Source organism: Hordeum vulgare, chromosome 2H, assembly GCF_904849725.1.
Source record: "Hordeum vulgare subsp. vulgare chromosome 2H, MorexV3_pseudomolecules_assembly, whole genome shotgun sequence".
Classification (NCBI taxonomy): Eukaryota; Viridiplantae; Streptophyta; class Magnoliopsida; order Poales; family Poaceae; genus Hordeum; species Hordeum vulgare.
Window position 1 is genome coordinate 89,359,004 of NC_058519.1, and position 72,089 is coordinate 89,431,092.

Sequence of the window (72,089 nt, forward strand, 5' to 3'; positions counted from 1 at the left end):
GAATGATTTCTTCATTCCATTCATAGATGTCAGCGCGGAATTGCAATAGTCCAACATCTTGAAGAACTTGAAGAAGAGGGTGAAACAAGGAATATCATCCATGTCTATATGAGGAATTCGTCTATGAGGAAAAACCTTGTCCTTGTTGAATTGTACTTCACCATTGTAGTTCATTTGACTAAGGGTCCAGAATATGTTGCGGATGATCCATGGAGAGTCAAAAGGGTTAGCGCCAATGAAATCGTGATGTTCATCAAATAATAGGGCCTTGTCAAACTTTGGCCTTTTTGTTCCTTTGAAGGGCCGAAGACTCTTCGGTTGAAGATTTGGCTTGAAGCGGCCGATAAGTCTTCGAAGATTCTCAATTTGAGGAATTTTAGCCACTATTACTGCCGAGTGAGGATTATCAACATGAGGTTCAGAGGTAGTGTCTTCAGTCTGAGGAACATGTTCTTCAGCGGTACTCTTCTCAGTTTGAGGAATATGCTGTGCAGATTTATCAACTTCTGCCGCAGTAGTTTACTCAGCTGCAGTTTGATTGGCATTGTCATCAGCTGATGATGTTGATTCAGTTTCCGGGATAGACTTCACTGAAGTGCTCTTTTCTTCACACGTTATGTGAATATCAGTCGCTGCAGGGGACAGAGGCACTTGAGGAATTAGAGTGGTCAATGGAGAGTTGGGATGAGCCTGTTCCCAGAAGTCATCATGGATCACCGGTGTTGTGTTGTCAATGTCCACATATTCATCTTTGTCTTCATCTCCCACATCTCTGTTTTGCTGTGGCGGAGGAGATGAGGCTTGAGGAATTGAAGGATTTGGATCAGCTTCAATTTCCTCATGAATTGGTGTGGAAGCAGCACATCGAGTGTCTTCCATTTGTTCATCCCCTTCTTGGATGACGTACTCAGCACCAAATGGCACCATCACATAGGAGGGTGCAACATTGATAGGTGTGGCATCAATTGGAGCAGTTGAGGAAGTTTTCAAAGTCCTCAAGCGCCTTGCTTCGGAGGACTCTGAGCTTGTTGAGGCCTTTCTCTTCTTTGCTGCCTCCTTCTCATGAGCCTTTGTTTTCTTCACTTCTCTTGCAGAAGGAAGCTTCACTTTCTTCACTTGTGAAGATTTTGGAGTAGGAGGGGCATTTTTTTCAGGCACGGCAGATGCAGTCGTCCTGGCTGTAACAGGTTCTTCAGGCCCAGCAATTTCTTCAGCTGCCCTGGCAGGTTCATCAGTGTGAGGAATATCATCATGAGCGTCATCAGGCAGCTGAGCAGTGTAAGCAGCCTGAGAAGTTTGAGATTGCACTTTGGCTGCAACCTGTTTGTTGTCATCAGTGATGAGTTCGGTTGCAATGTCGACGAATCTGACTTTTGCACCCTTCCAATCCGCTTGAAAGTGATTGTATTCTTCACTGAGGTTTTGGATCTCGGTTTGGGTGGTGAGGAGCTCATCAGGAGTCATGGTCAGAATGTTGTTCTTCAGAAAGCTCTGTTTCTGAGTCTGAGCTTTTCTGGGTTCTTTTTCTGTCTAAGCCTTCCATTTTTCCTCATTGATGAATGCAGTTAGCATATGACTTGGTCCAGGAGGAAGCTTTAAGTCGTGAATTGGTGTTTGAGGATTTTCGTGCCAGAGGTCTAAGTAATCTAGTATCACCTTTGGGTCCATCATGAGGGTAATGGTGGTGCCTTTGGCCTGTGCGACCCTTTCTAGCTTATTTCTGATGATAGCAGCAAGTACTTCATCATCAACTTCTTCATATTCCTCAGATCCTGAGGGGACATCGAGGACTTTGCTAGGGTTGGGCCTTTTTCCTCACCCAACAGTCATTTTCCTCTTCACAGTTGCACTAGAAGAGGTGTGTGCAGAGCTTGAAGCAGATGACTGCTACTGTGACAACAGACCTTCCCCGGCAACGACGCTAGAAAAATGCTGTTGACTAGTCCCTGACTTGATGCCTTCGCGACAACAGAGCCAGAACTGCTCCCAGTTGCTCAACAATTAGCAATTGTCTTGCAATGGCCGACCAGCGCGTGGGTTCGCGGCAGTTTTCGAGGGTAGAGTATTCGACCCAAATTTGTTGATTCGCCAGTCAGGAGGTGAGAGGATACTCTCTACTATTAGCAGCTGAATGTATACCACACCTGAAAGATTAGTATCTGCAAGGAAAGTATCAGCAACAAAGTAGGATGATAACAACGGTGTCAGAAACGATGTGTTGACGGCAGAATATTCCTAACTGTCGTATCAATGGCGCCAGAAGTTGCTCGTGGACGGGAAATATTCTTCCCCGTCAACGTCGTGCGAACAAGTATTGTAGCAGGTACCAACAGTGTAACGAGTAACAACAGTAGCAAGGAACAACAGTAGTGACAACAATAGCAAGTAGCAATAGTAGCAAGTAATAGCAGTAGCAAGTAACAACAGTAGCAAGTATCAATAGCAGCAAAAGTAGTAACAACAATAGCAGCAGAGCAAGTAACAGCAGCAGAGGGACAAACTCGTAGGCAATGGGTCGGTGATTCGTTTGGATGACATTCACCATGCAACAGTTATAACACGGAGAGATATGTGGCTATCTCCCGTTCGTCAATGTGATGTAGGCATGCATTCCATGTGTAGTCATACGTGCTTAGGGAAAAGAACTTGCATGAAATCTGATACGTCTCCATTGTATCTATAATTTTTGATTGCTTCGTGCCAATATTCTACAACTTCCATATACTTCTGGCAACTTTTTATACTACTTTGGGATTAACATATTGATCCAGTGCCCAGTGCCAGTTCCTGTTTGTTGCATGTTTTTTGTTTCGCAGAATATCCATACCAAACGAAGTCCAAACGTAATAAAAACTTACGGGGATTTTTTTGGAATATTTATGATTTTTGTGAAGAAGAATCAACGCGAGGCGATGCACGGAGTGCCCACAAGCCCTGTCGCCGCGGCCAGGGGGTGGGCCCGCGGCAGGCAGGCTTGTGGCCGTTCCTTAAGGAGGTTGGAGCCCTTCTTTCTCCGCAAGAAAGATAATATCCAGAAGAAAAATCGTGTTAAAATTTCAGCCCAATCGGAGTTACGGATCTCTGGGAATTTAAGAAACGGTGAAACGCAGAATCTAGGAGCGCAGAAACAGAAGGACACACAGAGAGAGATCCAATCTCGGAGGGGCTCTCGCCCCTCCGCCGCCATGGAGACCATGGACTAGAGGGGAAACCCTTCTCCCATCTAGGGAGGAGGTCAACGAAGAGGAAGAAGGAGGGGGGATCTCTCCCGGCGGCGCCGGAACGACGCCCGAGACATCATCGTGTGACGGCGAGCTACACCAACACCTCCGTCATCTTCACCAACATCTCCATCATCTTCCCCCATCTATATTCAGCGGTTCACTCTCCCGCAATCCGCTGTACCCTCTACTTGAGCATGGTGCTTTATGCTACATATTATTATCAAATGATGTGTTGCTATGCTATGATGTCTGAGTAGATTATCGTTGTCATATCGGTGATTGATGAATTGCTATGATTGGTTTAATTTGCTTGTGGTTATGTTGCTGTCCTTTGGTGCCCATCATTTGATTGCGCGCGTGGATCACACCATAGGGTTAGTTGTATGTTGATAGGACTATGTATTGGCAGGCTAGAGTGACAGAAGCTTCAAACCTAGCATAGAAATTGATGCATATGGGATTGAAGGGGGACCAATATATCTTATTGCTATGGTTGGGTTTTACCTTAATGAACGTTAGTAGTTGTGGACGCTTGCTAATAGTTCCAATCATAAGTGCATAGAATTCCAAGTAAGGGATGACATGCTAGCAGAGGCCTCTCCCACATGATACTTGCTATCGATCTAGTAACGTAGTCAATTGCTTAGGGACAATTCCGCAACTCCTACCACCACTTTTCCACACTCGTTAGACACTCGTATTTGTTTCTTTTTCTAACCAGCCCCTAGTTTTATCTACGTGTTCTTTACTTTCTTGCTAGCCTATCCTATCACTCCTACAAAGTACTTCTAGTTTCATACTTGTTCTAGGTAAAGCGAACGTAAAGTGTGCGTAGAGTTGTATCGGTGGTCGATAGAACTTGAGGGAATATTTGTCCTACCTTTAGCTCCTCGTTGGGTTCGACACTCTTACTTATCGAGAAAGGCTACAATTGATCCCCTATACTTGTGGGTTATCAAGACCTTTTTCTGGCTCCGTTGTCAGGGAGCAATAGCGTGGGGTGAATATTCTTGTGTGTGCTTGTTTGCTTTATCACTAAGTAGATTTATTTGATGTTCTAAGTTGTTCTCTATCTTTAGTTATGGATATGGAACACGAAATACCAAAAAAATTAGGTGTACTTGCTACTCATGGAGATGGGGAACCTCCTAAAACCCTCGAGGCTCGTTATGTGGAAAATATTATGCACTTCTTTAATAATCCTGAGAAAACCCCATTCAATTATATAATGGGATATACGTTGGATCAACGTGAATACTTTAGGGATTATCGCTTGACTCAAAAAGGGAAACTTTTATGGGATCAAATCCATTTGTTGAAATGGTATGCTTGGGAACTGTGCAAGAGATATGGTGTTACTTGTTGCTCTAGGATGAAGGCTCCACACCTTCCCTTTTATTTTGAGTTTAATGATCATAGAACCTTGGCTTCTTATGCTAATGGTATATATGATTACTATGATGTGGATCACATAGAAGAGTTTGTTGCTTTTATGGGTTCTTATGAAATTGAGGCTCTGTTTAAAAGGTGTGATGATAATGATGATGCTCCTTACCGATCTGAAAATTTGGCTATGCTTTGTTATTGTTATAGTAATTATGAATATAATGCCCATATTGAACGATTTAAGGAGAAATCCTATGCTGCCCAAGAAGAGATTATTATTTTGCAGGAAACTATGGAAGAAGAAAATGCTGAAATTGTGAGCTCATTAGATGAAAAATATGAAGAGGAGAGCGAAGAACAAAAGGAGGAAGAGCGGACTAGCTACCCGTGTCCACCTTCTAATGAGAGTAACTCTTCTACTCATACATTATTTAATTTCCCTTCGTTCTTACCGAAGGATGAATGCTATGATCCCTTGGATTCGTTTGAAATATCCCTTTTTGATGAACTTGATGCATGCTATGCTTGTGGCCATGTTACCAATATGAATGATACTTATGAAGATGAGCTAGCTATATTCCCTTATGTTAAACATGATGATTTCGATGAATATAATATGCATGTGCTTGCTGCTCCTATTTGCAGTTATTATGAGAGAGGAACTACATCTCCACCTCTCTATGTTTCCAATACGATAAAATTGCAAGAAACTGCTTATGCTATGTATTGGCCTTTACTTGGTGTGCATGAATTGTTCTTTTATGACATGCCAATGCATAGGAAGAGATTTAGACTTCTTCATTGCTTGATATATGTTACCTTGTGCTCACTACTAAATTTCAAATCATTGCTAATTAAAATTGGGTTTGATATACCTTGGGATCCGGGTGGATCCATTACTTGAGCACTTTATGCCTAGCTTAATGGCTTTAAAGAAAGCGCTGCCTGGGAGACAACCCAGAAGTTTTAGAGAGTCATTTATTTCTGTTGAGTGCTTTTATTTAGTTTAAAAACAAAAAAAATATAGAGGGGGACTTAAAACTTTTTCAAAAAGAGAAGCGATTGAAAGGTGATGCATTGCGGAAGTGAGGGTCGACCTTGAACATTTGTGTTCATGCTCATGGAAACAATGTAGAATTTTTCATGCAAGTTTGTCACAAAAATAATTATCCCCTTGTACAATTCCTTTGTGTTTAAAAAAATAATGTGCCAAGTAAAGCCTTTACGATTAGTTTGGGTGATAGTTGTTTGATCACGCTGAGAAAAGACAGAAACTTTCTGCTCACGAAATTAATTTTATTTTTTATTCTGGAAGGGATTTTGAGTTGATTCTTTTTGCTGCTGATTGATATGCAAATTTCCCAGATGTTCGTAATTTTTCAGTTTTTTTGAGATATCAGAAGTATACGGAATATACAGATTGCTACAGACTGTTCTGTTTTGACAGATTCTGTTTTCTATGCATTGTTCTCTTATTTTGATGAATCTATGGGTAATATCGGGGGGTATGAATCATGGTGAAGTTGTATTATAGTAGATATAATGCTAATATGAATTTAGAATGAGTTCACAACAGTACTTGAAGTGGTGATTTATTTTATGGTACTAACGGATCTCACGAAGTTTTGTTGAGTTTTGTGTGATTGAAGTTTTCAAGTTTTGGGTGAGAGCACGATGGATGAAGGAATAAGGAGAGGCAAGAGCCTAAGCTTGGGGATGCCTGAGGCACCCCAAGTTAATATTCAAGGAAGACTGAAGCGTCTAAGCTTGAGGATGCCCCGGAAGGCATCCCCTCTTTCGTCTACAATCTATCAGTAATTTTACTCGGAGCTATATTTTAATTCGTCACATGATATGTGCAAATGCTTGGAGCGTCTTTTGTGTTTATTTTTCCTTTTTCTTTTATGCACCATGCTGGTATGAGATAGTCCTTGGTTGGCTTTATAGAATGCTTCATGTGCTTCACTTATATGTTTTGAAGTTTGGATTGCCTATTTCCTTACACATAGAAAACCGCCATTTGTAGAATGCTCTTTTGCTTCACTTATATTTGTTAGAGCGGGGCATATCTTTGTAGAAAGAATTAAACTCTCATGCTTCACTTATACCTATTTAGAGAGTTAACAGGAGTTGGTCATTCACATGGTTAGTCATAAAATCCTACATAAAACTTGTAGATCACTGAATATGATATGTTTGATTCCTTGCAACAGTTTTGCGACATGAATATGTGATATTAGAGTCATGCTAGTGAGTAACTGTGTATTTTTAGAAATACTTGTGTTAAGGTTTGTGATTCCCGTAGCATGCACGTATGGTGAACCGTTATGTGATGAAGTCGGAGCATGATTTATTTATTGATTGTCATCCTTTGTGTGGAGGTCGGGACCGCGCGATGGTTAACTCCTACCAACCTTTCCCCTAGGAGCATGCATGTAGTACCTTGTTTCGATGACTAATAGACTTTTCCAATAAGTATGTGAGTTCTTTATGACTAATGTTGAGTCCATGGATTATACGCACTCTCACCCTTCCACCATTGCTAGCCTCTCTAGTACCGCGCAACTTTCGTCGGTGCATTACACCCACCATATAGCCTCCCTCAAAACAGCGACCATACCTACCTATTATGGTATTTTCATAGCCATTCCGAGATATATTTCCATGCAACTACCACCGTTCCGTCTCATGACATGTGCCACCACTTCCATATTGCCATTGCATGATCGTAAGATAGCTAGCATGATGTTTCCATGGCTTGTACGTTTTTTGATGTCATTGCTATGCTAGATCATTGTCATGGTACACTACCGAAGGCATTTCATATAGAGTCATCATTGTTCTAAATATTGAGTTGTGAGTGTGATGATCATCATTAATAGAGCATTGTTCCATGTGAGGAAATAAAAGAGGCCAGTGAAGCCCATTTACAAAAATAAAAAGAGGCCAAAGATGCCTACCAAAATTAAAATAAAAAGAGGCCAAAGAGCCCACAAAAAAAATGAGAGAAAAGAGAGAAGAGATATTTTCTACTATCCTCTTTCCACACTTGTGCTTCAAATAACACTATGTTCTTCATGACAGAGAGTCTCCTATGTTGTCACTTCCATATACTAGTGGGAATTTTTCATTATATAGCTTGGCTTGTATATTCTAATGATGGGCTTCCTCAAAATTGCCCTAGGTCTTCGTGAGCAAGCAAGTTGGGTGCACACCCACTAGTTTCTTTTGTGAGCTTTCATACACTAATAAGCTCTAGTGCATCCGTTGCGTGGCAATCCCTACTCACTCACATTGATATCTATTGATGGGCATCTCCATAGCCCGTTGATACGCCTAGTTGATGTGAGACTATCTCCTGCTTTTATTGTCTTCTCCACGACCACCATATTCTATTCCACCTATAGTGCTATGTCCATGGCTCACGCTCTTGTATTGTGTGAAAGTTGAAAAGGTTTGAGAACACTAAAGTATGAAACAATTGCTTGGCTAAAACCGGGGTTGTGCATGATTTAAATACGTTTTGTGGGGGAAGATGGAGCATAGCCAGACTATATGATTTTGTAGGGATAACTTTCTTTGGCCATGATATTTTGAGAAGACATGATTGCTTTGTTAGTATGCTTGAAATATTATTGTCTTTATGTCAAATGATAGACTATTTCTTTGAATCACTCGTATTTTAGTATTCATGCCATGATTAGATTATATGATCAAGATTATGCTAGGTAGCATTCCACATCAAAAATTATCATTCTTATCATTTACCTACTCGAGGACGAGCAGGAATTAAGCTTGGGGATGCTGATATGTCTCCATTGTATCTATAATTGTTGATTGCTTCATGCCAATATTCTACAACTATCATATACTTTTGGCAACTTTTTATACTATTTTTGGGACTAACATATTGATCCAGTGCCTAGTGCAAGTTCCTGTTTGTTGCATGTTTTTTGTTTCGCAGAATATCCATACCAAACGAAGTCCAAACGTAATAAAAAACTTACGGGGATTTTTTTGGAATATTTATGATTTTTGGGAAGAAGAATCAACGCGAGGCGATGCACGAAGTGCCCACAAGCCCTGTCGCCGCGGCCAGGGAGTGGGCCCGCGGGAGGCAGGCTTGTGGCCACTCCTTAAGGCGGTTGGAGCCCTTCTTTCGCCGCAAGAAAGATAATATCCGGAATAAAATCGTGTTAAAATTTCAGCCCAATCGGAGTTACGAATATCCGGGATTTTAAGAAACGGTGAAGCGCAGAATCTGGGAGCGCAGAAACAGAAGGACAGAGAGAGAGAGAGATCCAATCTTGGAGGGGCTCTCGCCCCTCCGCCGCCATGGAGACCATGGACCAGAGGGGAAACCCTTCTCCCATCTAGGGAGGAGGTCAAGGAAGAATAAGAAGGAGGGGGCTCTCTCCCGGCGGCGCCGAAACGCCACCCGGGACATCATCGTGTGACGGCGATCTACACCAACACCTCCGTCATCTTCACCAACATCTCCATCATCTTCCCCCATCTATATTCAGCGATTCACTCTCCCGCAACCCGCTGTACCCTCTACTTGATGTAGCGACCCGACTCAAGACGAGTCAAGCCTCTGTGTATCTGTGCCATCCCTGAATCAGTATGCTGGCACACACAGTACATCAGTGTATATATGAAAGTGCAATCACATGGAAATAGCGTAAAACTGATATATACCTTAAATATCTCAGCGGAAGCAGTCAAGGGAGTGGAGTCCCAATAAACACCAATGGAAGTTGAGTGTAGACCGTAACCCTGAATCGTACTGTTACTCGTCGAAGAAAAATATCTGCAACATAAGACGTTGCAGCCGTGTAGGTCAGCATATTAAATATGCCGGCAAGTCACATAAGAGAGGGGTGAAAAGTAATCATCTATACTATATGCATATATGGCAGGTGGGGCTATAAGTTTTTAGCGAAAAGCAAGTTTTCTCCTACATCAAGAGAGGGCTAAAAGCAAAATGTTACTACATTGTTGGTTGTTAACGAGATGGTTCCACCAACCAATTCTTGTACCCATGTTGTCAATAATACCCACATCAATATTATTATTTGTGTTGAGAATTTCAGATAACTTCAGTTCCTTTGGCTCAAGTTGTCCATGACCGTGGACACTGCTAATCGATTAGGTTTGAGTACTCTGCAGAGTTTTGCACACGTTCCCCACAAGATTTTGATCGCCTCCCTGTATTTCGTCGCACTTTAGGGTGTTTGAAGACCGGATGATCAAAACATGGTCTTTCAACGGGTCCCTCTGAATCCCTATTGGTGCCCATCCATTCCTACCGTTCTTCTACATCTGCTAGCACCGCCTGTCCAGAGTCGCCGCGTTGTCCAACCAAACCAGAGCCCATAATGACTTGTAGCTGTGCAGGTAAGCCTTGGGTCTTGAAAATACCCGTCCGTCTCTTTGAGCCTAGGTGAAGCTTTCCGCAGGATGTCATGGCCGTCCCCAGCATCCCGGGTCATCCACTGGTTTCTCCAGGGAGCCGATCTACCGTCCTTCACCCAGAGTTGCATTGCATCACGAGGTCTTGAAAAGTCTTGACTTAACCGGTCTTGGTTATTAAATTATTCTCGCATCACTCGTGGTAAACTCTCAACCAGAATCCCGTCTACTCAAGCATAGCAATATGAAATTTGTTGTCCCGGGCCAAGTAACGGGGTTGTTGGGTGCCTACCACATGATACTACAATATGTAAACATAACTTCCAAGTACCTACTCAGCATGCAATTGGGCATAGGATGGTAGAACTACGATGCATAAAACATAGGTGATACAAGATCAAATGACTTGCCTGGCGATGTTTACGAAGAAGAATTTCTCGAGAAATAACTTGATGGACTACTCGTCACTCTCCGATGAAATCTATATAACAAACATATCATTCACATAAGCACTCATACTAGCAATCATTCTAGCAATGAAAACAAAAGTGAGAGCGAATAGGAATCCGAAGGAAACTTCAAATAAGACTAGGGAGTCTTCTACTACGTCAAACACTAAATAGTTTTTGTCTAATAGAAAATAATAACAGGGAACTAAGATATAAATTTAACTAAGATAAAATAAAGTATTTTTCACAAAACTATTTGAAAGTATTTCCAAACGGGATTTGAAACAGTGGAGAAACCAATTGCAAGTTATTAGAGAACTAGAATTGATTTCATGATAACATATAACAATAAAAATAAAAACTTGTTGCAAACCTACTGTTAACTAACAGAAACAAAACATAATCTTTCTGAAATATAAAAGAAAATAATTTAAAAACAATTATAGAAAAGGAAATAGCCATAATCCTAAAAGAGGTGAAACAGAAATTATTTCACAAGAAACAATGAGCTAAATTATTCAAATAATTCTGAAATTTTTACCACTGATAACTAAGATCACTAGTGATCAGTAGCAAAAAGAATCGAATTAAAATCTATTTTTAACTCCTGGATTAAGCAAAACAAGGTTTAAACTAAATCTGATCTAATTCAAATTTGACAATTTCAAAGATAGACAAATTATATGTTTTTACAAACTACAGAAAAATTGTGATCTACTGGAACAAGTTTCAACTCCATTGGAATTCGGGATCACAATGTATGATCAAAACAAGATTGGAACTTTCTCTATTTTCTAATCTAAAACGGAAAAAAGAAAAAAAACTGATTTGTGAAGAGGGGGTCCACGTGGCATCTTCTGATTGGTCAGGGTGTGTGTGCTGCGGGGAATCTAACAAACGGCCGAAAACTATCTAAAACCTCTTCGGCTAAAGTTACTAATAAAAACAACCGCCGGTTCTTTTAAAAGAACCAAAGGGGTATTCTAGATCTAATCTAGACCGTAGATTAGGATCTAATGGTGAGCTAAATAAACAGAATACAAGGAACAGGAAAAAAAACAAAAGGGAGTTACCTGCTGCGCTACAGGGACACCCACGATTGCAGGAGGAGCAACGGCGAGGGGGCACTTCGGCGAGGTCTCCGGCGGCGGGGGGGGGGAAGGGGCCGGTGGAGGAGGGGTGCGCTTGGGGAAGGGGGCGCTCCTGGGAGGGGGCGAGGGAGTCCCTGGGGGAGGCGAGGGAGAAGCAGGGGCTTCCTGGTCGTGGGGGCGATGTGGAGCTCGTGGAGGGGGCAGCAGGGGCGACGGGGTGAGGTGGGCGCGACGTGGGGTGCAGCTGGGTAGGGGGGGGTGGCGCGCAGGAGGCCAGGGGGTGGAGGTGGCGTGGCCTGGTGATGTAGGGGCGACGGGAGAGCTCGTGGTGAGCTTCGGCGATGCAGGGAAAGTGATGGTGGTGGGGTGGTGCCTATAGGCAGGGAGAAGATGAGTTTCCTAGGGGAACGGAACGAGGAGGGGCAGGGCATTCTTATAGGGGTGGTGAGAGTCACGGGAAGGCAATGGAGCTCGCGAAATCCGGAGGGGAAACTTCGAGGAGGCTTCTTCCATGGCTAGAGAAGGCAAGTGACGAGAGGAGGAAGAAGACGGTGAGATTGGGCCTGATGCGTTTCCTAAAGTGGCCCAGTGACCTTCCTAAATAAAAGATCACTTTCCATTTTTATTAAAATGGGAATTAAAACAATTAAAAGGAAAAGGAATATTCCTCGGAATATAGGGTAATATATATTAAAATTTTCAGAAAAACAAATCCAAAAAGATAGGCATTTTTCCACGACCAAAATGAAAAACTTAAAAAAATGTTTTTCAGAAAATCCCCTAAGGCTTTATTTTCTTTTGTCAAAATACTTTCTCCATAAAACTTGGGTCTTCTTGTCTCAAAATATTTCAGAAATGCCTCACATTTTGGAGGGTCATTTTCCTCCGCTCTTTCTTGCGTGCAAGAATTTTGTCGGTGCATTTTCTCGGGGAAGAAAAATAAAGAAGCAAGGTCAAAAGTTTGAAAGAATTCAAATGCAAAACTCCGTTCAAATTCTTTATAGTTGAAGAAGTCATGTCATCTTCTCTCATTGCTTTTAATTGGATGAATTTGAATTTATCGGAGATGGGGAAAGTCATTTTATTCCCTCTCATTCAAAAGTTTTTGAAAAGTTTCAAATTTCACTCAAGTTTCAATCACTCAAGCAAACAAACAAACAATCTAATAATTATATTAACATTCCAAAATCTGGGATGTTACAAACCTACCACACTGAAAATGAATCTCGTCCTCGAGATTCGAAGAGGCTAGAAAGAAAGGTTAGGGTTTGGGGGGTCTTCTAACAAATCCAATCTCTGGCAAGGTGGGATGCTACCACACTTAAAATGAGAGATACTGGTACCTTAAGATTTTAACAATCCTCTGGGGTTTTGGCAACTGACATCGCACAGTCTTCATATTAAATCCTTTGGTGATGCTCTCCCGTTATATTCATAACGTTTCCATCAAAATCGAGGGTTCTTCTGTTGATACAAGCTTCTTCCGTTACTGGGTCTTCGTAACTGACAGACTCGTGATTAATACTAAATAACATATCGATGGTTCTCATGGTGGTCTACCATTTGTGGTTATCCTGCACAGAGAGGGGTCTTCGTTTCATCCTTACCGTAAAATTTCCTACGTGTGACAACAAATGCCATGTACATGGGGCTTTCATCATACCATTCTACGGCTTAAACAAAAGCTTCAAAGAACGTCGTCTCTCACTATGGGTAAGTCTCTCATATTTACCATTCTGAATAGCAAGAGAATGATAATAGTAAGTCGTCATGGTGGCCAAGCCATGTCGCACTGAAATCATTACCTTGTATAAGGCTTAGTGAATCTCGTATTATAACACTTGGGCATCCTCACAAGCGTTGCATAATTTCTCTTGTACACGAACGAAGTTCGGATAAATCCAATGATTCTGCAAGCTGAACAAAACATCTATCGTACTTCACACCTCTCAGGTTTTCGTATGCTCCTAAGAAAATGTTGCTGAAACAAGTTTCCTTCTCCAAAAGATAGTACTTGATCCTTGTTAGTCCCGGGGTCTGTGGGTTTCAGGCATACTTGGAATTACTCTGCCTTTAAATTCCATAGTGTTTCATTCCATCATACTCTTGGGGTAACCATCATAAAACTAGTCCTCAGACTTATTTTTGGTACACACTCCACTCTGTGGGATGCTTTCCGCTGGTGTGTTTACCATGAAAATGTATTGGTTCATCCGTAAATCATACTCATTTCATAATCAATCCTTTATTACATCCTTAATTTCCTTTTCAAAAACTTCAATTCAAAAGTACTCTATTGCAATGCTGCCATCCACATTGTTCGGTATGGTCAAGCATTTCTGCCAACTTTATTCATCTTTCTCTCTTGGAGGTACTTTAGTTCCACTTGAACTTTCTGAGGTGTTCCTTGAAATCATCCATCTTTTGCTTCATCATGGTGGCCATTAGCTTCATCTCCATCATCTCCGCACGTACCTCACTCAGGTATTCCTGGGTATGACGGAGTCTTGCTTCAAGTATTTCTCCAATCTGACGTATGGCTTCCATGGCAGCTTCACGAACAACATCAAAGAAGGTTGCTCGTGGTACACGTGAAATGAAAAAGTATTGCCCCATAGTCTTTGGACACACTCCTTTCACATGGTGGAGGTGTACTTCCACGTACCAAAGTTCCACTCCATTTTCCATGAATGGGTAGCCTTTGTAGACTGCCTCTCCTTCAAGGTGAATGTGCTTCATCATGTCCTTCAGGATTTTCGGGTAATCATGATCACTGGTCAGGGTCATGATCGTTTCGGGGCCCTTGAGGAATGACTCGTAGAGAGTTGTCATCTGCACGTGTCACTAAATAGGTACTCAGAGGAATGTATGTGTCTCCATGGTAATGATGGTACATTCCTACTTAGTGGATCCTGTGGGTTTACCGATTACTAACACACTTAAATGAATTATACTCATGCCTGGATAGACCATATTTTTTTCTTATCCTCATAAACTGTTCAGAGAGCATTGTTCGAAGAGAAACAACGCATACAGTTTCAACATAGGCAATCATGAGACAATAAATTCCATTTATTCATGATGTTATTACAATCTCAGGGACTTCTGTTACAAAAAAATTCACTCCATGATCTCATGAAAAACAAGAGTTCTTCACATTACACTAATTGCCGCGGTCAAAACTTAACTACTCCTTTTTAGCTTTCTTCCTTTGTGGACAATCGCTAGCAAAATGTCCTGCTTCCTTGCAACGAAAGCAAATGAGTTCTGACAAGTCTCGAGGCGTCTTAGTGTTTGCTTTTGCTCCTTGGGTTTCCGGCTTCCTTCCTGAGCACATGTATTTGTGGTGGCCAAATTCCATACACTTGTAACATCTGACATGACTTGGGCTATGTCTGCAGAGATTTGGCTCTTCCGAGGGTACTTTTTCTTCTTTCCGGACTCCTTTATTTTGGCCAGTTCTTCTATTTCAAGTGGATCAAACTCCACTTTTTCCGTCGGGAAGTTTCCCAGATACTCTTGGCTTTCCTTCGTGCAATCCTGTGAATAATGTCCTTCTTCTCCACATGAGTAGCATGCATTGGAGAAAAATCTGGTCAGACCTTGTCCATCAGGGTCTTCAATATTTTCGTTCATCACCGGTTCTTCTAGAATCTTCTTCTTGAGTGTTTCCTTCACTACATCTTTCTGCTGCTTGACAACTTGTTGTACCTTGGGGTAAATGTGACATTGAGCTGGGTAGTGGGTGGTTCCTTCACAAAGGAAACTAGTCACCTGACTACTTGGGCACTCCTCAGCTTGGTGATCTTCTTCTCAATGAGTGCATCCATCCTTGTGTTCTTCCTGGGTGTGTCCTATTTCTCCACAGATCTTGCATGCACAAGTCTTCTCCTTCGGATTATCATAGCACTTCTGAATAAGACGAGATCTTAACAAAGTCTTCTTGAATTCGTCCCAGGTTTCTGCTCCACTAAATCCTTGTATGGCATGATGCATTTTCCACCAGATTGCAACACTTTGTGTAAAGTACTGAAGAGCGTGTTCCACTTCATACTTCCTTGAGATCAAGTTGCTCCCGAAGTGGTTCTCCATGTTTTGAATCCATATATCAGCCTCCAGCTGGGTCATTGGTCCAGAGACTACAAGTCCAGCTTCATACTCCATCTGGTAGGGTTGAGGTTTTGGGGATGAGACGGGTAAGAGAGAGGGAGATACACACAATACAAACAATATTTTGGAGAATAGGTTTTAGTTGTGGCCGTCGGGAAACACACACCAATGATGGCTCACAAATCATCGTAACTAACGTGGGTATATAATTGGGGTTTGGACTTCTAATGGTCATATAAATATTCGAACGCTTCAGGGTCTTCGAATTCTTCGGGTCTTGAGAGTCTTCAATTGGTGTAGTTTCAATTGCATGGTGAAATCCTCTTTACCTTGAAGGGGAGTCGGTTGATCCTTCACGTGGTCAAAGGGGAAAGGGCATTGTCTAACTATTTGAGGTGAGAGAGAATGTTTGATGAAATCAGAAGAGATGAGAAGTAAAAGGTGTTCTTGAAAAATAGAAATTTTGAGAGATCCTTTCCTAAGAAATTTCCAGTTTCTAGGGTCACGTCCTACAATCAACATGTGCTCTGATACCATTTCTGTAGCGACCCGACTCAAGACGAGTCAAGCCTCTGTGTATCTGTGCCATCCCTGGATCAGTATGCTGGCACACACAGTACATCAATGTATATATCAAAGTGCAATCACATGGAAATAGCGTAAAACTGATATATACCTTAAATATCTCAGCGGAAACAGTCAAGGGAGTGGAGTCTCAATAAACACCAACGGCAAGTGGAGTGTAGACCGTAACCCTGAATCGTACTCTTACTCCTCGAAGAAAAATATCTGCAACATAAGACGTTGCAGCCGTGTAGGTCAGCATATTGAATATGCCGGCAAGTCACATAAAAGAGGGGTGAAAAGTAATCATCTATACTATATGCATATATGGCAGGTGGGGCTATAAGTTTTTAGCGAAATGCAAGTTTTCTCCTACATCAAGAGAGGGCTAAAAGCAAAATGTTACTACATTGTTGGTTGTTAGCGAGATGGTTCCACCAACCAATTCTCGTACCCATGTTGTCAATAATACCCACATCAATATTATTATTTGTGTTGAGAATTTCAGATAACTTCAGTTCCTTTGGCTCAAGTTGTCCATGACCGTGGACACGGCTAATCGATTAGGTTTGAGTACTCTGCAGAGTTTTGCACACGTTCCCCACAAGATTTTGATCGCCTCCGTGTATGTCCTCGCACTTCACGGTGTTTGAAGACCGGATGATCAAAACATGGTCTTTCAACGGGTCCCTCTGAATCCCTGTCGTTGCCCATCCATTCCTACCGTTCTTCTACATCCGCTAGCAGCGCCTGTCCAGAGTCGCCGCGTTGTCCAACCAAGCTAGAGCCCATAATGACTTGTGGCTATGCAGGTAAGCCTTGGGTCTTGAAAATATCCGTCCGTCTCTTTGAGCCTGGGTGAAGCTTTCCGCAGGATGTCATGGCCGTCTCCATCATCTCGGGTCATCCACTGGTTTCTCCAGGGAGCCGATCAACCGTCCTTCACCCAGAGTTGCATTGCATCACGAGGTCTTGAAAAGTCTTGACTTAACCGGTCTTGGTTATTAAATTATTCTCGCATCACTCGTGGTAAACTCTCAACCAGAATCCCGTCTACTCAAGCATAGCAATATGAAATTTGTCGTCCCAGGCCAAGTAACGGGGTTGTTGGGTGCCTACCACATGATACTACAATATGGAACCATAATTTCCATGTACCTACTCAGCATGCAATTGGGCATAGGATGGTAGAACTACGATGCATAAAACATAGGTGATACATGATCAAATGACTTGGTTGGCGATGTTGACGAAGAAGAATTTCTCGAGAAATAACTTGATAGACTACTCGTCACTCTCCGATGAAATCTATATAACAAACATATCATTCACATAAGCACTCATACTAGCAATCATTCTAGCAATCAAAACAAAAGAGAGAGCGAATAGGAATCCGAAGGAAACTTCAAATAAGACTAGGGAGTCTTCTACTACGTCAAACACTAAATAGTTTTTGTCTAACAGAAAATAATAACAGGGAACTAAGATATAAATTTAACTAAGATAAAATAAAGTATTTTTCACAAAACTATTTGAAAGTATTTCCAAACGGGATTTGAAACAGTGGAGAAACCAATTGCAAGTTATTAGAGAACTAGAATTGATTTCATGATAACATATAACAATAAAAATAAAAACTTGTTGCAAACCTACTATTAACTAACAGAAACAAAACATAATCTTTCTGAAATATAAAATAAAATAATTTAAAAACAATTATAGAAAATGAAATAGCCATAATCCTAAAAGAGGTGAAACAGAAATTATTTCACAAGAAACAATGAGCTAAATTAGTCAAATAATTCTGAAATTTTTACCACTGATAACTAAGATCACTAGTGATCAGTAGCAAAAAGAATCAAATTAAAAACTACTTTTAAACTCCTCGATTAAGCAAAACAAGGTTTAAACTAAATCTGATCTATTTCAAATTTGGGAGGCGAGGGGAAGGGGGCGCTTGGGGAAGGGGGCGCTCCTGGGAGGGGGCGAGGGAGTCCCTGGGGGAGGCGAGGGAGAAGCAGGGGCTTCCTGGTCGTGGGGGCGATGTGGAGCTCGTGGAGGGGGCAGCAGGGGCGACGGGGTGAGGTGGGCGATGTGGGGTGCAGCTGGGTAGGGGGGGGGGTGCGCAGGAGGCCAGGGGGTGGAGGTGGCGTGGCCTGGTGATGTAGGGGTGACGGGAGAGTTCCTGGTGAGCTTCGGCGAGGCAGGGAAAGTGATGGTGGTGGCGTGGTGCCTATAGGCAGGGAGAAGATGAGTTTCCTAGGGGAACGGAACGAGGAGGGGCAGGGCATTCTTATAGGGGTGGTGGGAGTCGCGGGAAGGCAATGGAGCTCGCGAAATCCGGAGGGGAAACTTCCAGGAGGCTTCTTCCATGGCTAGAGAAGGCAAGTGACGAGAGGAGGAAGAAGACGGTGAGATTGGGCCTGATGCATTTCCTAAAGTGGCCGAGTGACCTTCGTAAATAAAAGATCACTTTCCATTTTTATTAAAACGGGAATTAAAACAATTAAAAGGAAAAGGAATATTTCTCGGAATATAGGGTAATATATATTAAAATTTTCAGAAAAACAAATCCAAAAAGATGGGCATTTTTCCACGACCAAAATGAAAAACTTAAAAAAATGTTTTTCAGAAAATCCTCTATGGCTTTATTTTCTTTTGGCAAAATACTTTCTCCATAAAACTTGGGTCTTCTTGGCTCAAAATATTTCAGAAATGCCTCACATTTTGGAGGGTCATTTTCCTCCGCTCTTTCTTGCGTGCAAGAATTTTGTCGGCGCATTTTCTCGGGGAAGAAAAATAAAGAAGCAAGGTCAAAAGTTTGAAAGAATTCAAATGCAAAACTCCTTTCAAATTCTTTATTGTTGAAGAAGTCATGTCATCTTCTCTCATTGCTTTTAATTGGATGAATTTGAATTTATCGGAAATGGGGAAAGTCATTTTATTCCCTCTCATTCAAAAGTTTTTGAAAAGTTTCAAATTTCACTCAAGTTTCAATCACTCAAGCAAACAAACAAACAATCTAATAATTATATTAACATTCCATAATTTGGGATGTTACACTTGAACATGGTGCTTTATGCTACATATTATTATCTAATGATGTGTTGCTATCCTATGATGTGTGAGTAGATTATCGTTGTCCTATTGGTGATTGATGAATTGCTATGATTGGTTTAATTTGCTTGTGGTTATGTTGCTGTCCTTTGGTGCCCATCATATGATCACGCGCGTGGATCACGCCATAGGGTTAGTTGTATGTTGATAGGACTATGTATTGGCAGGCTAGAGTGACAGAAGCTTCAAACCTAGCATAGAAATTGATGCATATGGGATTGAAGGGGGACCAATATATCTTATTGCTATGGTTGGGTTTTACCTTAATGAACATTAGAAGTTGCAGACGCTTGCTAATAGTTCCAATCATAAGTGCATAGAATTCCAAGTAAGGGATGACATGCTAGCAGAGGCCTCTCCCACATGATACTTGCTATCGATCTAGTAACGTAGTCAATTGCTTAGGGACAATTCCGCAACTCCTACCACCACTTTTCCACACTCGTTAGACACTCGTATTTGTTTCTTTTTCTAACCAGCCCCTAGTTTTATTTACGTGTTCTTTAATTTCTTGCTAGCCTATCCTATCACTCCTACAAAGTACTTCTAGTTTCATACTTGTTCTAGGTAAAGCCAACGTAAAGTGTGCGTAGAGTTGTATCGGTGGTCGATAGGACTTGAGGGAATATTTGTCCTACCTTTAGCTCCTCGTTGGGTTCGACACTCTTACTTATCGAGAAAGGCTACAATTGATCCCCTATACTTGTGGGTTATCAACATCTATTGTCCATCCCTCCCGTGGCAGCGGCGTCCAAAAGGATACTACGGGATATTAAGGTTCTCCTTTTAATAAAGAACCGGAACAACGCATTAGCACTTGGTGAACACATGAACTCCTCAAACTATGGTCATCACCGGGAGTGGTTCCGGTTATTGTCACTCCGGGGTTGCCGGATCATAACACATAGTAGGTAACCACAACTTTCAAGATCGGATCTAAAACACACATATATTGGTGACAACATAATAATTTCAGATCTGAAATCATGGTACTCGGGCCCTAGTGACAAGCATTAAGCATGGCAAAGTAGTAGCAACATCAATCTCAGAACATAGTGGATACTAGGGATCAATCCCCATCAAAACTAACTCGATTACATGATAGATCTCATCCTACTCATCACCGCCTAGCGAGCCTACGAATAGATTACTCACAAACGATGAAGAGCTTCATGGAATTGGAGAGGGAAGAAGGTTGATGATGACGATGGCGACGATTTCCCCTCTCCGGAGCCCAAAACGGACTCCAGATCTGTCCTCGAGATGAAGAAGAGGATGTGGCGGCGCCTCCGTATCGCAAACGCGACAAAATCTTCTCTTCTGATTTTTTTCTAGGCAAAAGTGAATTTATAGAGCTGAGTTTGGGGCGGCAGAGCCACGTGGGCCCCACAAGCTTGGTTGCCGCGGCCAGGGGGTGGCCGCGGCAAGAGGGCTTGTGGACCACTGGCCCATCCCCTCCGGTGGATCTTTGCGCAGGTATTTTTCATATTTTCCAGAAAAATTCTCCGTAAATTTTCAAGACGTTCCGATAACTTCCATTTCTGCACAAAAACAACACCACGGCAATTCTGCTGAAAACAACGTCAGTCCGGGTTAGTTCCATTCAAATCATGCAAATTAGAGTCCAAAACAAGGGCAAAAGAGTTTGGAAAAGTAGATACGACGGAGACGTATCAACTCCTCCAAGATTAAAACCTTCCTTGTCCTCAAGCAACTCAGTTGACAAACTGAAAGAGAAAGAAAAACTTTGACAAACTCTGTTTGATCTTGTTGTTGCAACTATGTTTAACTCATAACCAAAATTTGAGCAAGATCACAAGTCAACCACATAAGCAAGTGACACAAAGGTCTCACGGTAAACTAATATCAATGGAATAATCAGCTAGCGAGCAAATAATAATGAGTTTCAGATACCAATAATTCAATCAAAACATGCATGAAGCAATATGAATAAGTGGTATCTCGCTAGCTCTTTCTGATACCGCAAAACATAAATGCAGAGCACTTTCAAAGATCAAGGGCTGACTAAACATTGTAATTCATAGGAACGAAGATCCAGTCATAGTCATACTCAATATCAATCAAAAGCAAAGCATAAAAATGACAGAGGTGCTCTCTAATTGGTGCTTAAATAAGAAGAGGATGACTCAATAGGAAAATAAATAGACAGGCCCTTCGCAGAGGGAAGCATTGATTTGCACAGGTGCCAGAGCTCAAGCTTTGAACACAGAGATAATAATTTTGGGTGGCATGCTTTCATTGTCAACGCAATGACCAAGAGTTCTCAATATCTTCCACGCTACTCATGCTATAGGCGGTTCCCAAACAGAAAAGTAAAGTTTTAACTCCCCCACCTCCAATCAATCACACTCCACGGCTAGCCGAATCCTCGGCTACCGTCCATACTAACATCAATCCGGGGGGAGTCTTGTTTTACAGTTATGTTTTCGATTTAAGCGTGGAACTGGGCATTCCAATTACCGGCCCCTTTATCGTGAATGACAGTGAATAAACACATGTCGAGGATAACACGCCTAACATGGAAGATACCAATAGCCCCCTGTCACCACATGAGCGGTTCGGGCATGCAAAACCGATTATTTCTTGAAGGTTTAGAGAATGGCACATGCAAATTTACTTGGAACAGCAGGTAGATACCGCAAATAGGTAGGTATGGTGTACTCTCATGGAAAACTTTTGGGTTTATGGAAGTGGATGCACAAGCAGTATTCCGCTTAGTATAAGTGAAGGCTAGCAAAAGACTACGAAGCGACCAACTAGAGAGCGACAACGGTCATCAAGATGCAATGAGTTTGACTAACATGGAATGCAAGCATGAACAGGATATAAATCACCATGAACACGAACATCATAGAGGCTACGTTGATTTTGTTTCAACTACATGCATGAACATGCGCCAAGTCAACCCACTTGAATCATTCAAAGGAGAATACCATCCTATCATACTACATCATAGTCATCTCAAAATCTATGTTGGCATTCAAGACAAACCATTATAAGATCCTAGCTAAATAAGCATGGCATCAGAAATTATGATCTCTAAGTTGTCATTGCAAACATGGTTCTCTCACAACAGAGCTGAATCTGGGATGACAAGCTAGTCATATTTACAAAAACAAAATAGATAGAGTTCATACCAGCTGTTCCAGTCTCAGTCACTTCATCATATATCGTCATTATTGCCTTTCACTTGCACGATCGAACGATGTGAACAATAATAAGCGTGCTCGTGCATTGGACTAAGCTGAATCTGCAGGCAAACACAATGGAGAAGACAAAGTAATATGGCTCTTTGAAACCTAAATAGGTATGCATGCAAGAGCCACTAAACATTGTAACCAATATCTTCTACCTTGACCCAAAGAAAAAGAAAACTATTTACACTGGAAAGCTCCCAACAAGCAAAAGAAGAAAGGAAAATCTTTTTGGGTTTTCTCAAAAGGACACAAAACAAGAAAAGAAGAAAACGAAAATAAACTAGCATGGATAATACAGTGGCAAAGTGTAAACACCGACGAACAAAGTGAAAGCATAAGCATGAATGTAAAGTCGGTGAGAACACGTACTCCCCCAAGCATAGGCTTTTGGCCTTGCTTGGTCTACTCCCAAGGCGGGAAATAACCAGCTCCGGGATACTCCGGAGCGGACTGTGGATGCCACTACTGTGTGAGCTCCTCTGGCTCCCACTGATAAACTGGCGTGTGGTACTTGACTGGCGGCTCGGGCACAGGCACCTGTGGTTGGGCTAAGCCCCAATATGCGTAGATGTCTGAGGGCATAATAGTGTACCTGCCTGCATGAAGATCGAACAAAGAAGGAGCAGGCAAAGTAATAGTCTCTCGAGTACCCTGACTAAATACCAGGTTATAAATCATCCGTCTACTAGCATATCTATCCAGAAAATCATGGCGAACCATGCTGTCGTAATCCAGATATTTCTCAGGAAGAAGCATCTCTTCTTCCTCGCGAAGTCTAATAGGTATCTCAAAGTGTATAGCAAGACGAGTAGCATAGATACCTCCATAGAGGACACCTTTGGAACGGTTTGTGTTCAACTGCTGAGCTACTATAACACCTAGGCTATAAGTATTAGTGCTATAAAGGCCTTCGCGCAAAACCGCAAGGTCTCGAGAGCTAAGTGATCCAGCCTCCCCACGGCCAATCAAACATTTCCCACAAATAATAAGAAGTACCGAGGCACGGGAAAATGTATGCTAGCAATTCTAGCGCGAGACACTCCTCTCTCCTCTCCAACAACAATAGTACCTATGAAATCTTCCAAGTCCCGTGGACGAGGATCATGAATATCCCCAACATAAGGTAATTTGCATGCATTGCAAAAATCCTGTAGTGTCATGCACTGGGGGATATCGTACAACATGAACTCAACCATGGGAGGATTCTTCCTCGGATAAAAGTTGAAGCTTTGAACGAAAATATTGGTAAGGAGGAGGTATTGTGAGCACTTATCTTCAACGAATGCGGTAAGACCTGCGTTCTCCACCAAGTAATAAAAGTCTTCATAAAGCCCGATGGTGCGCAAAAATTCATCACTTGGCCACTCGCAGCTCAAACTTCTGTGACTCGAGGAACCACGTACTTGGGGTGGTTCTTCTCATCCTCCTTGGGGTTACGGCTTGAAGAGCCTCTCAAGAACCTCCTCATCTTTTTCCTTTTCTAGCTTTGAAAAATTCTAAAATTTTTAGAGACTTCGAAAGAAAAGTGAATAAAGATTAACCCAGCTCGTAGCAACTACTCCTACTAGTGCCTAGAGACCATATCACGCACTAAAACTACTTGGGACCAGCTAAAATCAACATTTCAAGCTCAAGAACAGGGTCACCAAGGTAGCAAGAATACGCGAAGGATAAAGCACTAGAGAAAAAACTAATTGGACTAATGGAGGAGTCACTTACCAAGGAGTAATTTCCCCAAAACGGTTCAGAGAATGATGCTTTGAGCAAGGAGATCGAAAATCACAGCCAAATGAGCAAGAACACGGGTTTGAGCTGCGAAACAACTTTTTCTGGAGGTAGAGGAAGAGGATGGGAGCTAGAATGAGTGGAGGGGGTCCCTGTGGGCCCCACAAGCTTGCTTGCCGCGACCAGGGGGGTGGCCCGGTGACAGGGCTTTTGGCCCACTGGGGTGGCCCCCAGGCCAGCTCTGTGTCCCAGTATTTTTCAAATATTCCAGAAAAAATCATACTAGATTTTCAGGACCATTGGAGAACTTTTATTTTGAGGGTATTTTTCTCTAGGACGCTAAAACATGAAACAAGGAAAACTAAACTAAACCTAACATTTTTCTTCTAAGCAAAAGAAATTGAAAGCTGAAAACAGAGGTATGTAACACTTTGATTCATCCATTTCATGGTCATCGAAGGAAATCAGTCAATGGGGTTGGTCAAATCCTTATGACAAAACTTTCTCGAATCGCAAGAGAGAACGGAGAATTTTCAATAGCTACTAAGTCACCTCAATGGGGATATGGATCTCCCCAACAAGCAAATCATACTTCATCTTGACACGATGAATAGGGCATTCAAAGCTCCCAATAAGAATCGATGATGTCTTTTCGATAACATTGATGCAATGTGCTTGATATCGTTTCTTCGGAAAGTGCACTGTATGCTCATTACCGTTGACATGGAAAGTGACATTGCCTTTGTTGCAATCTATAACAGCCCCTGCAGTGTTTAAAAAGGGTCTTCCGAGGATGACAGCCATGGCATCGTCCTCGGGAATATCCAAGATAACAAAGTCTGTTAAGATAGTGGTGTTAGCAACCACAACAGGCACATCCTCGCAAATGCCAACATGGAAAGTAGTTGATTTGCCGGCCATTTGCGGAGAAATTTCAGTGGGTGTCTACTTATCCAGTTCAAGTCTACGATAAAGAGACAGAGGCATAACACTAACTCCGGGTCCAAGGTCACATAAGGCAGTTCTTACGTAGTTTCCTTTAATGAAGCAAGCTATACTGGGCACTCCGGGATCACCAAGTTTCTTTGGAGTTCCACCTTTGAAAGTGTAATTGGCAAGCATGGTGGAAATCTCAAGATGTGGTATCTTCTGTTTATTGGTCACGATATCTTTCATGTACTTGGCATACGGAGACATTTTGAGCATATCAACTAACCGCATCTGCAGAAAGACGGGTCTTATCATTTCAATAAAGCGCTCAAAATCCTCATCATCCTTTTTCTTGGATGACTTAGGAGGAAAGGGCATAGGTCTCTGAACCCATGGCTCTCTTTCTTTACCATGCTTCCTAGCGGTGAAGTCATTCTTATCGTATCTCTTAGGTTGTGGGTTATCAAGATTAACCGTAGGTTCAATCTCCACATCCTTATCATTGCTAGGTTGAGCATCATTATGAACATCGCTGTCCATATTGTCACCAGGTTCATGTTCATCACCAGATTGTGTTTCTGCATCAGACGCGGAAATATCATTTGGTTCTTCAGGTGTGACAGTATTTGGTGAACTAACATGCAGGTTTCTATCATCCTTCTTCTTCTCCTTAGGATGACTGGGTGCATCTGCATTAATTCCTTGAGAATCTTGATCAATTCTCTTAGGATGACCTTCAGGATACAAAGGTTCCTGAGTCATTTTGCCTCCTCTAGTAACGACTCTGATAGAGTTGTCATTTAATTCATTGAGGAAGTCATTCTGAGCTTTAAGTACTTTTTCTACCTGAGTAGTAATCATAGAAGCATGTTTAGTCAGAAGCTTCAGATCATTGACATTTCTGTCTACACAAGCACTTAAATGACTAAGCATACGAGTACTTTGTTCCAAATGTCTGCTAACATAATCATTGAAACTCTGTTGTTTGGCAACAAAGTTGTCAAATTCATCAAAGCATAGGCTAGCAGGTTTATCAAAAGGAATATCACTCTCATCAAACCTACGCAGAGAATTTACTTCTACTACCTGTATCGGGTTATCGAGACCATGGATATCTTCGATAGGTGGTAGATTTTTGACATCTTCAAATCTAATGCCTTTCTCTTGCATAGATTTCTTCGCTTCTTGCATATCTTCGGGACTGAGGAATAGGATACCTCTTTTCTTTGGAGTTGGCTTAGGAGGTGGTTCGGGAATAGTCCAAGCGTTATCGTTGATCAAGATGTTATTCAGTAGAGTCTCAGCTTGTTCTGCAGTTCGTTCCCTAAAAACACAACCGACACAACTATGTACATGGTCTCTAGAAGCATCGGTAAGTCCGTTATAGAAGATATCAAGTATCTTGTTCTTAAGAGGGTGATCAGGCAAAGCATTCTGTAACTGGACGAGCCTCCCCTAAGCTTGTGGGAGACTCTCTTCTTTGAGTTGAGCAAAGTTGTATATTTCCTGTAAGGCAGCTTGCTTCTTATGGGCAGGGAAATATTTCTCACAGAAGTAATAGACCATATCCTGGGGACTACTCACACATCCAGGAGCAAGAGAAGCGAACCAGGCTTTAGCGTCATCCTTTAGAGAGAAAGGAAACAACTTAAGGATATAGTAGTGGCGGATCTTCTCCTCACTAGTGGAAAGGGTAGCTATATCGTGTAGTTTGGTAAGATGGGCTACGACCATCTCAGACTCATAACCGTGGAAAGGATCAGATTCGACTAGAGAGATTATCTCAGGATCGACAGAGAGTTCATAATCCTTATCGGTGATAAAGATAGGTGAAGCGGCAAACTTCGGGTCGTATTTCATCCTAACTTTCAGAGATTTTCCTTCCACTTGAGAAGTAATTTCTCAGCATCATAGGCATCCTTACACGCAAGAAAATCCTCAGCTATCTCTCCCTTCATAATGTAATCCTCAGGTATATCAGGCAATTCATATCTAGGAGAGCTAGATCTAGCAGCAGCAAAAGTAGGTTCTATCTCAATAGTACCGGCAGTTTCAGAAGCATCACGAGCATTGGAAGTAACTCTAGCAATATGAGCATCAAGGAATACCCCTAGTGGCACATCAGACAAAGTATCATCTCTAGCAGTATCAAGCATATCATCATCAGGCATAGCATCTCTAGCATCATCAGGCAAAGCAGTATCAGGCATAGTATTTCCAGCAGTATCAGGCATAGCATCTCTAACAGTATTAAGCATAGCATCATCAGGCATAGTATCAAGCATAGCATCTCTAACAGTAGCATCATAAGCATCATCAAGCACATGCGACATATCAAGATTTCTAGCAGGAGGTGATGTCGCAAACTTACTCATAACTGAAGGTGAATCAAGTGCAGAGCTAGATGGCAGTTCCTTACCTCCCCTCGTAGTTGAGGGCAAGACTTTGGTTTTTGGATCTTTCAGAATCTTCATAGTGATCAGCAGATATAAATCCCAAGTGACTCAGAGAATATAGCAATATCTCCCCGGCAACGGCGCCAGAAAAATGCTGCTATTGTGACAACAGACCTTCCCCGGCAACGACGCCAGAAAAATGCTGTTGATGAGTCCCTGACGTGATGCCTTCACGACAACAGAGCCAGAACTGCTCCTAGTTGCTCAACAATTAGCAATTGTCTTGCAATGGCCCACCAACGCATGGGTTCGCGGCAGTTTTCGAGGGTAGAGTATTCGACCCAAATTTGTTGATTCGCCAGTCAGGAGGTGACAGGATACTCTCGAGTATTAGCAGATGAATGTATCATATTCAACCACACCTGAAAGATTAGTATCTTCAAGCAAAGTATCAGCAACAAAGTAGGATGATAACAACGGTGTCAGAAACGATCTGTTGACGGCAGACTATTCCTAACTGTCGTATCAATGGCGCCAGAAGTTTCCCGTGGACGGGAAATATTCTTCCCCGCCAACGTCGTGCGAACAAGTATTGTAGCAGGTAGCAGTAGTGTAACGAGTAACAACAGTAGCAAGGAACAACAGTAGTGACAACAATAGCAAGTAGCAACAGTAGCTAGTAACAGCAGTAGCAAGTAACAACAGTGGCAAGTATCAATAGCAGCAAAAGTAGTAAAAGCAATAGCAGCAGAGCAAGTAACAACAGCAGAGGGACAAACACGTAGGCAATGGGTCAGTGATTCGTTTGGATGACATTCATCATGCAACAGTTATAACACGGAGAGATATGTGGCTAGCTCCCGTTCGTCAATGTGATGTAGGCATGCATTCCGTGTGTAGTCATACGTGCTTAGGGAAAAGAATTTGCATGACATCTATTGTCCATCCCTCCCGTGGCAGCGGGGTCCAAAAGGATACTACGGGATATTAAGGTTCTCCTTTTAATAAATAACCAGAACAACGCATTAGCACTTGGTGAACACATAATAATTTCAGATCTGAAATCATGGCACTCGGGCCCTAGTGACAAGCATTAAGCATGGCAAAGTAGTAGCAACATCAATCTCAGAACATAGTGGATACTAGGGATCAATCCCCGTCAAAACTAACTCCATTACATGATAGATCTCATCCTACTCATCACCGCCCAGCGAGCCTAGGAATAGATTACTCACGAACGATGAAGAGCTTCATGGAATGGGAGAGGGAAGAAGGTTGATGATGACGATGGCGATGATTTCCCCTCTCCGGAGCCCAAAACGGACTCCAGATTTGTCCTCCACATGAAGAACAGGATGTGGCGGCGACTCCGTATCGCAAACGCGACGAAATCTTCTCTTCTGATTTTTTTCTGGGCGGAAGTGAATTTATAGAGCTGAGTTTGGGGGCGGCAGAGCCACGTGGGCCCCACAAGCTTGGTTGCCGCGGCCAGGGGGTGGCCGCGGCAACAGGGCTTGTGGCCCACTGGCCCATCCCCTCCGGTGGATCTTTGCGCAGGTATTTTTCATATTTTCTAGAAAAATTCTCCGTAAATTTTCAGAACATTCCGAGAACTTTCATTTCTGCACAAAAACAACACCATGGCAATTCTGCTGAGAACAGCGTCAGTCCGGGTTAGTTCCATTCAAATCATAAAAATTAGAGTCCAAAACAAGGGAAAAAGAGTTTGGAAAAGTAGATACGACGGAGTTGTATCAATGACCCTTAGGGATCTTGTTGATCGTCAGCTTCAACTGCTATGAAGACTGTGTGGCAGCAGTTTTGGACTTTGCTGCCACCTTAGCAACTGCCTGAGGATTTTTCTCTGAAGTTTGAGTTGTTGAGGAGTTTGGTTTTATAGCAGACTTCTTCAGAATTGTTTGCTTTGGAGAAGTCTTAGTACCAGAGACCTTAGCGGCACAGGAGGAGGCAGCCGCAGCCGCAGCAGCAGAATCCTCATTGAATTTCTTCACGACCAGGTGTGCAACTTCCTGCGGTTTGGCCTCCTGCGTGGCATATTCTTCAGGATAGTCATGAATGGTTGCAAGACTTGTTGGATCAGCAGCTTTTTGATCGCCTAGTTGAGGCCTTTTGCACGGTGGCTTCAGGGCAAATTTGTTCATGCATTTGGGAGTCAGATACATGTACTCCCGCCATTCTTTGGCCCATCTCATCTCAATCTTCTGTAAGCGCGTTTTGCGCTTTTCCTTTGTTTCTTTTCCATAGGTTACTTCACCAGGTGTGCAATATTCATCATAGATGTCATCAGGAATCTCAAAAGGAGTGTTGGTTTAGGCCTTCTTTCCACCCTTGTGTTTCCTATCCTCAGCCATTTTCTTCAGTTGAGGAATATGTTGAGGAATCTTTACTCTTGAGGAATCTGGTGAGGTTGGCAAATTTTCTCCAAGAAATGCTGGAAATGAGTTAAGTTGATGAGAACATAGGGATTCGTTAGGAGACATTTTGTACCCACTACAAGAAATATATCTGTTTTTGACCAAAAATAATGACCGTGGTTAAATTGGTCATAGGTCTATGACCAAAATTTGCGAAATGGTGTGGGAGGGTCCAAACCCTAGAATTTTATGACCATCCATGTCAAAAGGTCACAACCCCATTGCACAAAATGGTCATTAGAATGTGTAGCAGTGTTTCTGAAAATATTTCTGGTCAATTACAACCAAATGATATTTTCATAGGAGTTGGGTTGCCTGCGTGGCATGTTTACTAGGCACACACAATAATTACTAGATAGGATGTATATATATATGAGCTTAAATATGAAATCTAAGTGAATCAGAAGTCTTTTTTTTTCACATACACGTATTTTAAATTAAAACTGTATCTAGAATATATAGAATTTTGTTTGTTTCATAAATAATGAAGTATGAAATTGTATCTAGTAGATTAATTTTTTGTAAGTACCTGAACTTGAAACACCATGTTGACATCGACACAGTCATGGCGTGGGTAGGCATGAGATAAAAATTGGATCAAAGTGGCAAAGAGATTGAACTAGAACAATTACATTGGGAAATTAGGTGATGGAGCCATGCAAGGAGGTCGTGGATGGAACGGAAGATTGGATGAGTTGCTCGATTTTTTCAACAAGATGGAAGGAGGGTAGGACGGTTTATGAGGTCAAAATTGAGGGAACTAACGCGGATAAAAAATATGACAAATACAATGATGGACCAATTAGTGTAATGGGTAGACATTTTGTATTTTGTTTTTTATATAGATAAAAATACATTGCATATATTTTTGAGGCAAGGAATACAGTGTATATGATCATATGGGCCTAACATGGAATAAACCAAGACCCAATAACCCAAACACGGATATAATATCCTAATGTCAACCCTAGCACGACTCCATCCCTCCAGCCGACTTTGTTGTTTCTTACATCCCACTCCCGAGCACGTCTTCTCCACTGAAACCCTAGGCGCCCCTTTCCCCATCTCGGCCACTGATGCCTACTCCTCACCCTCATCCATTCTACTTCGTCCATGGAACGAACGAGGTGAGAGGAGTTGTCCTTCGACATCGACCCCTGCACACCTAGTCCTAGTCGTGCGTTGGCGTGTGCAACCGACCATGCATTGTTCATTACCAACAACCAGAGCAACCGCACCATGCCGTCCTATGCCTCCCTCACTCACTCGGAGCGCCTCATCAGAGGACCAGGTCGACATGGACTCCATCAAACACCATCCTCGGTGAGTGATACGTCTCAAACGTATCTATAATTTTTGATGGTTTCACGCTGTTATCTTGTCTTCTTTGGTTGTTTTCTGTACCTTTTATATCTTTTTTGCGACTAACTTATTAATTCAGTGCCAAGTGCTAGTTCCTTTTTTTCCGTGTTTTTGACTCTTTTCTGATCTGATTTTGGAACGGAGTCCAAACAGAAGAAAAACCCCGAAATGATTTTTTCCCGAACGGAAGAAGATCAGGGGGCCTTTGGGCCAAGCCAGGTGGACTCCAGGGAGCCCACAAGGCTCCACTCCGCCACCAGGGGGAGGCGGCGGTGGGCAGGCTTGTGGCCTCCCTGGCCGCCCCCTGACCTATATCCTTGGCCTATAAATTCCCAAATATTCCGCAAAAAATCAGGGGAGCCTCGGAAATACTTTTCCACCGCCGCAAGCTTCCGTTTCCGCGAGATCAAATTTGGAGACCCTTCCCGGCACCCTGTCGGAGGGGACTTTGGAGTTGGAGGGCTTCTTCATCATCATCATCGCCCCTCCAATGACTCATGAGTAGTTCACTTCAGACCTACGGGTCCGTAGTTAGTAGCTAGATGGCTTCTTCTCTCTCTTGGATCTTCAATGCAAAGTTTTCCGTGATCTTCATGAGATCTATCTGATGTAATATTCTTTGGCGGTGTGTTTATCGAGATCCGATGAATTGTGGATTTGTGATTAGATTATCTATGATATATATTTGAGTCTTTGCTGATATCTTATATGCATGATTTGATATCCTTGTAAGTCTCTCCCAGTCTTGGGTTTTGTTTGGCCAACTAGATCTATGTTTCTTGCAATGGGAGAAGTGCTTGGTTTTGGGTTCTGCCATGTGGTGACCTTTCCCAGTGACAGTAGGGGCAGCAAGGCACACATCGAGTAGTTGCCATCAAGGGTAAAAAGATGGGGACGTGATGCCTATAGAAATAACCGTTGCATAGATATCGTCACGACTTTGCGCTGTTCTATAAATTGCTCGACAGTAATTTGTTCACCCACCATCTACTTGCTTTCATGAGAGAAGCCACTAGTAAACACTACGGCCCCTGGGTCTATTCACATCCATCGTTTACATCTTTGCTTTTACTTTGGCAAATAATCTATAAGGGATTGACAACCCCTTCATAGCATTGGGAGCAAGTTTTTGTGTTTGTGCAGGATCTTGAGATACTCCTCCACTGGATTGATACCTTGGTTCTCAAACTAAGGGAAATACTTACCACCGCTACGCTACACCACCCTTTCCGCTTCGAGGGAACACCAACGCAAGTCTCCAAGGCCATGGGGGAAATCCTTTGCACACTTGCATAGGAAGTCCCTTAAGGCGTAGCCGCAGCAGAAAGATCAAGCCAAGTATTCTCCCGTTGACGTGCCTATTTCTGGCGCCGTTGGAAGGTCTTTTGTTGCAGTAGCAGAAGTATTTCTGGCGCTGTTGCCGGGGAGGAGAAATCAAGATCTATCCAAGTAGGTCTCATAAGCTCTTCTCTTGCATTTACTTTTGTTGCCAGTTGCCTCTCATTTTCCTCTCCCCCACTTCACATTTGCCGTTTTCATTCGCCTTTCACCTTTGTCGTTTTCTTTTGCCTTTGCCGGCTTTCTTGCTTGCTCGTGTGCTTGTTTGTTTGTTTGTTGAAGTCATCATGGCTGAAAACACCAAACTTTGCGACTTCTCGAGAACTAATAATAATGATTTTCTTAGTACTCTGATTGCTCCTGTCACTAGTGCAGAATCGTATGAAATCAACGCAGCTTTGCTGAATCTTGTTATGAAAGAGCAATTCTCTGGTCTTCCTAGTGAAGATGCCGCATCCCATCTCAATACCTTCATTGAGCTTTGTGATATGCAAAAGAAAAGAGATGTGGATAATGGCGTGATTAAGTTGAAACTTTTTCCTTTCTCGTTGCGAGATCGCGCAAAAACTTGGTTTTCTTCTTTGCCTAAAAATAGTATCATTTCTTGGGATAAGTGCAAAGATGCTTACATATCCAAGTATTTTCCATCGGCGAAGATCATCTCCTTATGTAACGATATCATGAATTTCAAGCAACTTGATCATGAACACGTTGCACAATCTTGGGAGAGGATGAAGCTTATGATTTGAAATTGTCCCGCTCATGGCTTGAGTTTGTGGATGATTATACAAGTCTTTTACGCTGGCTTGAATTTCGCTTCTCGCAATATCTTGGACTCCGCCTCAGGTGGAACGTTCATGGAAATCACGTTAGGAGACGCTACAAAACTCCTAGACAATATCATGACCAACTACTCTCAGTGGCACACTGAAAGGTCGCCTGCTAGCAAAAAGTTGCACGCTATAGAAGAGATTAACTTGCTTAGTGCTAAGATGGACGAGTTGATGAATTTGGTTGCTAGTAGAAACGCTACCGTAGATCCTAATGACATGCCACTATCTTTTTGATTGAGAGTAGAAACGCTAGTTTGGACGTGAATTTTGTTGGTAGGAACAATTTTGGCAACAACAACGCTTTTAGAGGAAACTATGTTCCTAGGCCTTTTCCTAGTAACTCCTCTAACAATTATGGCAATTCCTGAAACGACACTTATGGAAATCACAACAAATTACCCTCTGATTTAGAGAGTAATATCAAAGAGTTCATCAACTCTCAAAAGATTTTCAATGCGTCCATAGAGGAAAAACTACTCAAAATAGACGATTTGGCTAAGGGTGTTGATAGGATGTCTTGTGATATTGATGCTTTGAAAGTTAGATGCGCTCCTCCCAAGGTCAACTTGGATGAAACTTTGAAAGCTATGCGTATCTCCATGAATGAGAGCAAAGAAAGAACCGCCAAAATTCGCGCTAGACATGAATGGTTTAAAAGGGTGCGTTCTAGTGATGCAAATCACGAAGATCTTAAAGTGCTTGGTGTGTCTCCTCTTGAATCTTTGTTTTTGCGTGTCAAACCTACTTATGGAGGGGCTGGATATGAATCCACTTTGGTTGAAAAACGCCCCAATGATTCGGAGTCCACCGATCTTGATGATAAAAGTGTGGAGAGTGGAGTAGAAGAAGTCAAAATTTTGGGTAGTAATGAAACTCCCACTTTGGATTTCAAGGAATTCAATTATGATAATTGCTCCTTGTTTGAAAGCATTTCTTTTATGCAATCCATTGCAAACTCTCCACATGCTTATAGCCAAAGCAAAGCCTTCACCGCACATATTGTAGATGCTATGATGAAATCTCTTGAAGAGAAGCTCGAACTGGAATTCTCTATACCTAGAAAACTTCATGATGAGTGGGAACCTACTATCAAAATCAAGATCAAAAACTATGAGTGCAATGCTTTGTGTGTTTTGGGTGCTAGTGTTTCCACGATTCCGAAGTCTTTATGTGATATTCTTGGTTTTCATGAGATTGAAGAGTGTTCTCTTAAGTTGCATCTTGCGGATTCTACTGTCAAGAAACCCATGGGGAGGATCGATTATGTTCTTATTGTTGCAAATAAGAGCTATGTACTCGTGGATTTCATTGTACTTGACATAGATTGCAATCCTTCATGTCCCATTATTCTTGGTAGACCTTTCCTAAGGACTATTGGTGCCATCATCGATATGAAGGAAGGGAATATTAGATTTCAATTTCCTTTAAAGAAGGGCATGGAGCACTTTCCTAGAAATAAAATAAGATTGCCTTATGAATCTATGATGAGGGCTACCTATGGTTTGAGCACCAAAGATGACTATACGTGATTCCATCACTTTCACCTAGCTAAGGGCGTTAAACAAAAGCGCTTGTTGGGAGGCAACCCAACGAATCTATCATTTTTCTGTCTGTTTTGTGTTTTCCACACTTTCATAATTCTGTTACAATTGTGTTTTTGTGTTTCTTTTTGCGTTTGTGCCAAGCAAAACCGTTATGATTAGTCTTGGGGATGATCGTTTGGTCATGCTGGAAAAGACAGAAACTTTCTGCTCACGAAAAGAATTTTCAGTTTTTTTTCTGTAAGATGTTTGGAGTTTATTCTTTTTGCTGCTGATTTCTACGCAAAGTCTCCAGACTCTCGTAAGTTTTTAGAATGTTTGTAGTACCAGAGGTATACGAAATATACAGATTCCTACAGACTGGTCTGCTGTTAACAAATTCTATTTTTGTTGTGTTGGTTGCTTATTTTGATGAAACTATGGATAGTATCGGGGGGTATTGTCCATGGAAGATTGAAAGTATAGTAACCCAACATACTCACAAGTAGAATTTAAGTTTTCTACAGTACCTAAGGAAGTGGTGGTTTGCTTTCTTGTACTAATGTTATCACGAGTTTCTGTTTAAGTTTCGTGTTGTGAAGTTTTGGGTGAAGTTCTTATGGACAAAAAGATAAAGAGTGGCAAGACCTCAAGCTTGGGGATGCCCAGGGCACCCCAAGATATTCAAGGATGCCGTAAAAGCCTAAGCTTGGGATGCCCCGGGAAGGCATCCCCTCTCTCGTCTTCAATCCATCGGTAACGTTACTTGGGGCTATATTTTTATTCACCACATGTGATGTGTTTTTGCTTGGAGCTTCTTGTATCGTAGGAGTCTTTTATTTTTGTTGTGTCACAATCATCCTTGCTGCACACCTAGAGAGAGAGACATGCACACACCATGATTTTGTCGAGCTTCACTTATATCTTTTGGTAGACAATTCAGCTCACATGTGCTTCACTTATATCTTTTGAGCTAGATACTTTTGCTCTATGTGCTTCACTTATATCTTTTAGAGCACAGCGGTGCGTCGTTGGTAGTTGATCTATGCTTTGAAAGTAGTCTCAAAAGGGGTAGTTATCCAAAGGGATACGAAAACTTCCACCTTCATGTGCATTGAATAGTTAGAGAAGTTTGATTCGTCTCAATTAGTTTTGAGTTGTGGTTATGGTAATATTAAAGTCATGCTAGTAAGGTGTTGTGGATCTAGAAATACTTGTGTTGAAGTTAGTGATTCCCGTAGCATGCACGAATGGTGAACCGCTATGTGATGAAATCTGAGCATGATTAGTCTATTGATTGTCATCCTTTGCGTGGCGGTCGGGATCGCGCGATGGTTTATACCTACCAACCCTTCCCCTAGGAGTATGCGTTGAATGCTTTGTTTCGATTACTAATAAAACTTTTGCAACAAGTATATGAGTTCTTCATGAATAATGTTGAGTCCATGGTTTAGATGCACATTCACCTTCCATCATCACTATCTTCTAAGTGCCGTGCAACTTTCGCCAGTGCACAAAACCCACCATTAGCCTCCCTCAAAACAGCCACCATACCTACCTACTATGGCTTTTTCAAAGTCATTCCGAGATATATTGCCATGCAAGTACCGCCATGACATGTGCCACCACGTCTACATTGCCATTTCATGATCGTAAGATATCTATCATGATGTTTCCATTGATGTCTATGCCACGCTAGATCATTGCCACGGTACACTACCGAAGGTATTCCATATAGAGTCATCGTTACAATAAGATTTGAGTAGAAAGTGTGATGATCATCATTAATGGAGCATTGTCCCATGTGAGGAAATAAAAGAGGCCAAAGAAGCCCAACAAAAAAAGAGGCCAAAGAGGCCACCAAAATAAAAAAAAATTAGAGAAAAAGAGAGAAGGGACAATGCTACCACCTTTTCCACTCTTGTGCATATTAAGCACCACGATCTTCATGATTGAGAGTCTCTCGTTTTGTCTCCACCATATAGCTAGTGGGAAATTTTCATTGTATAACTTGGCTTGTATATTCCTATGATAGGCTTCCTCAAAATTGCCTTAGGTCTTCGTGAGCAAGCAAGTTGGATGCACACCCACTAGTTTTCTTTAAGAGCTTTCACATACTCATAGCTCTAGTGCATCAATTGTATGGCAATCCCTACTCATTCACATTGATATCTATTGATGAGCATCTCCATAGCTCATTGATATGCCTAGTTAATGTGACTATCTTCTCCTTTTTGTCTTGCAACCTCCACTACATTACACACCATCTATAGTGCTATAACCATGGCTCACGCTCATGTATTGCGTGAGAGTTGAAAAGGTTTGAGAAAGTAAAGGTGTGAAACAATTACTTGGCCAATACCGGGGTTGTGCATGATTTAAATTCATTGTGCAATGATGATAGAGCATAGCCAGACTATATGCTTTTGTAGGGATAACTTTCTTTTGGCCTTGTTATTTTGAAAGTTCATGATTACTTTGCTAGTTTGCTTGAATTATTATTGTTTCCACGTCAATAGCAAACTTTTTTTTTGAATATAATGGATCTGAACATTCACGTCACATAAGAGGAATTACAAAGGACACCTGTGCTAGGTAGCATGAAAGCATAAAAAATTCATTCTTATCACTTCCCTACTCGAGGACGAGAAGGAGGTAAGCATGGGGATGCTTGATACGTCTCAAATGTATATATAATTTTTGATGGTTTCACGCTGTTATCTTGTCTTCTTTGGTTGTTTTATGTACCTTTTATATCTTTTTTGGGACTAACTTATTAATTCAGTGCCAAGTGCCAGTTCCTGTTTTTTTCCGTGTTTTTGACTCTTTTCACATCTGATTTTGGAACGGAGTCCAAATGGAAGAAAAACCCCGAAATGATTTTTTCCCGAACGGAAGAAGATCAGGGGGCCTTTGGGCCAAGGCAAGTGGGCTCCAGGGAGCCCACAAGCCCCCACTCCGCTACCAGGGGGAGGCGGCGGTGGGCAGGCTTGTGGCCTCCCTGGCCGCCCCCTGACCTAGATCTTTGGCCTATAAATTCCCAAATATTTCGCAAAAAATGAGGGGAGCCTCGAAAATACTTTTCCGCCGCCGCAAGCTTCCGTTTCCGCGAGATCTCATCTGGAGGCCCTTCCCAGCACCCTGCCGGAGGGGACTTTGGAGTTGGAGGGCTTCTTCATCATCATCATCGCCCCTCCAATGACTCGTGCGTAGTTCACTTCTGACTTACGGGTCCGTAGTTAGTAGCTAGATGGGTTCTTCTCTGTCTTGGATCTTCAATACAAAGTTCTCCATGATCTTCATGAGATCTATCCGATGTAATCTTCTTTGGCGGTGTGTTTGTCGAGATCCAATGAATTGTGGATTTGTGATCAGATTATGATATATATTTGAGTCTTTGCTGATTTCTTATATGCATGATTTGATATCCTTGTAAGTCTCTCCGAGTCTTGGGTTTTGTTTGGCCAACTAGATCTATGATTCTTGCAATGGGAGAAGTGCTTGGTTTTGGGTTCTGCCATGTGGTGACCTTTCCCAGTGAGAGTAGGGGCAGCAAGGCACACATCAAGTAGTTGCCATCAAGGGTAAAAAGATGGGGTTTTTATCATTGGTTTGAGATTATCCCTCTACATCATGTCATCTTGCTTAAGGCGTTACTCTGTTCTTATGGACTTAATACACTAGATGCATGCTGGATAGCGGTCGACGTGTGGAGTAATAGTAGTAGATGCAGGCAGTATCGGTCTACTTGTTTTGGACGTGATGCTTATAGAAATAATCATTGCATAGATATCGTCACGACTTTGCGTGGTTCTATCAATTGCTCGACAGTAATTTGTTCACCCACAATCTACTTGCTTTCATTAGAGAAGCCACTAGTAAACACTACGCCCCCCGGGTCTATTCACATCCATGGTTTACATCTCTGCTTTTAATTTGCTTTGTTACTTTGTTGCTTTCAGTTCTCACTTGGCAAACAATCTATAAGGGATTGACAACCCCTTCATAGCGTTGGGAGCAAGTTTTTGTGTTTGTGTAGGATCTTGAGATACTCCTCCACTGGATTGATACCTTGGTTCTCAAACTGAGGGAAATACTTACCACCGCTATGCTACATCACCCTTTCCGCTTCGAGGGAGCACCAATGCAAGGCTCCAAGGCCACGGGGGAATTCCTTTGCACACTTGCCTAGGAAGTCCCTTAAGGCGTAGCCGCAGCAGAAAGATCAAGCCAAGTATTCTCCCGTCGACGTGCCTATTTCTGGCACCGTTGGAAGGTCTTTTGTTGCAGTAGCAGTGAGCACCAACTTACTCTCCCACGAGATCTGAATGGTTCGTTTGCTACACGCGTCGTTCATCCGTTGCGCTAGATGCAAAATTTATGCTTTTATAGATCAATGACGACAGGCTCTCTCTATCGATCTGCGGATGCTCATTGCGTAGTTAATGAAATCCTTTCGTAGTTGGTGAAGTTTACTTCAGTTATGATAGAGATCAGTGCTACCTGCAACGATTTGGCTCAGAAGTGGTAGATTTTTCAAGAAAAACAGAGTCAAACGGTGGTCATGTCGTCCGTGTGTCCCAAGAGTGTCGGTTTTGTGTAATTTGCTGTTGTGCATGAGATTTTTTCAGTGTACATTGCTCCTAGGAGTTGTTATTTTTTGTAGATGTTCTGATAATGCACTTTAGCTAACTTTTGTTTGTTTGTATCTTCGATACTCCATGCTGTGTAACAACATTGCGGCTGTGTTCTTAGGGGTCATCGCTTTTTGATGTTCGCTGGATTGTGACTGCTGATACCCTTGGATTTTATCTAGAGGGGGAGCTTTGAAGGTCTATTGGGGGCAGGAAAGATGATTCCCATGTATGTTACTGCCTTGATGTTTTCAAGAAATGTTAATGATATGTAGAATTTTTTTTCTTTCATTACTTATTCCCGCATTTCTACTCACACAGGACAGCGCACAACCATTTCAGCGGTGCAAAGATATACACATGGAAGGGTATCATATTCATCCATTTAGACTCTCATGTACGTCCTTATGTTCCTTTTATTATTTATTATTATGTATGGAATGAAAATAACAAAGAAATTGATGCACCTTCTTTGTGTCCCCAAAATCAGGTCTTCCTTTTCTCCAACTCCAAGTGCAAGCGATACTACCACAACCGTCTCAAGCCTGCTTGCTCACATGGACGGACATGTTCAGGAAGCAACACAAGAAGCTACACACAAATGAGCAAATTACCGTTAATCATAAACTCAACATCGTAGTTCATCACATGTGTCATAATCTTACTAATATGTCTTATAAGAGTGGTCTACTTAGGCAGTGTAGGTGCTGCTATCATCTGGTAATTAATTGTCGTGCTTAAATATTTCACCCGATGAATAGTTTCACTTGTCAGTTGCTGGTTATTGTCAAAGAAAGTGACATATCTAGTCCATCTCAGGCACTAGAGTGATTTGATTACCACAATGTCATATAGTCTGTTAACAACATAAATGATATGTATTGCATGGTGATGTGTAATTTCCATTCCTTTGCTTTGCATAAATGGAAATATTGTTTCTTAGCATAGATGTTGTATAGAAATGATGCCTCCTGCTTGCTTGAAATTTGTCGCGTACGTGCGTACTGTATGAGATGGAAGTATGCATTAGCATACGATATCAAATATAACTTGATTCTATTTTCTGTAATGTACAACCTTCTCTTTTCTTCGGTAATGTGCACCTCAATCTCACCTTTTTGCATATGTTATCTTTTTTTCTCTTCCAGATCTAGCCTGCAGTGTCCAGGTTGTATGCTTCTGTTGATATTTCTGCCAGGTAATACTCTTTCCCCCATTCTGTTATGCAAGAAAAATATAAAGAAGATTCAAGTGAGCGTTCTTCATGGGGTTTCTTGTATGTATGTTGTTGTTGAAGGGTCGTACCGTAAATCCATTCAAGTAAAGAAATATGTTGCCCACCTTACTACTGAAATTTTGCAACCACTGCAATAAATACCCCCTCAGGAACACAATTTCAGAAATAATGCTTATAGTTTGTTTGTTCTTAGACTTTTCTGTCCATAATAGATCATGAAAATCAATTAGTATGGTAGTAACTCCTTAAGTTCAAACTTATGAATTATACATATTTTACGTGTAGTATGTCTACTTCATACTTTTTTGATACTCTTTACTCTGTAGTATATCTGCTTTATACTTTTACGTGTGCTTGTGTTGTTTGTGTCAAGGTTAATATCCATGTTATAGTTTGGAGTGATCAGCTTAAATTTAGCACCATGTAATTCTATCTGAAACAAATTAATACTGTTTAGGAGGTCAGCATATAGAGATATGTTAGTTTGTTGTTTTGCTTTGGTATTATCATTCGTATCTGTATTAGTTTTTTCTCTTGTTGCAACTCTAGAATGAATCTATTTTCCCTATTTCCTTGCCTTCGCGATATAACATATTTTTTGTAACAGAAGGAAATTTATTCCTTGCCATGCTATAGTCCCTATTTTGCACCGTGTGATCAGCTTATTGTATTTTAAATAATCTATTGAAAGTAACATCTATAATCGCTCTACCAAACTGTAAGTAAAATATGATAAAGTGTTGATGTGAAATCTGCTATTTAGATGTTTTAGCAAAATCCGTTCCAATGCAAGGTAATGTGGAATCTGCTATTTATATGTTGTGTCCAGAATTTTTATATGTAAAGCATAACACAAACTATGTTTCTGTAGGAACAAACTACAAAAAGTAAGAATCACATGAGGTCATGTCTTTTGTGTCAACAGTGAAGGTTATATATTGTGGCAAGCATGCAGTCTTGTAGTTACTCCTTAAATTCAAAGTGATGAATTTTCTTAAGATTAACATAGAGGTAGTTGTTCCTGTGTTGTTTTGTCTTAAGGTCAACATCCCTCTTATAGTTTACAATGATCAGTTTGGTTTTGGCTGATCATGAGCTTTATGTTGTGCTACCCATGTTGTCGATGTTCATTTTATTTTGCGGTAAATATACATGATTCACAACTCTTGACTTGCTCATCTTATCTTTTTTGAAGAAAGTGCTAGTATCTTACATAGGACTAATCTTACAATTTCTCAACTTTCTATAGGAGCAAACAGGCCTTTCTATCTTGCTTATGTTGACTACTTAATGTAAAACTGCCATATGTCTCCCTTATATTTTGTATGTTTCTAATGTTTTACCGTTCAAAATGACAGGATGTTCTACAATCTGGCTACTCGAAAGTAGAGAGAAGAAGAAGCTTCGTTTCTCATTTTAATTTAAATCCATGTGATAGATCAAGTTTTGCATGAACTTTTTGGATATGAGATGTTGGTCTTAGATGTGTAGAGGAGTCGACAGATGATGTATACTATATTTTCTATTATACGTGGTGCACAAACGAAGATGTATTTCATTTGTACTCCCTCCGTTCCTAAATATAAGTCTTTTTAGAGTTTTCACTTGGGGACTAAATACAGATGCATATTGACATACTTTAGAGTGTAGATACATTCATTTTGCTCTCTATCTAGTCTCCTAGTGAAATCTCTAAAAAGACTTATATTAAGGAACAGAGGGAGTAAATATTAGATCTTAGCTTGCATTTCATCACTTCATTCCTTATCTCAGAAACGTGATTTTTTGAGCTGAATCTTTTCAAATAAGGCCTCGACGGAAACCAGTTAGACTGTTTGAACCAAATAACTTTCGTATTGATTATGGTGTTAGATTAAATGGACCTAATTGGCTATGGACTTACAGAAAGTAATGGGCCAATCAATTAGGTTGGGCCCATTGGGCCCATGTATAACCGGCTTGAAAATGATGCCATGTCAGATCCTATGCCATCCCATGTGCCACTTCAGCATGCCATGTCATATATTACGTGGGCACTCAAGGCCCACGTAGGCCTGCCATGTAATATCCTGCGTGGCTTAGGTACTCGACCCCTGACCAAAATTTTGGTCAAAGATTTAATGACCATAAATTTTTTGTTGTAGATCTCATGACCAAAATACCAGAAAGGTCAAGTTTCTTCATTGTTGACGGCCAACTGTTGACCTTCCAAATTTGGTCTTAAAACAATAACATCGACCATTCAACGACCAAAATGCGGCGTCATGAATGACCTAATTTCTTGTAGTGACCTCTGAATAGAGTATATGTGCGAAGAATTTAAAGAGGTCATATGCGAGAGTTGAGGAATTTCAAAAATGACTCAACTTGAGGAATTTGACCAATACTGTTTTTGAGGAATTTCGCTAAGTGTTCTTGTCTTGCGTTCTAGAGTTGTGGATATCCAAAAATTCAGACAATTGAGGAATCTCATGAAGAATAGAGTGACTTAGAGAAATTTATCAAGTATTCTAAGCAATGATGTGTTCATCTCATGATTTTGCTGAGGAATAACACATTTTGAAGGTTTTACGAAAATATAAAGATCTACTGGGTAGCAAAATTAGATTTTAATTACCCTGGGTGAAGAACATGATGAATAGGAGGCAAAGGGAGAGAAGTTCGTCGTGTCAGATCTTCAGTGCCCTAACTTGGCTGCTGAAGACAGCTACGGCGGCGGTGGCAGGAGGATTTCCACGGCCGGCGTGAGTATGACTGTAAAAGCCCGAGACCGACGCTCCAGAAGAATCCCCTTTTATTCCGTTCTCATCGTGTGATTCCTTTGGTTATCGCATTCATCACCGCATCATGCGCATCATGTGCATTGGATCGGCAGTCCTTTCTGCCAGTTTTCAAAAACTTGCATCCGTTGTTTAGCTGCCGGTTCTCTCCATTTTGTCATTGACCATCCGAGACCTACCACACTCACGTGCCTGCGACATCGTTAAAATATTGTTTCTAAAACTGCTCAAAAAATATTGTTTCTAAAAGTGCTCAAAAAATATTCTCGGTTTGGGTTGAAACTTGGCGTGCTGTCTTATTTTAGTGTAGGTAGACCGCTTGTTAATTTTCGTCGCAATCCGAGTCCGTTTGATACCCGAACGGTCGACCGTAGTGGCACCGTCATTGGTTTATCGTCAGACGTTTTTCGGTGTTTGAAAACATTGTTGCCAGGCTGCAAATCTCCCCTCTCGTCCCCATCAAGCCTCTCGAACATAGCCCACTCCAGACCACCAAAACCACCTCTCCTTTCGTGATCGGAGGGTCGAAAAACACCCTAAAACTGATAACCCTAGCCCCTTTCTATGTATAATTAGACCCCTGTCCAAAAATGAGCAAACCCTACGCGTCTGCCTCGAGAACCGTCCCCCAAACCCTAGCAGCCAGCCAGGCCTGCCCCAGCCCGTAGCTGCCCCTCCCGGCCAGGATCCGACACCAGCCGGCACCTCGAGGGGAGGAGCCCCCGAGCGAGCTCCTCCCAAGCTCCAAGTGAGCAGCCCCTGCCCGAGCTCCTCCAGAGCCCCACATGCCGCCTCCGCCACGTATCTGGAGGGATCCGCAGCTGCCGACGGACAAGCGGTCGCCACCGGCGACCCAGGCCGAAGCTCCCTCGCTCCGCTCCCTCTTCCTATCTCTTGTGATCTCCCCTTCACCGGATCTCTCTCTCCCTCCCGCAGGTACCCTAGAGCCACCATGGCCGGAGCTCACCGGAGCTCCAGGAGGCCGACCGCCGCTGGGAAAGAAGCCCGCTCGACCGGATCTGTCCAACCCGCCGGTTCTCGTCGTCCTGCCCCTTGCCACCGGCCACAGGAGAGCGCAGCCGCCGCCAAACCTTAGCTTCGGCGCGGGTGCAGCAGGAGAACGAGGACCGCCTCCTGGCATGCGCGAGTGCTCTCGCTGCTAGGCCCAGCTCGCCGTGTAGGCCGGTCCAACCCCGTACCAGGCAAGGCCTAGCTCGCCCAAGCATCGGCCCACCATTTCGTCATCCTCATCTGCTACATGGGCCGAAGCCCATCAGGTGGTGCCCCCAACCCAACTCGCCCTGCTATTAGACGCCCCGAGCGCTTCATAGTATCCTGTGCATATAGGGTTAGATCTGTTTCAGCCCGTGTAGGTTTTTTTGCGTCCTGCGAATTTACTAATTTCAGAAAAATGCATATTTTAAAATGGCCGTAACTTTTAAACCGTGCATCGGATCGAAACAAGTTATATATAAAATGTGTATATTTTCGCGTACATTAATATTTTCCAGCTCTCATGCATATTTAAAACTATTAACCTTGCTGTTTACCTCGTTTTGCATGATGCCATGCTAAATCGGTTTAATTCGTAGCTAGTTAACCGTAGCTCCGTTGGAGATGAGCTATATATGTAACCGACTAGAATGACGTTTAGTTTTATGTGAACCACTTTGTTTTGCCTTTTAAGAAACTTAAGATATGTTTAGGTCGGATCCGCACAAATTTCAAAGTTAATGCATGGGGTCATTTCAGAGATGCTATATGTTGTTTCCGACCTCATTTAAAATGCCTAGGTAGGTAGTTTAATTATGCTTCACCTCCTGCAGTGTTTAACAACATTTAATATTGCTTGTCAAAAAAACATTTAATATTGACGTGTAGCTAAATGGAAGTGAACTAAGTAAATCAAATGTGGTGTTTCGTTAATATGCAACTCGTTGCATATTTAGCTTCACTTAATGTGTAGGGTTTGATTGTTGTGAATTGCCATGCCATGCCTTGCATAATTGAAATGGACATGCATCATATTAGGTTGTGCATCATGTTGTGCATGTGCCATGGTGAATATCGTATGTTGATTCTTGTTTCCGGTTTGCTTCTTCTCGTTAGAGTTCCGAACCGCTTCGGAGTGTGAGGATCTGTTCGACTATGTCGGTTCGTGTGCTTCACGGAGTCTTTATTCTTCCAAGCGGGATCTCAGGCAAGATGATTATTTCCCTAGATACCATTACTATCATTACCATGCTAGTTATCTCGTTTCTTTCGCTCTGTCTCGCTGCCTACCACCTGTTAAATAAGCCTCCCAACGTTGCCATGAAAACCTCTAACCTTTCTACAACCCAACAAACCACTGTTTGGCTATGTTACCGCTTTCTTAACCATTTGATAGCGTTGCTAGTTGCAGGTGCAGTTGCTTCCATGTGAAAACATGGGTTCCTTGTTATATCACAATATTATTGCTAATTAATTTAATGCACCTATATACTTGGTAAAAGGTGGAAGGCTTGGCCTCCTAGCCTGGTGTTTTGTTCCAACTTTGTCACCTTAGTATCGGCCACCGGTGTTATGTTCCATAATAGCGCTCCTAACATGCTTGGGGTTGTTATGGGGACCCTCTTGATTTTTGGTTTGGGGTAAAGCTCGTATGGCAAGGCCCAGCATTGCTACTATATTTTCCCAACATAATAATTCTGTTAATACTGAAAACATAGGGCGTCATGAACCCGAGGAGTAATTCTACATAATACAGGGGGCAATGCTGCTGGTGTTGGTCCAAAACAGAGCCACTTGCGGGGTAACCCGGGGCAACTCGCTGGATTTCTATCGAGTCACTATATGTATTGCTCATCTGTTGTGTCCTGAGAATGAGATACGTGGCTACTATGAGGATCATCGACACGCCGGGCGGCCTTGCTAGACTTGTTTTACCTTTCTCGAGCGTCTCACGCGTGGGGTTCTGAGGATGCTTTTGGATATACCGAGGTTGAGGTTTTCCCAATGGGAACCCGAGGAGATCACGGATTTTCCCTGATTGAGGTCATTCCTGCGTAGCGTGTGGTAGTTTTTGATCAACTAGTTGGAGCACCTGTGCAGGGTTAAATCTTTCGAAAAGTCGTGCCCATGGTTATGTGGCAAACTCGGAAAGTTTGTTCAACATCCGGTTCTATATAACTTGAAGTAAACTTAATTAAAACTTGCCAACTAAGTGCGTAACCATGATTGTCTCTTTCGTGAGCTCCTTCTCCAATCAAGGACACGGTGGGGTTATGTCTTACGTAAGTAGGTGTTCAGGATCATTCATTTGATCATCAGTAGTTCACATCCACTGTGCGTAGATCATCCCACTCTTTTATTCTTGTACTTGTAAGTTAGCCACCTCAAATAAATGATTAGTCGCTTGCTGCAGCCCCACCACTTAACCATACCTCACCCATTAAGCTTTGCTAGTCTTGATACCTTTGGAAATGAGATTGCTGATTCCCCTATGGCTCACATATTACTACAACACGAGTTGCATGTACAAGTAAAGTGATATTATGACGTGAGCACAATGATTGTGCTTTTGACGTTTCTTCTTCTTCATCATCATCGATCTAGGGTGGGTTCCAGGCTGGTAGCTTGGGATAGCAAGAATGGACGTTGTTCTTTCATTGTTTGTTTTTGTCCGTAGTCGGACCCTGCTCTTCTTCATGATGTCTCTATATTGTTGTATTGATGTGACCTTGTGGCGATTGTAAGCCAACTCCTTATACTCATCTTTGCAGTGCATGTACTTGTAACTATATCCATTCTTGCGAAATGACGAGATGTGTTTCTATCCCTCTCGAGCCCTCGTGCCAAAATAAGGATATGATCGCATCTTGGGCGTTACAAGTTGGTATCGGAGCAGTACCGACCTAGGAGCCCCCTTGATTTACGAACTTGGCCGAGTCGAGTCTGGTGAAAAACTGCTTTGAGTCTAGTTATATATCAGAGAGTAGGATTCTTTTTTCTCCTCTTCTATGATCTAGTGAGGAATCTCAACGTAATAATTTTATTTTGACTCCTCTTCTCACTAAAAAAAATTAGGATCACGCGGATATTTTGGAATCTATATGACGGCGATGTGACGGAGTTCTCACTTGGTGCCACCTGTCTGACTGGATTTCTTCCAGGGTGTTGAGCTCCAGGGGATTCTTCTACATGTTGCTATCATTCAGACCTCTAGGTATCTCGGGATGAAGGATGTTCGAAATTGCTTCAATACTAGTAGTGGCGAGATGAGTCTGGCTTCCCCAGTACTGGTGCAGATAGGTCCAGATGTATCGCCATACTTAGTATCATTGTGATTACGAGGGTCTGAGAAAGTTGAGGTTTCGAAATTTTGGTTATGTGTTGACGGATGTGATACACTCGACGGGTTAGATGCTAGGAGTTGAGTGATGAATTTCTCCTTGTATCCGTGGACCTGATTGCATGACCAGAAATTTCGGGAGTTATTTGGTGGGAATTCAAGTAGTTACTTATAAGACAATCTTCCAACAGATGCATGATGTGAGGTTGTTACGACTAGGGGACGCTTCGTATATCATGTGCACTACCCTGTACATGATGGCTACTGTAGGATAGATCCTGTGCGATCCTATCCACAAAAATATCGGACGAAATCTCTGTCATGAATTTGTTTCGGCTTGTTTCGTAAGCCTCATCCGTTGTTTTGTTGGAGTATGGTAATTCGAGTTGCTTCGATGTCAGTTGGTGAATTCATAACTTTCCAATAGGTGTTCTCATATTTTTATGGAAATGCAAATTCTTTTGCTCAATCAAGTTGTCTTTTCAATTCTTCTCAACTGGAGTCGTCATGTCAATTCTTTTTCATCCGGTGTGCTTATCTTCAAGTCAATTCTATCCCTTTCAAGATTTGCAAGATCAATCTCTCATTCCTTTCCGGAGTTCGTCTCATCCTTCCCTACTTGTCCTTTTTTCCCCGCCCTCCCGTACTTTTCTGTAGTGATTCAATTCTTATCCAAGTGTGTTCTTTTCATTGTTTCTTCTGCTATGTTCTGTTGTGGATGGTATCCGGTGTTTCATGTTGAATATTCTCAGAAGCTTCTTGTATTCAATCATTTCAATTATTTCGAGGGTCTCACCTCATCAAGTTTTCATTTGTATCGGTGCAATCTCTCTTTTCAAATCAACTGTTTCAACGGTGTTTTCTTCTAGTGGGTCCATAACCCAGAGGTTCTTTCCCAGGATCTTATGTGACTCTTCTAATCTTTTTCGAAGATCTCAAGCTCTTTTCATATATGACGTAAGTATGATTTTCGTCAGTCTTATTCCTTCTCCAAGATCATTTCAAATTTATTATTTTCATCTTTGGCTCAACCTTTAATTCTTCATTATTCCGGAGTGTCTCACTTATTCTTGGTGGTGTTCTCCGCATCATTTTCAGCTTGGAAGACCGATGGAGTGTTTGTCTCAGATCTTGTCCATTCTTTTGAAGATTATCATCTAAGCTCGTGCTATCTTCTCAATTGTTGTCAATCCTGAGAAATTCTCCATATCTATCTGGTGCATTTCAGATTTGTTTTCGTTCTCGATCCTCCGAAGGACATCATTTCAGAAGATTTCTTCGTTCTCAGCATTCAACTTTCATCCTCAATGCTTCTCAATTGTTGTCTCTTCGTTCGTCTCTCAATTATTCCGGTGCCTTGTTGAAGTTTTCTGTTAGGCGGCTCAAGATCTCTTCATTGTCAAGGTGTTCTTCAAGATTCTTGTGGTAGTACCTCAAGTTTTCTTTCTCTGCATTTCAAAGAGCAATTCTTCCTCCTTTATCCTTTGAGGTGGTGTTATAGCATTCTTGTTAGTGGAGGAGTCTCGTAGCGAAGCTGTTTCAAGAATGAAATATGTAGACCCACCAAATCATTTGCTCCTGAAATATTTTTAAACCATGGTTTGTTCATGGAGTAATCAGGATTTAGATTTCACCCAAAAGCATTTCCTAAGGACTGTTCCTATTATGGTGATTATCGTTGATCCAAGTCCTAATATATCCTTGTGGTGTAAGAGTTTTTGCCTTTCTTGTTGCATCCAATCAATCCTTGTTTCTGTTAGTGGTTGGTTGTCACCTCATTATTTTGGGATGGTTTTCATAAGTCCACTACAAGCTTGTTCTTTCGTTGTTGGTTTTCCAACAATTCCGTTCTATCCTTCTTGTAGGATACTTCTCAAATTCAATTGTGGCAGTAGTTGTCATTTTCTTCTCCATTCTTTATTTCCAAGATCTAGTTTCTGTTCTCTTGTTCCAGAGTTGTGGTGATGTTGCTCTCTTAAATCTATCATATTGTTCTATCAAGATCATGTTCTCTCCTTTCTTATTCAATTTAGTTAGTTTATTGTGAATCTTCTCAAGATCTTTCCATCTTATCAAATTTTGCCTTCTTTCCTACCGAAGTGCTGCCAAATTCTTGCTTCTTTCTCATACCATTCTTCAGTTCTTTGCAACCTTCAAGGATCGTTGGTTTCACTCGTTTGTCAAAGAAGTGACTAAGTTTTACCTCGTGCTTTCTCTTCCTCTTCCCCATTTCATTCTTAAATCTCGGGGCGAGATCTCTTGTCAGTGTACCATAGTTGTAACAGCCCGATACCGAAGCTCTAGAAGATTCCCATTTTATTTCGTTCTCCTCATGTGATTCCTTTGGTTGCCGCATTCATCATCGCATGATGCGCATCATCTGCATTGCATCGGCACTCCGTTGCTGCCAGTTTTCAAAAACTTGCATCCGTTGTTTAGCTGCCGGTTCTCTCCGTTTTGTCATTGACCGTTTCGAGACCTACCACACACGCACGAGACCGCGACATCGTTAAAATATTGTTTCTAAAAGTGCATATAAAATATTCTTGGATTGGGTTGAAACTTGGCGCACGGTCTTGTTTTAGTCTAAGTAGGCCGCTGCTCCTGTGACAACAGACCTTCCCTGGTATGGCGCCAGGAATCCTGCTGCTACGGCTACGCCTTTAGGGACTTCCTTGACAAATATGCAAAGTATTTCCCCGCGGCCTTGGAGCCTTGCATTGGTGTTCCCTTGAAGAGGAAAGGGTGATGTAGCACAGCGGCGATAAGTATTTCCCTCAGTTTTGAGAACCAACGTATCGAACCAGTGGAAGATCTCGTCAAGTCACAAGTACCTGCACAAACACAAAGGGCTTGCACCCAACGCTATGAAGGGGTTATTAATCCCTTATAGATTGTTTGCAAAGTGAGAACTGAAAGCAACAAAGTAAACAAGCAAAGTAAAAGTGAAAGTGGAAATGATAGGTGTGAATAGACCCGGGGGCCGTAGTGTTCACTAGTGGCTTCTCTCATGAAAGCAACTAGACGGTGGGTGAACGAATTACTGTTGAGCAATTGATAGAACCGCGCAAAGTCGTGACGTTATGTAAGGCAATGATTATATCTATAGGCATCACGTCCAAAACAAGTAGACCGATACTTTCTGCATCTACTACTATTACTCCACACGTCGACCGCTATCCAGCATGCATCTAGTGTATTAAGTACAAAAGAACAGAGTAACGCCTTAAGCAAGATGACATGATGTAGATGGACAATCTCATATATACGATAAAAGCCCATCTTGTTACCCTTGATGGCAACAACACGATGTGTGCCTTGCTGCCCCTTCTGTCACTGGGAAAGGTCACCACACGGTATGAACCCAAAACCAAGCACTTCTCCCATTGCAAGAATCATAGATCTAGTTGGCCAAAAAAACCCAAGACTCGGAGAGACTTACAAGGATATCAAATCATGCATATAAGAAATCAGCAAAGACTCAAATATAATTCATAGATAATCTCATCACAAATCCACAATTCATCGGATCTCGACAAACACACCGCAAAAGAGGATTACATCGGATAGATCTCCATGAAGATCATGGAGAACTTTGTATTGAAGATCCAAGAGAGAGAAGAAGCCATCTAGCTACTAACTACGGACCCGTAGGTCTGTAGTGGACTACTCACGAGTCATTGGAGAGGCGATGATGTTGATGTAGAAGCCCTCGAACTCCAAAGTCCCCTCCGGCAGGGCACCGGGAAGGGTCTCCAGATGAGATCTCGCGGAAACGGAAGCTTGCGGCGGCGGAAAAGTGTTTTCGTGGATGCATTGATTTTTTCTGGATTTTTAGGGAATTTATAGGCCAATGACCTAGGGCAGGGGAGTGCAGAGGGGGCCACAAGCTTGGTTGCCGCGGCCTCCCCCTGGCCGCGGCAACAGGGCTTGTGGGCCCCCTGTGGGCCCACTACCTTGGCCCTCAAGCCTCCCGATCTTCTTCCAATCTGGAAAAAATTATTTCGGGGATTTTCTTCCGTTTGGACTCTGTTCCAAAATCAGATATGAAAAGAGTCAAAAAACAGAAAAAACAGGAACTGGCACTTGGCACCGAATTAATAAGTTAGTCCCAAAAAAGATATAAAAGGTAAACAAAACATCCAAAGTTGACAAGATAACAGCGTGAAACCGTCAAAAATTATAGATACGTTTGAGACGTATCAAGCATCCCCAAGCTTAACTCCTGCTCGCCCTCGAGTAGGGAAGTGATAAAGAATGAATTTTTGATGCTTTCATGCTGCCTAACATAGATGTGCTTTGTAACTCCTCTTATGTGACGTGAATGTTTAGATCCATTAGATTCAAAACAATAGTTTGCTATTGTCGTGGAGACAATAATAATTCAAGCAAACTAGCAAGGTAATCATGAACTTTCAAAATAACAAGGCCAAAAGAAAGTTATCCCTACAAAATCATATAGTCTGGCTATGCTCTATCATCATTGCACAACGAATTTAAATCATACACAACCCCGATATTGGCCAAGTAATTGTTTTCACAAATTTACTTTCTCAAAGTTTTTCAACTGTCACGCAATACATGAGCGTGAGCCATGGTTTTAGCTCTACAAGTGGTGTGGAGTGTGGTGGAGGTTGCAAGACAAACAAGGAGAAGGTGGTCACATTGACTAGGCATATCAATGAGCTATGGAGATGCTCATCAATATATATCAACGTGAATGAGGAGGGATTGCCATACAAATGATGCACTAGAGCTAAGAGTATGTGAAAGCTCTTCAAGAAAACTAATGGGTGTGCATCCAACTTGCTTGCTCACGAAGACGTAAGGCAAATTTGAGAAAGCTTATCATTGGAATATACAAGGCAAGTTATATAATGAAAATTTCCCACTAGCTATATGGTGGTGACAAAACGAGAGACTCTCAATCATGAAGATCATGGTGCTTAATATGCACAAGTGTGAAAAGGTGGTAGCATTGTCCCTTCTCTCTTTTACTCTCATATTTTTGTGTGTGGGCTCATTGGCCTATTTTTTTGGTGGGCATATTTGGCCTATTTTATTTCCTCACATGGGACAATGCTCCATCAGTGATGATCATCACACTTAAAACTCAAAACTTAGAGCAATGATGACTCTATATGGAATGCCTTTGGTAGTGTACCGTGACAATGATCTAGCATGGCATAGACATAAATGGAAACATCATGCTAGCAATCTTACGATCATGCAATGGCAATGTAGAAGTGGTGGCTCATGTCATGGTGGTAGTTCCATGGCAATATATCTTGCAATGACTTTGAAAAAGCCATAATAGTTAGGTATGGTGGCTGTTTTGAGGGAGGCTAATGGTGGGTTTTGTGCACCGGCAAAAGTTGCACGACACTAAGAAGATAGTGATGGTGGAAGGTCAAAGTGCATCTAAACCATGGACTCAACATTAGTCATGAAGAACTCATATACTTGTTGCAAAAGATTTAGTAGTAATCGAAACAAAGCATTCAACGCATACTCCTAGGGGAAGGGTTGGTAGGTATAAACCATCGCGCGATCCCGACCGCCACACAAAGGATGACAATCAATAGACTAATCATGCTCAGACTTTATCACATAGCGGTCCACCATACGTGCATGCTACGGGAATCACTAACTTCAACACAAGTATTTCTAGATCTACAACACTTTACAAATATAACTTCAATATTACCATAACCACAACTCAAAACTAGTTGAGATGAATCAAACTTCTCTAACTATTCAATGCTCATGAAGGTGGAAGTTTTCGTATCCCTTTGGATAACTACCCCTTTTGAGACTACTTTCATAGCATAGATCAACTACCAAGCCACGCACCGCCGTGGTCTAAAGGATATAAGTGAAGCACATAGAGCAAAATTACCTAGCTCAAAAGGTATAAGTGAAGCACATGTGAGCTGAATTGTCTAACCAAAGGATATAAGTGAAGCTCGACAAAATCACGGTGAGTGCATGTATCTCTCTCTAGGTGTGCAGCAAGGATGATTGTGACACAACAAAAATAAAAGACAGCTACGATACAAGACGCTCCAAGAAAAACACATAACATGTGGTGAATAAAAAATAGCCCCAAGTAACGTTACCGATGGATTGAAGACGAAAGAGGGGATGCCTTCCCGGGGCATCCCCAAGCTTAGGCTTTTACGGCATTCTTGAATCAACTTGGGGTGCCTTGGGCATCCCCAAGCTTGAGCTCTTGCCACTCTTTATCTTTTTGTCGATAAGAACTTCACCCAAAACTTGAAAACTTCACAATATGAAACTTAAACAGAAAATCGTGATAACATTAGTATAAGAAAGCAAACCACCACTTCCTTAGGTACTGTAGCAAACTTAAATTCTACTTATGTTGATGTTGGGTTACTGTATTTTCAATCTACCATGGCTAATACCCCCCGATACTATCCATAGTTTCATCAAAATAAACAACCAACTCAACAAAAACAAAATCTGTTAACAGCGGACCAGTCTGTAGCAATCTGTATACTTCGTATACTTCTGGTACTTCAAAAATTCTGACAAATTACGACAGTATGACAAATTTGTGTAGCAATCAGGAGCAAAAAGAATCAACTCAAAAGCTCTTACAGAAAAAAATGAAAATTCTTTTCGTCAGCAGAAAGTTTCTGTTTTTTCCAGCATGACCAAACGATCATCCCCAAGACTAATCATAACGGTTTTGCTTGGCACAAACGCAAAAAGAAACACAAAAAACACAATTATAACAGAATTATGGAAGTGTGGAAAACACAAAACAGAAAGAAAAAGGATAGATTCGTCGGGTTGCCTCCCAACAAGCTCTATTGTTTAACGCCCTTAGCTAGGCGTAAGGTGATGGAATCACGTATAGTCATCCTTGGTGCTCAAACCATAAGTAGCCCTCATCATAGATTCATAAGGAAATCTTATTTTCTTTCTAGGAAAGTGCTCCATGCCCTTCTTTAGGGGAAATTGAAATCTAATATTCCCTTCCTTCATATCGATGATAGCACCAATAGTCCTTAGGAAAGGTCTACCAAGAATAATGGGGCATGAAGGATTGCAATCTATGTCAAGTACAATGAAACCCACGAGTACATAGTTCTTATTTGCAACAATAAGAACATCATCGATCCTTCCCATGGGTTTCTTGATAGTAGAATCCGCAAATTAAGAGAACACTCTTCAATCTCAAGAAAACCAAGAATATCACATAAAGACTTTGGAATCGCGGAAACACTAGCACCCAAAGCACACAAAGCATTGCATTCATAGTTTATTTATTTTCATTTTGATTGTAGGTTCCCACTCATCATGAAGTTTTCTAGGTATAGAGACTTCTAATTCGAGCTTCTCTTCAAGAGATTTCAGCATAGCATCTGCGATATGTGTGGTAAAGGCTTTGCTTTGGCTATAAGCATGTGGAGAGTTTGCAATGGATTGCATCAAAGAAATGCATTCAAACAAGGAGCAACTATCGTAATTGAATTCCTTGAAATCCAAAGTGGGAGTTTCATTATTACCCAAAATTTTGATTTCTTCTACTCCACTCTCCACACCTTTATCATCAAGATAGGTGGGCTCCGAATCATTGGGGCGTTTTTCAACCAAAGTGGATTCATATCCAGCCCCTTCATCAATAGGTTTGACACGCGAAAACAAAGATTCAAGAGGAGTCACACCAAGCACTTTAAAATCTTCGTGATTTGCATCACTAGAACGCACCGTTTTAAACCATTCATTCCCAGCGCAAATTTGGGTGGTTCTTTCTTTGCTCTCATTCATGGAGACACACATAGCTTTCAAATTTTCATCCAAGTTGACCTTGGGAGTATCACATCTAACTTTCAAAGCATCAATATCACAAGACATCCTATCAACGCTCTCAGCCAAATTGTCTATTTGAGTAGTTTTTCCTCTATGGACGCATTGAAAATCTTTTGAGAGTTGATGAACTCTTTGATATTACTCTCTAAATCAGAGGTTAATTTGTTATGATTTACATAAGTGTTGTTGTAGGAATTGCCATAATTGTTAGAGGAGTTACTAGGAAAAGGCCTAGGAACATAGTTTCCTCTAAAAGCATTGTTGTTGCCAAAATTGTTCCTACCAACAAAATTAACGTCCAAACTAGCGTTGCTACTATCAATCAAGGAAGATAGTGGCATGTCATTAGGATCTAAAGGAGCATTTCTACTAGCAACCAAATTCATTAACTCGTCCATCTTAGCACTAAGCGAGTTAATTTCTTCTATAGCGTGTACCTTTTTGCTAGCAGGTGACCTTTCAGTGTGCCACTGAGAGTAGTTGGTCATGATATTGTCTAGGAGTTTTGTAGAGTCTCCTAACGTGATTTCCATGAACGTTCCACCTGAGGCGGAGTCCAAGATATTGCGAGAAGCGAAATTCAAACCAGAGTAAAAGATTTGTATAAGCATCCACAAACTCAAGCCAGGAGCGGGACAATTTCTAATCATTAACTTCATCCTCTCCCAAGATTGTGCAACGTGTTCATGATCAAGTTGCTTGAAATTCATGATATCGTTACGTAAGGAGATAATCTTAGCCCACGGAAAATACTTGGATATGTAAGCATCTTTGCACTTATCCCAAGAATCGATACTATTTTTAGGCAAAGAAGAAAACCAAGTTTTTGCGCGATCTCGCAACGAGAAAGGAAAAAGCTTCAACTTAATCACGTCATTATCCACATCTCTTTTATTTTGCATATCGCAAAGCTCAATGAAGGTATTGAGATGGGATGCGCTTCACTAGGAAGGCCAGATAATTGCTCTTTCATAACAAGATTCAGCAAAGCTGCGTTGATTTCATACGATTCCGCACTAGTGGCGGGAACAATCGGAGTACTAATAAAATCATTATTATTGGTACTCGAGAAGTCATAAAGTTTGGTGTTTTCAGCCATGATGACTTCAACAACAAACAAGCACACAAGCAAGCAAGAAAACCGGCAAAGGAAAACGGCAAAGGGCAAAAGAAAACGGCAAAGGAAAACGGCAAAAAGGCAAATGAAAATAGCAAAGGAGAAAGGCAAATGTGAAGTGGGGGAGAGGAAAAAGAGAGGCAACTGGCAAACAAAAGTAAATGCAAGACATGAGTTTGTGACACCTACTTGGATATATCTCCTCCTTGCGCCAGAAATCAGCACGTTGAAGAGAGACTATTCTTGACTTGATCTCCCCGGCAACGGCGCCAGAAATCCTTCTGCTACTGCGACAACAGACCTTCCCTGGTACGGCGCTAGGAATCCTGCTGCTACGGCTACGCCTTTAGGGACTTCCTTGGCAAATATGCAAACGATTTCCCCGCGGCCTTGGAGCCTTGCATTGGTGTTCCCTTGATGAGGAAAGGGTGGTGTAGCACAACGGCGGTAGGTATTTCCATCAGTTTTGAGAACCAACGTATCGAACCAGTGGAAGATCTCGTCAAGTCACAAGTACCTGCAGAAACACAAAGAGCTTGCACCCAACGCTATGAAGGGGTTGTCAATCCCTTATAGATTGTTTGCAAAGTGAGAACTGAAAGCAACAAAGTAAACAAGCAAAGTAAAAGTGAAAGTGGAAACGATAGGTGTGAATAGACCCGGGGCCCGTAGTGTTCACTAGTGGCTTCTCTCATGAAAGCAAGTAGATGGTGGGTGAACAAATTACTGTCGAGCAATTGATAGAACCGCGAAAGTCGTGACGTTACCTAAGGCAATGATTATATCTATAGGCATCACGTCCTAAACAAGTAGACCGATACTTTCTGCATCTACTACTATTACTCCACACGTCGACCACTATCCAGCATGCATCTAGTGTAATAAGTCCAAAAGAACAGAGTAACGCCTTAAGCAAGATCACATGATGTAGATGGACAATCTCATATCTATGATAAAAGCCCATCTTGTTACCCTTGATGGCAACAACATGATGCGTGCCTTGCTGCCCCTTCTGTCACTGGGAAAGGTCACCACACGGTATGAACCCAAAATCAAGCACTTCTCCCATTGCAAGAATCATAGATCTAGTTGGCCAAACAAAACCCAAGACTTGGAGAGACTTACAAGGATATCAAATCATGCATATAAGAAATCAGCAAAGACTCAAATATAATTCATAGATGAGCAAATCACAAATCCAAAATTCATCGGATCTCGACAAACACATCGCCAAAGAGGATTACATCGGATTGATCTCCATGAAGGTCATGGAGAACTTTGTATTGAAGATCGAAGAGAGAGAAAAATCCATGTAGCTACTAAGTACGGACCCGTAGGTCTGAAGTGGACTACTCACGAGTCATTGGAGAGGCGATGATGTTGATGTAAAAGCCCTCCAACTCCAAAGTCCCGTCTGGCAGGGCACCAGGAAGGGTCTCCACATGAGATCTCGCGGAAACGGAAGCTTGCAGCGGCGGAAAAGTGTTTTCGTGGATGCCCTGATTTGTTTGGACTTTTAGGGAATTTATAGGCCAAAGACCTAGGGCAGGGGAGTGCCAGAGGGGCCACAAGCTTGGTTGTCGCAGCCTCCCCCCTGGCCGCGGCAACAGGGCTTGTGGGCCCCCTGTGGGCCCACTGCCTTGGCCCTCAAGCCTCCCGATCTTCTTCCGTTCTAGAAAATATTATTTCGGGGATTTTATTCCGTTTGGACTCCGTTCCAAAATCAGATCTGAAAAGAGTCAAAAACACAGAAAAAACAGGAACTAGCACTTGGCACTGAATTAATAAGTTAGTCCCAAAAAAGATATAACAGGTAAACAAAACATCCAAAGTTGACAAGATAACAGCGTGAAACCATAAAAAATTATAGATACGTTTGAGACGTATCAACCACTTGTAATTTTCATGGCAATCAGACTCCGTTTGATACCCGAACGGTCGACCGTAGCGGCATCATCATTGGTTTATCGTCGTACGTTTTTTGGTGTTTTAAAACTTTGTTGCCATGCTGCCAATCTCCCCTCTCGTCCCTGCTACGGCAACAAAAGACCTTCCCCGGCAATTGTGCCCGAGATCCTTCTGTCGTCTCTTGAGCTTGCGTTGGTTTTTCCCTTGAAGAGGAAAGGGTGATGCAGCACAGGAGCAGTAAGTATTTCCCTCAGTTTGAGAACCAAGGTATCAATCTAGTAGGAGAATCTCGTCAAGTCCAGAGTACCTGCGCAAACACAAAAGAGCTTGCACCCAAGGCTTTAAAGGGGTTGTCAATCCCTTCAAGATTATTTGCAAAGTGATACCTGAAGGCGGAAAGTGCAACGAAGTAAAAAGTGTAAGGCTGAAAATATGGTGTGGAGTAGACCCGGGGGCCATAGTGTTCACTAGAGGCTTCTCTCAAAAATAGCAAATATCACGGTGGGTGAACAAATTACTGTCACTGGGTTCATGACGAACAGAGTAACGCCTTAAGCAAGATGACATCATGTAGAGGGATAAACTCAAACCAATGATGAAAACCCCATATTTTTACCCTTGATGGCAACAACAGGATGCGTGCCTCGCTACCCCTTTTGTCACTGGGTGTGGTCACCGCACGGTATGAACCCAAAACCAAGCACTTCTCCCATTGCAAGAATCATAGATCTAGTTGGACAAACAAAACCCATAGCTCGAAGAGAATGACAAGGATGTGAAATCATGCATAAGAGAGATCAGAAGAAACTCAAATAAGATTCATAGATAAACTGATCATAAATCCACAATTCATCGGATCTCGACAAACACACCGCAAAAGAAGATTACATTGGATAGATCTCCATGAAGATCATGGAGAACTTTGTATTCAAGATCCAAGAGAGAGAAGAAGCCATCTAGTTACTAGCTATGGACCCGTAGGTCTACGGTGAACTACTCACGCATCATCGGAGAGGTCATGGTGTTGATGAAGAAGCCCTCTATGTCCGAATCCCCCTCCGGCAGGGCACCAGAATGTGCCCGAGATGGGATCTTGCGGAGACAAAAGCTTGCGGCGGCGGAAAAGTACTTTCGAAGATCTCTTGATTTTTTCTGAATTTTTAGGGAATATATAGGCGCAAAACCTAGGGCAACGGAGCCTCACGGAGCCCACAAGCCAGGGGTCCGCGCCCTCCTGGGTGCGCCATGAGGGTTTTGGGGTCCCTAGTGGCCCCCTGCCCTGATTCTCCGTCTCCTCGATCTTTTTCTGTTCTGGAAAAATCTTTTTGGCAGTTTCATTCCGTTTGGACTCCGTTCAAAATCCTCCTATGAAAGGAGTCAGAAACATGGAAAAACAGGAACTGGCACTTGGCACTGAGTTAATAAGTTAGTCCCAAAAAATATATAAAAGGCATGCAAAACATCCAAAGTTTGACAAGATAATAGCATGAAACCATTAAAAAATATAGATACGTTGGAGACGTATCAAGCATCCCCAAGCTCAACTCCTGCTTGTCCTCGAGTAGGGAAGTGATAAAGACTGAATTTTTGATGTGGAATGCTACCTAGCATAGTTGTCCTTTGCAACTTCTTTCGCGTGACATGAATGTTCAGATCCGTAAGATTTGAAACAATAGTTTGCTATTGACATGAAAACAATAATACTTCAAGAGAACTAGCAAAGTAATCATGAACTTTCAAAATAACAAGGCCAAGGAAAGTTATCCCTACAAAATCATATAGTCTAGCTATGCTCCATCATCCTCACACAACTAATGTAAATCATGCACAACCCCGGTATTGGCCAAGTAATTGTTTTCGCACTCTTACTTTCTCAAACTTTTTATAACTATCACGCAATACATGAGCGTGAGCCATGGATATAACAATATAAGTGGAATAGAGTCTGGTGGTGGTTGTGAGATAAAAAGGAGGAGATGGTCACATTGACTCGGCGTATCAAAGGGCTATGGAGATGCCCATCAATAGATATCAATGTGAATGAGTAGGGATTGCCATACAAGAGATGCACTAGAGCTATAAGTATGTGAAAGCTTAAAAGGAGAACTAGTGGGTGTGCATCCAACTTGCTTGCTCACGAAGACCTAGGGCAATTTGGGGAAGCCCATCATTGGAATATACAAGCCAAGTTATATAATGAAGGTTCCCACTAGTATATGGTAGTGACAAAGCAAGAAGCTCTCAATCATGAAGAACATGGTGCTATTATGAAGCACAAGTGTGGAAAAAGATAGTAGCATTGTCCCTTCTCTCTTTTTCTCTTTTTTTATTTGGGCACTTGGGCCTCTTTTTTTCTCTTTTCTTTTTTTTATTTGGGCTCTTTGGCCTCTTTTTTTTATTTCCTCACATGGGACAATGCTTTAATAATGATAATCATCACGCTTTTATTTACTCATAGCTCAAAGCTTAGAACGATGATGACTCTATAGCCAATGCCTCTGGCAGTGTACCGGGATGTGCAACGATCTAGCATGGCGTATGACGTTGAAAACATATTGCTAGCTATCTTACGATCATGCAATGGCAATATGAGAGTGACGACACAAGTCATGAGACGGAACGGTGGGAGTTGCATGGCAATATATCTTGGAATGGCTATGAAAATGCCATAGTAGGTATGTATGGTGGCTGTTTTGAGGAAGGCATATGGTGGGTTTGTGTACCGGCGAAAGTTGCGCGGCACTAGAGAGGTTTGCAAAGGTGGAAGGTGAAAGTGCATCTATACCATGGACTCACATTAGTCATGAAGAACTCACATACTTGTTGCGAAAGTTTTTATTAGTAATCGAAACAAAGTGTTAAACGCATACTCCTAGGGGAAGGGTTGGTAGGTGTTAACCATCGGGCGATCCCGACCTCAACACAAAGGATGACAATCAATAGATCAATTATGCTCCGACTTCCTAACATAGCGGTTCACCATACGTGCATGCTACGGGAATCACTAACTTCAACACAAGTATTTCTAGATTGACAACACCCTACTAACATAGCTCTTAATATTACCAAATCCACGTCTCAAGACTAATTGAGAGGAATCAAAACTTCTCTTTCTACTCAATGCACATGAAGATGGAGGTTTTTGCATCCTCTTTGGGTACCTATCACCTTTGGAACAACTTTCATAGCATAAGCCAACTACCAAGTCACGCACTGCCGTGCTCTAAAAGATACAAGTGAAGCACATAAAGCAAAATTATCTAGCTCAAAAATATAAGTGAAGCACTATGAGCATTCTAGCAAAATCACGATGAGTGCATGTCTCTCTCTAAAGGTGTGTACCAAGGATGATTGTGACACAACAAAAAGAAAAGACTCCTACGATACAAGACGCTCTAAGCAAAACACATATCATGTGGTGAATAAAAGTATAGCTCCAAGTAATGTTACCGATGGATTGAAGACGAAAGAGGGTAGGATTTTTGGCGTCCTTGAATTTGGCTTGGGATGCCTTGGGCATCCCCAAGGTTGATCTCTTACCACTCCTTATCTCTTTTGTCCATGAGAACATCACCCAAAACTTGAAAACTTCACAACACAAAACTTAAACAGAAACTCGTGATAACATTAGCACAAGAAAAACAAACTACCACCTCTTTTGGTACTATAGCAAACTTGAATTCTATCTATATTGGTATTGGGATACTGTATTCTCACTTTTCCATTGCTAGTACGCCCCCCCCCCCCCCGATACTAACCATAGTTTCATCAAAACAAGCAACCAACTCAACAAAAACAGAATCTGTCAAAAACAGACGAGTCTGTAACAATCTGTATACTTCGTATACTTCTTGTACCTCACAAATTCTGAAACATTAAAACTACGTGGGCAAAAGGCATATCAACCAGCAGCAAAAAGAATCAACTCAAAAGATCTTTCTGAATAAAAATAAAAAATCATCTCGTGAGCGAAACGTTTCTGTCTTTTTCCAGCAGGATCAAACAACCCTTACCAAGACTAGTCATAAAGGTTTTGCTTGGCTCAAACGCAAAAAGAAACACACAAAACACAATCACAACAGAATTATGATGGTGTGGACGCAACAAAACAGAAAGAAAAAAGATAAATTCATTGGGTTGCCTCCCAACAAGCGCTATTGGTTAACGCCCTTAGCTAGGCATTGATAATTCAATGATGCTCACATAAAAGATAGAAATTGAAGCACAACGAGAGCATCATAAAGAATGCGAAAATCACGTCTAAGTCTAACATACTTCCTACGCATAGGAATTTTATTGGAAAACAAATTGGCAAGACAACCAATAGTTACCAAATGCAAGGAAGAAGAAAGAGACAATAGCAATCTCAACATAACGAGAGGGAATTTGGTAACATGAAAGTTTCTACCACAATATTTTCCTCTCTCAAAGCAACTACATGTGGGATCATAATCAAATTCAACAATATAGCTATCACAAAGGGTACTCTTTTCATGATCCACATGCATGCAAAGTTGACGCTCTTAAAAAATAGTTGGATTATCATCAACTAAAGTCATGAATTCTCCAAACCCACTTTCAATATTATTGCAAATATCATATTCATCATGAGGCTCAAACAAATTTTCAAGATCGTAAGAAAAATCATTACCCCAATCATGATCTTTGCAACAAGTAGTGGACATAGCAAAACTAGCATCCCCAAGCTTAGGGTTTTGCATATTTTTAGTATGATTGACACTAATAGGATTTATAGTGAAACCATTGCAATCATGATTTTTAGTCAAGGAGCCCTCGTGAATCACATCATAAATTTCTTCATCACCATTTTCAGATTCACGCATCTCAAGCAAAACTCCATAGAGAAAGTCAAGTGCACTCAACTCACTAGCAATTGGTTCCACATAAGTGGATCTCTTAAAGAGATTAGCAAGTGGGTGGGGATCCATATCACTAGATTTTCCGCAAGCGAAGATGCAAGCATATTGAGGGCACATAGCACACAAGCGAACAGAAAGCAAGCGAGAGAAAAGGGCGAACGAAAAAGGCAAACAAAAAAGGCAAATTTTTTTGTAAATTTTTGTTTTTCAGAAGTGGGGGAGAGGAAAACGAGAGGCAAAAATGTAAATGCAAGAGATGAGTTTGCGACACTTACTTGGATGAGTTCTTGACTTGATCCTCCCCGGCAACTGCGCCAGAAATTTTTTTGCTACGGCAACAAAAGTCCTTCCCCGACAATGGTGCCAGAGATCCTTGTGTCGTCTCTTGAGCTTGTGTTGGTTTTCCCCTTACAGAGGAAAAGGTGATGCAGCACAGGAGCAATAAGTATTTCCCTCAGTTTGAGAACCAAGGTATCAATCCAGTAGGAGAATCTCGTCAAGTCTAGAGTACGTGCGAAAACACAAAAGAGCTTGCACCCAACGCTTTAAAGGGGTTGTCTATCCCTTCAAGATTGTTTGCAAAGTGAGATCTGAAGGCGGAAAGTGCAACGAAGTAAAAACTGTAAGGCTGAAAATATGGTGTGGAGTAGACCCGGGGGCCATAGTGTTCACTAGAGGCTTCTCTCAAAAATAGCAAATATCACGGTGGGTGAACAAATTACTATCGAGCAATTGATAGAACCGTGCAAAGTCATGATGATACCTAAGGCAATGATCATACATATAGGCATCACGTCTGAGACAAGTAGACCGATACTTTCTGCATCTACTACTATTACTGCACACATCGACCGCTATCCAGCATGCATCTAGTGTATTGAGTTCATGACCAACAGAGTAACGCCTTAAGCAAGATGACATGATGTAGAGGGATAAACTCAAACCAATGATGAAAACCCCATATTTTTACCCTTGATGGCAACAACACGATGCGTGCCTTGCTACCCCTTCTGTCACTTGGTGAGGTCACCACACAGTATGATCCCAAAACCAAGCACTTCTCCCATTGGAAGAACCATTGATCTATGTAACATCCCAAAATTATAAATTTTGGAATGTTAATATAATTATTATTAGATTGTTTGTTGGTTGCCTGAGTGATTGAAACTTGTGTGAAATTTGAAACTTTTCGAAACTTTTGAATGAGAGGGAATAAAATGACTTTCCCCATCTCCGGTAAATTCAAATTCAATCTTTTAAAAGCAAAGAGAGAAGATGACATGACTTCTTCAACTATAAATAATTTGAACGGAGATAATTGCATTTGAATTCTTTTGCATTTCTATTTGTTTTCTTCGTGCAAGAAATGCCGGGAAATAAAATTCTGTCAAACAGAAAAGAGAGGAGGAACATGACCCTCAAACCCACGGGCATTTTGAAAGTTATTTGAACCCTAAAACTTAGAGGGTCATTTGAAAATTATTTGCAAAAGAAAATAAATCTTTTAGGCAATTTTGTGAAAATAATTTTTTCTGGAGTTTTTATTTTTGCCGTGGAAAAATGCCCATAATTTATATTTTATTTTTCTGATAATTTTAGTATATAGCAACTCCTTATTCCGAATTGATTTGAATTCCCTTTTATCGTTTTAGTTTCCTAGTTTGAAAAATAGGAAAGGAATCACTTTTAAATGGAAATAAGAGCTGGCCCAATTGAGAGCTTTCCTATTTTGGCCCAACAGGAGATCTTCTCCTACCTCTCCTCTCCCTCACGTCACAGAACTTTCCTAGCCATGGATAGGGAGATCTTCACCTCCGGGATTCGCGAAGCGCCTTCCCTCCCAGCGCCTCCCGTCGCCTCTATAAGAACCCCCATGGCCTCCTCGTTCCATTCCCGTTGAAACCACCGCCTCTCCCCACCTCCTCCTCCCCCTACACCTCGCCTGAGTCGGCACCAGAGAACTCGCCAGGAGCTCTCCATCGGGCCCCCTGCACCCTCCCCTCCCTGCCGAGCCCACCCCACCCCGCCGCCACCCCTCCACCACTTCGGCCCTCCTCCACCACCCCTCCCGTCGGCCCCCTCCCCATCCCCACGAGAAGCTTCTGCTTCTCCCTGGAACCAGCGAGCAGGAGCATCGCCAGGAGCTCCTCCCCTTCGCCCCCCTAGGGACTCCCTCGCCCCCTCCGAGGAGCGCCCTCCTCCACCGGCCCCTTCCCCACCCTCGCCGGAGCTCCACCCCGACCCGAGCCACCCATCGGCCACCATTGCAGCGCGGGAGCAACTCCCAGCCACGGTAAGGCCCCCTCTTTCCTTTCTTTTTTTACTTGTTTTGTTTTTTTAGTTTTACCGTTAGATCTAGATCCCACGGTGTAGATTAGAAGGTACTTACCCCTTCGGTTTTCTAAAAAGAACCGGCGGTTGTTTTATTTAATTAGTTAGCCAAACAGTTTTCTTCTAATGTGCGAACGTTTGTTAGTTTAGCACCGCAGCGCACAGGTCTAAGCCAACCAGAGATCGCCACGTCGCCGTTCATTAGTTAGCTTTTATTCAGTTTTTTCTGTGTTTAGTTCAAAGACAGAAAAGTTCCAATCTTGTTTAGCCCATAACTTTTGATCCGATAGTCCAATGATGTTGATTCTTTTTCCAGTAGCTTAAAAATTTCCTGTAGTTTTTAAAAACATATAATTTGTCTATGGTTGAATTTTGCAATTTTGAGTTAGATCAGATTTAGTTTAAACCTTGTTTTGCTTATTCCAGGAGTTTCAAATTAGCTTTTAATTTGATTCTTTTTGCTACTGATCACTAGTGATCTTGTTTATCAGTGGTAAAAATTTCAGATTTGTTTGAGTAATTTAGCTCACTGTTTCTTGTGAAACAATTTCTGTTTCACCTCTTTTAGGATTTCGGCTAATTCTTTTTCTATCTTTGTTTTAAAATATTTTCTTTATTATTTCAGAAACATTATTGTTTTGTTTATGTTAGTTAAACAGTAGTTTTGCAACAAGTTTTTATTTTATTTTTATTTGTTTTCATGAAATCAATTCTCGTTCCTTAGTAACTTGCAATTGGTTTCTTCACTGTTTCAAAACCCGTTTGGAAAATACTTTGAAAAAGTTTTGTGAAAAGTACTTTATTTTATCTTAGTTAAATTTATATCTTAGTTCCTTGTTATTATTTTCTGTTAGACAAAATCTATTTAGTGTTTGACGTAGTAGAAGACTCCCTAGTCTTATTTGAAGTTTCCTTCGGATTCATATTCGCTCTCTCTTTTGTTTTGATTGCTAGAATGATTGCTAGTATGAGTGCTTATGTGAATGATATGTTTGTTATATAGATTTCATCGGAGAGTGACGAGTAGTCTATCAAGTTATTTTCTCGAGAAATTCTTCTTCGTCAACATCACCAGGCAAGTCACTTTGATCATACTATCACCTATGTTTTATGCATCGTAGTCCTACCATCCTATGCCCAATTGCATGCTGAGTAGGTACTTGGAAATTCTAGTATAGATTGTAGTATCATGTGGTAGGCACACAACAACCCCGATACTTGGCCCCGGGACGACAAATTTCATATTGCTATGCTTGAGTAGACAGGAATTCGGTTGAGTGCATAACACGAGTGATGCGAGGTTGATTAAATAATCAAGACCGGTTAAGACAAGATTTTCAAGACCTCGGACGCAATGCAACTGTGGGTGAAGGACGGTTGATCGGCTCCCTGGAGAACCCCGTGGATGACCCGGGATGCTGGGGACGGCCATGACATCCTGCGGAAAGCTTCACCCAGGCTCAAAGAGACGGACGGATATTTTCAAGACCCAAGGCTTACCTGCACAGCCACAAGTCATTATGGGCTTTGGCTTGGTTGGACAACGCGGCGACTCTGGACAGGCGGTGCTAGCAGATGTTGAAGAACGGTAGGAATGGATGGGCACCGACAGGGATTCAGAGGGACCCGTTGAAAGACCATGCTTTGATCATCCGGTCTTCAAACACCCTGAAGTGCGAGGACAAACCCGGAGGCGATCAAATCTTGTGGGGAACGTGTGCAAAACTCTGCAGAGTACTCAAACCTAGTCGATTAGCCGTGTCCACGGTCATGGACAACTTGAGCCAAAGGAACTGAAGTTATCTGGATTTCTCAACAACATTAAATATAATTGATGAGGGTAATTATTGACAACTCGGGTACGAGAACTGGTTGGCGGAACCATCTCGTTAACAACCAACAATGTAGTAACATTTTTCTTTTAGCCCTCTCTTGATGTAGGAGAAAACTTGCTTTTCGCTAAAAACTTATAGCCCCACCTGCCATATATGCATATAGTATAGATGATTATTTTTCACCCCTCTCTTATGTGACTTGCCAGCATATTCAATATGCTGACCTACACGGCTGCAACGTCTTATGTTGTAGATATTTTTCTTCGATGAGTAAGAGTACGATTCAGGGTTACGGTCTACACTCAACTTGCCGTTGGTGTTTATTGGGACTCCACTCCCTTGACTGCTTCCGCTGAGATATTTAAGGTATATATCAGTTTTACACTATTTACATGTGATTGCACTTTGATATATAAATTGATGTACTGTGTGTGCCAGCAGACTGATCTTGGGATGGCACAGAAACATAGAGGCTTGACTCGTCTTGAGTCGGGTCCTACAGAAATGGTATCAGAGCGCATCTTGACTGTAGGACGTGACCCTAGAAACTGGAAATCCCTTAGGGAAGAATCTCTCAAAAAAATTATTTTCAAGAACACCTTTCACTTCTCACCTCTTCTGATTTCATCAAATGTTCTCTCTCACCTCAAATAGTTATACAATCCCCTTACCCCTTTGACCTCATGAAGAATCAACGGAGTTCTACTTCAAAGTAAAGAGGATTTCACCACGCGTTTGAAGAATTGAAGCTACACCAACAGAAGACTCTCAAGACCCGAAGAACTCGAAGACCTCGAAACGTTCGAATATTTATATGACCATTAGAAGTCCAAACCCCTATTATATACCCACGTTAGATATGATGATTTATGAGCCGTCATTGGTGTGTGTTTTCCGACGGTCACAACTAAAACTTATTCTCAAAAATATTGTTTGTATTGTGTGTATCTCCCTCCCTCTCTTAGTCGTCTCATCCCCAAAACCTCAACCCTACCAGATGGAGTATGAAGCTGGACTTGTTGTCTCTGGACCAATGACCCAGCTGGAGGCTGATATATGGATTCAGAACATGGAGAACCACTTCGGGAGCAACTTGATCTCAAGGAAGTATGAAGTGGAACACGCTCTTCATTACTTTACACAAAGTGCTGCAATCTGGTGGAAAATGCACCATGCCATACAAGGATTTAGTGGAGCAGAAACCTGGGACGAGTTCATGAAGACTCTGTTAAGATCCCGTCTCATTCAGAAGGGCTATGACAATCCCAAGGAGAAGACTTGTGCATGCAAGATCTGTGGAGAAATAGGACACACCCAGGAAGAACACACGGAGGGATGCACTCATTGTGAAGAAAATCACCCAGCTGAGGAGTGCCCAAGTAGTCAGGTGACTTGTTTCCTTTGTGAAGGAACCACCCACTACCCAGCTCAGTGTCACATTTACCCCAAGGGGCAACAAGTTGTCAAGCAGCAGAAAGATGCAGTGAAGGAAACACTCAAGAAGAAGATTCTAGAAGAACCGGTGATGAACGAAAATATTGAAGACCCTGATGGACAAGGTCTGACCAGAATTTTCTCCAATGCATGCTACTCATGTGGAGAAGAAGGAAATTATTCACAGGATTGCACGAAGGGAAGCCAAGAGTATCTGGGAAACTTCCCGACGGAAAAAGTGGAGTTTGATCCACTTGCAATAGAAGAACTGGCCAAAATAAAGAAGTCCAGAAAGAAGAAAAAGCACCCTCAAAAGAACCAAATCTGTGCAGACATAGACCTGAGTCATGTCAGATGTTCCAAGTGTATGAAATTTGGCCACCACAAATACATGTGCTCAGGAAGGAAGCCGGGAACCCAAGGAGCAAAAGCAAACACTAATACGCCTCGAGACTTGTCAGAACTCATTTGCTTTCATTGCAAGGAAGCAGGACATTTTGCCAGCGATTGTCCACAAAGGAAGAAAGCTAGAATGGAGTAGTTAAGTTTTGACCACGGCAATAAGTGTAATCTGAAGCACTCTTGTTTTTCATGAGATCATGGAGTTGAAATTTTTGTAACAGAAGTCCCTGAGATTGTAATAACATCATGAATAAATGGAATTTATTGTCTCATGATTGCCTATGTTGAAAATGTATGCGTTGTTTCTCTACGAGCAAAGATCTCTGAACATTATGAGGATATGAGAAAATATGGTCTATGCAGGCATGAGTATAATTCATTTAAGTGTGGTAGTAATCGGTAAACCCACAGGAGCCACTGAGTAGGAATGTACCAGGAATACTTGAGTGAAGTACGTGCGGAGATGATGGAGATAAAGCTCATGACCACCATGATGAAGCAAAAGATGGATGATTTCAAGGAGCACATCGGAAAATTCGAGTGGAACTAAAGTACCTCCAAGAGAGGCAGATGAATAAAGTTGGCAGAAATGCTCGACCATACCGAACAATGTGGATGGCAGCATTTATAATAGAGTACTTTTGAGTTGGAATTTAGAAGAAAGCAAGGATGTAATAAAGGATTCATTATGAAATGAATATGATTTATGGAAGAAGCTATGATGGATCAGCAAACGTTTTCTTAGGAGCATACGAAAACCTGAGAGTTGTGAAGATACGATAGATGTTTCATTCAGCTTGCAGAACCAATGGATTATCCGAACTTCGTTCGTGGACAAGAGAAATTCTGCAACGCTTGTGAGGATGCCCAAGTGTTAGAATGCGAGATTCTCTAAACCTTATACAGAGAAATGATTTGGGTGCGGAATGGATTGATCACCATGACGACTCACTCTTATCATTTATCTTGCTATTCGGAATGGTAAATCTGAGAGACTTACCCATGGAGAGAGACGACGTTCTTTGAAGCTTTTGGTTAAGCCTCAGAATGGTCTGATGAACACCCCATGTACATGGCACCTGTTGTCACGCGTAGAAAATTTTACGGTGAGAATGAAACCAAGACCCCTCTCTCTGCAGGATAACCACAAATGGTAGACCCCCATGAGAATCATCGATAGGTTATTTAGTATTAATCACGAGTGTGTCAGTTAAGAAGACCCAGTAACAGAAGAAGCTTGTATCAACAGAAGAACCCTCGATTTTGATGAGAACGTTATGAGTATAATGGAAGAGCAATCACATGAGGAGTTAGTATGAAGACTGTGAGGAGTCAGATGCCAAAACCCGAGAGGATTTCTAAAATTCTGAGGGACCAGTAGCTCTCATTTTAAGTGTGGTAGCATCCCACCTTGCCGGAGATTGGATTTGTTAGAAGCCCCCAAACCCTAACCTTTCTTTCTAGCCTCTTCGAATCTCGAGGACGAGATTCATTTTAAGTGTGGTAGTTTGTAACATCCCAAAATTATAAATTTTGGAATGTTAATATAATTATTATTAGATTGTTTGTTGGTTGCCTGAGTGATTGAAACTTGTGTGAAATTTGAAACTTTTCGAAACTTTTGAAAGGGAGGGAATAAAATGACTTTCCCCATCTCCGGTAAATTCAAATTCAATCTTTTAAAAGCAAAGAGAGAAGATGACATGACTTCTTCAACTATAAATAATTTGAACGGAGATATTTGCATTATATTCTTTTGCATTTCTATTTGTTTTCTTCGTGCAAGAAATGCCGGGAAATAAAATTCTGTCAAACAGAAAAGAGAGGAGGAACATGACCCTCAAACCCACGGGCATTTTGAAAGTTATTTGAACCCTAAAACTTAGAGGGTCATTTGAAAATTATTTGCAAAAGAAAATAAATCTTTTAGGCAATTTTGTGAAAATAATTTTTTCTGGAGTTTTTATTTTTGCCATGGAAAAATGCCCATCATTTATATTTTATTTTTCTGATAATTTTAGTATATAGAAACTCCTTATTCTGAATTGATTTGAATTCCCTTTTATCGTTTTAGTTTCCTAGTTTTAAAAATAGGAAAGGAATCACTTTTAAATGGAAATAAGAGCTGGCCCAATTAAGAGCTTTCCTATTTTGGCCCAACAGGAGATCTTCTCCTACCTCTCCTCTCCCTCACGTCACATAACTTTCCTAGCCATGGATAGGGAGATCTTCACCTCCGGGAT